The 72089-nt window shown below is 45.6% G+C and overlaps 1 long non-coding RNA gene across 7 annotated transcripts; it reads left to right on the top strand.

The window, feature by feature from the left end:
• The first annotated feature begins 47478 nt into the window (after positions 1-47478).
• On the top strand, positions 47479-64778 carry LOC113952086. 7 transcript variants are annotated; one of them, XR_003529381.1, is made up of 5 exons: positions 47479-47583; positions 48495-55472; positions 57139-57335; positions 57682-57766; positions 63739-64778. It is a non-coding gene; the product is annotated as an uncharacterized LOC113952086 (long non-coding RNA). The 7 variants fall into 7 exon arrangements; XR_003529378.1 differs by having other exon boundaries at positions 47768-55472; XR_003529383.1 differs by having other exon boundaries at positions 47479-48638; positions 53628-55472.
• The last annotated feature ends 7311 nt before the right edge of the window (positions 64779-72089 follow it).

Raw genomic sequence — 72089 nt, 5'->3', positions numbered from 1 at the left:
TAAATAAGAGGAGTAAGTAGTAGGTGCTGGCCCTTACCACACATCACCCTGGGGTTATGCCATCTTCCAAAGCATTTGGAATAAGCCACTGTCAGAGAACCTTCCAACACGCTTCCCCTTAGTGATAGGTGAGTTGGGAGGGTAATTGAGGAGCAGAATAAATTAACTCCAAGTTTCCATGGTGAGATTGCTCCCAGTACCAGCGCTTTGCAGTCTGAAAGGAGCTGATGTACCCTGTCACTGTGCACACTCACGCTACTGAACAAGGCGCTTGCAGTTGTGGTTTCTCCTTATTCCTAGTAATAAATGATGTTCCCAGTATGCCAGCATATTTTGGTGCATGCCAGGAGCTTTCCCACTGCCTTGAGTGGGAGTTTACTCTCGATGTACTGAAAAGGATCTGAAGGCCAAGACTTTCCATGCCTGGAGATGTGGGGCACTTTAATTTTAAGGCATCAAAATCCAGCTCTTTAAAAAGGCACGACCTGGGGGAGGGAAGGCAGTTGTTCAAGTCTTGTTAAAACCTCATCCTGCTGTAGGGTCTCAAGTCTGGCATTCAAAATCATTAGCACTCTTTAAATTTGGCCTAAAAATCCCTATGAAAAGTTACAACACGTGCTGAGTAACTACTTTTCACAGTGTAATAACTTGGCCCTTTCAAAGGGTAGGTTTTAGAAGCACATATTACCAACTAAAGGCTTGCCAAATTTCTTTTTTCCTTTCCAAACTCCAAGTAATGATTCATGGAGACTCATCGATTTTGTTTCTAATAAGGTGCTGCTCTCCTGTTCCTGAGACTGAGGGGAAACAGAACAACATTTTGAAGAAATATGTTTTGTCTAGGAGACGAGGCATCCAAAGCAACACAGAAAAAAGCATTTTGAGATTAAAAAAACCCACATGGTGTTACATTAAAAATTGAATTTTAATGTGAATTTAGCATTTGCAGAAGTTTAAGGCTGATTGCACCAAGGTCTAATGTGCTCTACAAGAAAGTAAGTCAGCTAACACACGTGTACCTTGTGTGTGTGCACATCACACTCATGGGACACCAGTGGTGGGCTGGATGAGAGTCCGTGAATCCCCAACCAGTGAGTACATTTGTGTTTAGTCATTAGTAAAAACTTATTAATTAATAAAATCACTGTGGCTTCTGATGGACCCGAGGACATGCCCACCCTGAATGAGGATGGCAACACTGGCCCATGGGCCAGTTCCCAGCAGCAACCCACCTTCTGGGATGTTTCTCGGAGGAATCAAGTGTTGGAACGTTACATCTGTATGCCTCACATCTATCAGCTCACCCAGGCTGGGCTTTGTGCTCAAAAAGAGAGTCCAGGCACATGGGGGGCCCAAAACTCAGGGTGAGGAAAAGTTCAAGAATTCCTTTAGCTCCTGTGTGAACCAGCCGTGGCTGCGGCAAAGAGAGACTTGTCTCTTCTCTCTCCCAGTGCTTTCTCTGATCACTCTGAAGGCAATTCCTTGAGACAACAGTTAGCTCATCATCTCCTCCTCGTTCCTTGCAAGATTCTGGTGCCAAAACCTGACCCAAACCCGTGCAGCTCACTCCTCTGCTCTCCACAGTCTGCAAAAGGCCAGGTTTACCTCTCTAGCCATCTTTTCTTGTTAATTCTGTGACCAGCCAGGCAGTTTACTTCAGGGTATGATCAGATTCCAAGCCACAGTGTGAAAATGTCAAAGGTCCCTGGAAAATATGTAATTACATTTTGGATTTGGAGGAAACAATTAATGAAATGGAATTTCTTGGCCCTTCGCTCTGTCGGATGATATGTAGTAGCTTGCCTGTGAGCAGAAGTCTGAGTACACTTAAGGCACAGAAGAGTTTTTATCATTTTAAAACTTAATTATATAGGCTGTAATTAAGCCATATACAAAATGTCTGGTTCTTTGAAGTATATTAATTTTGGGGAAGTTCTCAAGCACCCAGTAGCTGCAGAACAATCATGAAAGACAAGGCTTGAATAATGATGACAGTTGCAAGCCACAAATAATAGGAACAACCTTTCCAAAACAAAGGGTTTCACATTTTCCAAAAGTATGAGCATTATTATTTGTGTGTATTTGCAATTTGTACATGCCTTGGAGGGACTAACCTCAACTATAGTGCTCGAAATAATTGTGGGATGACATAAATGGGCACTTCTCTATTGAGGCAATCACTTTTCTTGCAGCATGCCAGTTTTTGTTTACTTTTTAAACAAAAAAAAAAATCTTCTCTGTTGGAGTTTACAATAATCAGGACATGGTATGGGGCATAAATTAATTTTTATATTCTTTTTAAAGGAAGATTGGGCTTCAGTAGATGTTTCATGCATGTTTGTCTGTAATCCTTATGATGGTTGAGGGATTCAGGAGGGGCTGCCTTGGTGCTGTTTTTCTGTACAATACCTAGAAAGGGTGATGTTCCTGTAAGTGAAAGAAATATCTCTAATGAATTTAGCATTGGAAACAAAAATACCTTCTCAGTTGTTTCAGCCTTCACTGTGTGGTCTTTATTTTAATAATGAGTTCCCCCAACCCACTTTCATGTTTAGGTCTATATGCAGTTCGAGATGAAGGATTTTATTTCTTCATTTAAAAGGCTGCTGTGAGCTTTAAACTAAACACAACTGTCCCTGGAAATTTTAACTATTTCATGTTTTCTTGGCTTGTTGCTGTGGTGCATCTGGTGGATCACCACGCCTGGCCCAGAGCCAGGATTTCAGTATCTCAGTTATTTTATCACCTGCTGCCCTCAGGTCCCAGCACCCATGCCAGCACATCTTCCTTTTTCTTGTTCACACCAAAGCTTTGCAGTCCCACAAATCTGCTCACAGAAGAAATGACTTGTGTTTCTCCTGTGCTGCTTTGGGCAAAATCCTCGAGCTTAGCTTAACAAAGATGGTTTGCAGACCCTTGAATGACTCCCCTGTGCGAAGAGGCTTTTCAAGTATGCTCGGGATCCTTCCAAGGATTCGGTTTCCTGTCGCTGATCCTCTCTTTACCTACTTCTCTCCAGAAAAGTTGAGTCAAAATAGGTTGTTTTCATTTGACTTCCTCGGAAACTACAGGAAGAGTTTGATTTAGCTGTGGGCTTTATAAATAGTTCCCACTGTAAAATCAAAAGCAGGGTTTTTAGTCAAATGGAAGTCTCCTTAAAACCGAACCAAGGTTTTGGAGTTGAAGAATCATTCTTCTTCCCTTCTGTCTGTGGGAACCATTGCTGTTCTGCTTGCTCGCAGCAATGGGGAAGTTAATGGACTGGCTTTCTTAGCCACATTTCCTAAAGGCAAGTTATAGCCTGGGAAATTGGCTGTCAAACCAATAAAATCATGTGGTTGCATTTCACCTTTTTGCATTTACCGGGCTCAGAAACACAGATAAACCTGGGGAAACAGAAAACTGTATTTCAGAAACAGCCACTTAAGTCTCTTTATTTTAGTTTCTTCCTTTCCTTTCTACAGGAATTTTCTGAGGCCTGCCGTGTCATAGGAAAGTGAAAATACTACTCAAAACTTTGGCTTTAAACTAGAAGGGTGATATCTTGGGAATGCTTATGATATTTCAGGTCATTGCCTTAATTAGCACGCCTCCAAAGAGGAGGAATATTCCCAAAGCAGGAACTTAAATGGTCTCTTCATCCAAAGGTGCCCATTAGACATAACGTCCATGGATTTCAGAGTCCATATATGTTTATTAATGCGGGCAAGTCTGCAGAACCACACTGGAGGGTTATTGTACACTGAGTCACATCAGGGCAGCTGTGTGCATGTTGATCCGAGTAGGAATGCACTTTGTTTCCAGTTACAGACAATGGGCAATTAATGCCCTGAGATGGAACGAAAAGGAGGGACTATTTGCAAAACCTTTGCTTTTTTCCTCTCCCTGTAACCCATAAATCGCTTTTTTAAAAATTGAGGAACAATTCAAAAATTGCCCAGGAGCTGGAGGAAATTAATAATAATGGGGCTGTGTGCATTGCAACAACCCTCCTGTTTTCATGGCAGCAAGCAGGAATTCTCCAGGCCGGGTCCATGTCCACCAGCGGCGTCCTGCAGGGAGTCGCTTGGGCTGCAGCAGCTAATCCAGTCTTTTAGAGGAGTGTATAAAAATCCAAACCCTTTTAGTTCCCTTCCTAATTGGATTTATGTAATTTTAGTTTCAGGTGGGGGAGGTTTTGAAAGGGGACAAATAGAAGGCAAGCACCCTCTTTTTATTTTTTTTTTATATTTTTAATTGCCTCCAGCATGTTGTTACTTCCAGAGGTAAAACCCAAGCTTAAAGTCTCGCTGTGCCAGGAATGTTGAAATGTGCAGTGGTGCTGTGGCAACCTGGACTGTCTATGGACATAAGGCAGACAAGGCTCTCAGGTACAGGTAATCTTCTTTGTTAGTTCAGCTCATACAGCTGGAACAGTTTTGGGCACACAGACCTGCACAGAAAAGGCTTGTGTGCCTGAAAACGTGATTATTTTTTCCAGCCGTTGTAACTCGTCTAATTAGGGTTTGTGGGGAGAGTCAGCTCCTTACTCTGGCAAACAGAAAGCAGAAGTAAATAATGCATTTTAAAACATCAGGAAGTGTCTAGCTGGGCAATCCATATTCCTGGCCTACAGGATGTCGTCGGTGTTGGAGCATGAGACTTGTAGCTGCCCATTTGACACAGTCCAGAAAAGTCACGTCAGGGCACACAGTCCAGAAAACACCTCCGTGGCCTTGCTTCAGGAGGTGGGAATTTATCAGCAAGGAATATTGGCAAGGAATCCTGGCCCACTGGCTATTTGCTATCATCACTAAATACCTTCCTCTTCATCTGAGTGGATCTGGTCTCACATCTGCCTGCCTCTCACTCACCCCTTTGACAAGGAATAGTGTAATGGCATTCAGCTTAGGAATTGAGCCCATGAAAACTCATCATGGAATGTATGTTGTTTTTTTTTTTAATGAAAGAAGTAGATGATGGCTTTTAACCTGCTTTCTTAATTTTTTATTATGTTCCGCGTCATTTTTATTGAATGGCATAACCTTTGCAAACACCTGATCTGAACTTAGAGTATCAAAAATAGCATCAGTGCTTAGGAAGAAGGAACTATTTCTAATGTTCCTTTTAATTTGCAGCAGATTTATCCAGGGATTTTTGTGAAGGCTTGAAGGACAGGTTACTAACTCCACCAAGGAGAAGGCTTGGAAGTGAGTTTTCCGTGAGATGGCAGCTTGTGTGCAGGACAAAGGGATTCTTGGCTTAGGAACCTGGTATTGCATCCATCCCTGGTGATCTCAGAGCTGAAAGGGAACAAGCAGAGTGTGCAAGTTCACAGCAACTGTCCCAACTGGTTGAGTTTTTTCAAAGTGTGTTGTGGTTGGAAAATGCTGACGTGACAAATCTGAAATATCTTACAAGAAAAGAGTCCGTTTCAGTCAGTTTTTCATCTGAAGAAAAAGCATGGTAGCAAAGCTCAGAATCATCAAACCCCAGATATTTTTGGCATTTTTCAGATAAGAGTTATGGTTTTCCCGTGTAAAACAGGAACCGTCATGGCCACAACCTGGTTTTTTCGGTCTCTTTTTTTCTCCATGTGTAGATCAGCAGGAAAGGAGTGTTCTTGTTCCACTGATAACCTGGTCAACCAACAGCTCTTGGCTGTAAATTAAGTAAGAGGGTTGGAGGGGGAGAGTGTCTTTGGGTTTTGTTTGCTGACTTATTTAATGCCAGATTTAGTTAGGACAGACACTTAGGGGTTGGCTTAAGGGAAAATGGTCTGTTAAAGTATCTCAGGAACATTGGTTCGCTGCAACCAGTTACACAAGTTTAATAGCTAGAAATTGTGTCAGTATTACATTTTTTTATTTACATAATAAAGCCATATGTTAGTGGGAGAACATCATGAGGAGATAATTCGGTGCAGGGAACTGTTACTTTGTTTTGGAATTAGATTAAACCATAAATAAATACTACTTTGTCTTTAAGTTAGAAAATCATTCCCATCCAAACAACCTCCGAAGACATTTTCCACCTGTTAAAGGACATGTAGTATTGGGAGTCTTTCATAACAGTGGAAACTGGCTCAAACTTTCAGCGGGTTTGTAAAAAATAAACCAGCGTTGATTTATGAGTTGAACTACGACAGGGAACATGTAAGCAAATAAAAACAATGAACTGAGAAAAAAGCAAATATACTGTTGATTTGGCACCGCATGAATCATGCAGGCAAATCTGAGAGGAATAGGAGGAATGAGCTTCAGAGTGATGGATTGGGAAAGGGGATCTGATCCCTGGGTAATGAAATGTGAGGGGGTCTTGCCTTATGCTGTTGACCCAGAGGTAGCCTGGAGGAAAGTGATTCCTTCTGACTATACAGTGTTAGTTAAAACAATCCCCTGGGCTCAAATATCAGCTATTAAAATAAATTCAGGAGACAGAGGAAGCAATGTTTATAAGTTGGAAGTTTGAGCTGCTTTTTAAACAATTGTGGATCTGCAGATTCTGAGCTGGAAACGTGATACGGCGGGAAGAGGGCAAGAGGAAATGACAGGAGGGTAAACTGGGGGTGAGGTGGTACAGAGCGTGGAATTGGGAGGAAAAGCTGTCGTTTTGGGAGTGGAGGGAAGAGGAATTCTTGCAGGGCCAAGCAGAGAAACCCCCTACACATATTATTGCTTCACCTCCTCCATTCAAAGTGCCATGGCTGTACACGGAGATGCCACAGGAACCCAGACATCCCAAAGATAACAAGGGTTTACAGTACATCTGGGTGTGTTTGGATTTTCAACCGTAATTATAAGAGTTGGTCACTGTTTTCCAACAGAACGTTTCTCCTCCAGAAATGATTTTGATTGAAACTGAGGTCTTCCGTGGAAAAATGGATGCGACTTAGTCCTGGGGAGAAAAAAAATCAAACTATTTATTTAATCAGTAATAAAAACAAGGATGTTAATCATCATAATAGAACTCTTTCAATTTAATTGCAGCAGCAATACCACGACCAAAAGAAGTTTATAACAACAAAGGAAATCTTTTAGCTGACCACTGACCAATTTTGGGTTTGGAACAAGAGTATTTTTTATAATAGTGACATTTCCCTTAAGTAATCTCTTGAGTTTCTGCATTATCCTAGAGCATTATTGGAAAACTGAAACTCTTAATTTGGGCAGCAGCATGACCCAAGCATTATGGAAGTGGCTTTGCCTCTGCTGTCTAGCATTGCTCTCTCTGATCCTCAAATGAGTTGCTTTTCCTGCTGTTCTTCTGGCCTGGAAGTTGATTAAAACAGAGGATCTCTGTCCTGCTGAGTGAACACTGTTATGCAGAATTGATCTTGTTTTGGTTTCTAACGGCTGTGGGTATTTATAAGCCTGTATTACATAAGTTATAAAAATGTAACTAGGGAATGTTGTTGGTGGGTCTCCAGCAGGTGGATTTGGTTGTTATTCATAATAATACAGCGAAGCTCAGTGTTGTCACAGCTTTCTTTTTCTTCTCTTCTTGGTGCCAGAGGTGTCCTGTGGCTTTTCCAAATGACCTTGCACCATTTAAGTCCTTGCTCGCGTCTGATGATGACACACAAGCAAATCCCCATCTGTTCCCGTGCACATCCCAACCGTATCTTTTCTTGGATTTAATATTTCCACAGAGCTGCTCCCGTGGGGGAGTCTCATGCTGAGACTGTTCCTCTGCAATTTATGAGCAGGATCGGTGCCTGGAATTTCCCGAAGTGCCGGGTGAAAGACAGGCTCAGAGACCCTTGTATACAACGGGGAAAAAACCCGTGCAAGGCAATGAAACCTGAGCTCGGGCTTTCGGAGACAACTTGACAAGTCAATTGCCCTGTTAGGAGCTGACAACAGTGACCCTGATAGTAGAAATGATCCGTTTCCTCTGGTCTAATTTATCACCAGCAGGATCCTGAGTAGCTACTCGGTAGCACAGTTTTTAGATACTGGTACAGCGTCAGTCCCAAACGGGGCATTTCGTGAGGGGAGAGTTTACTTACAGCCCTAAAAAAAACAACAACCAAACCAAAGCCAACCCCCAGAAAAAAGCGCCTCAGGAATGTTCAACGTGTTTATTGTTAAGAACTGAATCTGATATATGTGAAACCTCACGTTTTCAAATTCCTTACCCAATATTGGATGCTGGTCCGTGTTGCTGCTGCTCTCACTTTTTAGGCATTTCAAACAATGTTCCCAAAGAATTTTCATTCTAGAGATAGAAAGAGCGGTATTCTCAGTCATTGAGAATTAAAGGTGAACAAAAAAAAATCCTGACAGCTTATGTTTGGGGAAGAATTTGAATACACAGTCTGCTTTTTTAATTTCAAAAACACTGATGGGAAAGATACTTTCTTTTGGGGGCCCATTCATGAAGCTCAGAAATTTAGTGGCAGTATTTTCACCAGTGTCACCCAAAAGTGTTTTGCAGTGATACTTTGTTCTCAAGATCCCAGGGACAACTATTTGGAGAGAATTTAAAAAAAAAAAGGAGGGGGGTAAGCAAATTTATAAAAATGTACTTGAATCATTTTCCTTTTATAACATTTTTCTTCAAATCAGAAATTTGATAAATCACAGATACCAATGAAAAATTTTAACTCTGAACTTTGCTCTTGCCTGGTGCATCTTCTTCTGCCTTTTATCCTGAGCTCAAGCTTTGGGTACCACTTTGTTCATGTCACTAATCCAGAACATATTTCACGGGTGGCAAACTGAGCCCCAAGGACGTCAGGAGGGCAGAGGTGATTTAGAAGTCTGCTTTATGCTCCTAAATTGGGAGCCTGTGCTCCCCATACAGTCAGGGAGTGCAGCACTCCTGGAAGTGCTGCGAATCCTCCCAGCCTGGCTATAATGGAAGCCTGAGCTCTTAATAGAGCCATTGAAATTAGATGTTTTGAGTTAGGTGGGTGAATGCCCCCCCCCCGGTGCAGTGAGTCCAGATTTATACAGGAAGTCTGTGGCAGAGGCAAGAATTGAACCCAGCTTTTCTGTGACTATCTTTTTATTCCCAAGCTTCCAGTTAAACTGTAATCCATCTTGAACCACTTACTGGAAATAGTTCCCTAAAAATAAATTGAAAGTCTAAGTGATCAGGAAGTTTACCTAAACTTCAGAGGCAGGTTAATATGAGAGTACTTTGGACTGACTCCTTGGACTGGCTCTTCTTGGGGAGGGCAGAGCCTTACGGGTGCTCTCCGCTCCTTTGTGGGATTGCCTTGTTGGTCTGCTCCTGGGGATCAGTCCTTCCTGCCGCAGACATCCTTCCAAATCTTACCCATTTGGTCTCATGAAAAAACAGGCACTGGTGAGGTTTGGGCAAATGATTAAAAACTGAAAATAGAGGGCCTCAGATGGGAGAGGGGCCACTTTGCATAAAGAACCAAAAAGCACCTTATCCAGAACACACTGACAGCTTGGATTGAGTTACCTGGGAGCTGTAGGAAGGACATTCACAGCTCTCATGTAGCAGCTGAAGGGAGAAATCTCCCTACAGCGAGCAGGAAGGTGATGTTTGTGGCCCTCATGACCAGGAGGAAGGTTTACAGCTCGTCCTGGTGTTCCTCTGGTGGGGCTTAGTGGGGGCCAGTGGTGTTATCCATGAGTGGCTTTGGAGTAGGTTTGCTTGGAGAAATTAGCCTGTATCAAAGGTCTAACAAACTGGAGAAGTAATTTGACCTGAATTACTCCTGAGTCCAATATGTATGCTACTAACAGAGATGAGACTGGTAAATAAGGTGACAGGACAAAAGTTAGCTGATGTGATTAAACTGCTGTAATTTTTACAGTTTTTTTTTTTTTTTTTTTTAAACAGAAACCTCAGATTGGCATGGTCTTGGAGCAGGTGCAGGGAGGAGGGTATGAGCAGCAGAACAATCTGCTCTGATGTGGAAGAGGGTGGGGGTGCAAACATGCTGCTTAGGTGACAACATGATAACATACATTTAATTTTGATATTGCACATGTGTATAGATTATTGTATTAAGATGACTGAACAGAGGAATATGTGAAAGAGTTTAAATTCCAGTAGGGACGCTAATTTCATTGTGGTTTCTGTCCGAAATCACACATTTCAGCTGCACAAGGGGGGGAATAGTCACTTGTGCTTCATCCAGAAGCAGAACTGTCCTTTTTAAAATGAAAATCCTTAAGCCAGCTCCATCGAATGGGAGTCAGACATTGCCTAAAACTGGCTGGAAAACAACCAGAGGGGTTTTTTCACCCTAATGTATGTAAAATCTCCCTGGGAATGTTTACATTAGACAAGCGCCTGCCAGCTTTACGAGGACAGCTGAATTCCCTTTGGGGACACTGTACACCAGGGAACCTATAGGCTGAGACAAGCTCTCACCAAAGTAAGATGTAGAGCCTGTTTCTTATGTACAGGGAGCCAAGTGACCTTGTTTTCAGGGATGTTCCATATTGGCATCCAGGGGAAATCTCAGAGCATGAAGGCGGGTGTTTTGCAGTTTAAACAACACGTGACAAACCCTGTCCCGACAAAACACGAGCCCTGCTGAAGGTGGTGTGAAAACTGCCTGAGCTGGAAACCTCTGAACTGGCCAAAAAAATGCAATTCCCTGTGTTTCCTATGTGGGGAGATTTTTATTTCCAACTCTTCTCCAGGAAGCATGTTGGAGAGTCTTGGTTGAGCTCCCCAAAGGCAACAACCTACTTAGAGAGCATTCCCTTCTACCAGCAAGGAATGGCACAGGTCAGGACTGCAGGAAAACTCTATGTGTGAGAGAGAAGGATGGAGATGTGGGGTCTGTGGAAGAACAAAGATAAAAAAGAATGAGGGCAGTGATATTTAACACAGGGAATGGCAGTAAGTCTCCAGAGGCAACATCCTTTTCCTAATCTTAGGCTTCCTTGGAGGATACAGATGTCTGTGTGTCTGTACCTGCAGGTATTTTGCTCATATAAAAATGAAAAAGCACCTCCAGCACTCACCAACCCCTGTGCTGAGGGCAGCCCTCTTGCAGGGTTTAAACCTGCCCGTGATAAATGTGCTGTTATTCTGGCTGCAGACTTTTATTTCTGGGGATATCAATTGGATTCTTATTATGAGAGCAGAAAATTGGAGTTACATCTGGTGACTGACGCATGTGACAGTATCACTGCGAGGAATTCCAGTTTTTCCTGAAGCTTTTCAATTAACTGGGGGCACTTTTTCCTCAGGTGCTGCGCGCCCGGGTTTTCAGCGTGCGCCTGCCTCCAAGCTGTAAATCAATGAGGGGGTTATTGTGCTTTCCTAGGAGCTCTTGTGCCAGTAAAATGAAACAGCAAATAATAAACCCCAAGGAGATTTATACAGCCCGAGTTGATGAAACAATTACTTTCTCATTCCTAGGCTCGCTCAGAAAGGTGGGTTAAAAATAACTGAAAATTTACAAGAGACTAAAACCGAATCTGAAAAGTACAACCTCAGCAACTTATTGGGCTCGGCCTAGCGAGCGCCAGATTTACTGTTTGCAATTTCTTCAACTTGTTCGGTCATTTTTATTGTTTTTATTTTTTTTTCAACTGCCCCCTCCCCAGGCTGATGACAAGCCTTGGCAAAAACATCTGTGCAAATAAAGCAGGGGAAAGAGTGGAGGGACCTGGCCAAGAACTCCCTGGGTCTGCTGTGGCAAAAATGTTGGATAAAAGCATCCCTTGCCAAACAGGCTCGAGCCTCTGGGGTCATATCTCATGTGTCAGGGCATCCCCAAAACGCTTATGATCAGTGTGTGTAGGACCAGGGCAGGGCAGAGAGAGACCTGGGAGTCATGGGAGGACTTGAATGCATTGCTCCAAAGGGGACACACTGTTTTTATCCCAACCTGATAGATCAGTTGACAAGTGCTCTGCTGACAGCACTGGGATTAAGGTGACAGCACTTTCCGTTCAGGACACGTCGGGAGGTCCCACGTTCACCTGGAGCACATTGGGGTAAGAAAGGAACATGTCACTGGCCACTTCCCTCTCTCCCTGCTGTGATGGCAAAGCCCTGGAATACTTCACTGCCCCTGACTTTTGTTCTGCTGGTGCAACAGCCTCTACCCTTGATGCCTCCGTGTCCTGGTTGTCCTCGTCCCCTGCCTGAGCTTCCCGAGTGCCCCAGAATGAGTCTGTCCTCTTTGTGAATCATTCCTGACTCACTGTCACACTGTGCCTGGGGACAAACAAAGGTGATTGTCTCTGGTGACACCCAGGGGCAGTGCAGACCCTTTGGATACCTCCTTACTGTCTGCTTCCTATGGAGACCTTCTGAGGAAATGGTGATGTGCTCCCAAGCCCTGCCTCAGGTAACAGCTTAGGGGTTTGCAGCCTTTAAACAGTGTTTTTTTCTTACTCTTCCTTTTCTCATGGAATACGGGTAGTTGAATAATGTTTTCCAGATTGGTGCAGCAAATCCCACCCCTTCAGCTCTGTGTCCCACCATGTCCCACCTGGTACCTCTGATCCCAGCAGGACCATGATGGCCAACCAGGAGACTGACACCTCCCCACCAAAGGCTACTGGTGGACAAAGCTTTCCATTTCCCTGTAGAGTTCATTCCAAAGGCAGGGTGGAATGAAGAGATTTGCTTGGTTTCTAGCCACAGAGATATTTTTGTCATAAATCAGGAAGAACACAAGAATATAAAAGTGGGCTGTTAGATGGGGATAAGAGACTTTGGTCCTTTCAATGAAAAGTACTTCTTTCCCTCAGAAAACCAAAATCCCTACAAATATGTGTTGGTTTTTGAAAATGCTCTTTTTTTTTTAATGGAGAAGAGCATCAACAAGTTACTTTCAGCTGGCCCCGTGATGTCGCTGGTGTCACACTCCTCTCTCCAAAGAGGTCTGACCCTTCCCATCTGGAGGGCGTTCCCCAGCCATCATCAGGCCTCATCTGTCAGTGCCACAAATCTTCAAATTAAAAACGTTGCCCAGAATAATGATACGCATTTTAATGGGCCAGTTTCCCCTCTGAAGGTTGGCATGTGATTCTTATTTTCTGCATTATATAAAAGCTAAGGGTGGGATTTTCAAAACCACTCGGCGCTGCCCTAATTCTGCTCCCGCTGAAGTCAATGGGACTTCCTTACCCCCAGACTGCAATCGGAGCAGTTAAGCCAGCCCCAAGTGCTTGTGGAAACCACATCCTAACTATGCTCCCAGACCTCACCCAGATTTCTGCTTTCATGGCATGAAATTTGTTTTCATCATATTAGATGTGCTGGAATGCTGATGTCTGAGGGAAGCTCCTAGGGATTGAGCTCAGTATTAACTCTGGCTGGGCTTGGCTTTGTGGGTTCCAGCTCGAGCGTTCCTGTAAGAGCGGCGGCTCATCCACACATCACGTCAGCGGTGTCGGGACAAGTCAGAGCTGGACCAGGCCCTGACTTGTCCCAGGTACTCAGGGTTTGGGGAAGGCACAGGAAGCACCATGTCCTCCAGGCAGGCACCTTCTGCCTGGACCAGCCTCCTCCACCAGCCATCCCAGTGCCTGAGTCCTTACTCCTAAAGGAGGCGAGTCTGCGGGGAGCGATTTGGGGGGTACTGTGCTAAAACAGTGCATGATTCCATTCTTGTGGAAGTCAGCATCCCAAATCAGCTTCCTTGGGTGAAGGATCGTGGTTGTGGGTCCCTGGAGCTCTATCAGTTCGGGGCAGAACCAGCCTTCTGAGAACAATGCTGGGGAACAGCCCGTGCAGGGGCTTCTCAGATAATTGGACTTTCCATGCAATACCATTTGGGTAGAAGAGATCTGCTTGTTCTTTATACAGAGGTGCTACTCTCTGGGAGCTTGGTCCATTTTTTTTCTGTTTTGATACTTTTTGGGGTGTTCTTTCCATTTTTCTCTTTTTCTCTTTTGTTTTGGGTTGTATTGTTTACTCAGTGTATCATTTGCAGTTGCTGTAAAAGTTGTGTTTTTATACTCATATTCTTGATAAAAAGTTGACCTCTATTCTTTTATTAAAAAAAAAAATCCACACAAAAAACCATCAAAACCGTTCCCTAATTTTACCTCTTAGTGTCACTTGTAGCACACTGCTCATCAGGCCTGCTGGCAAAATCCTGTGTTTTGTGCTTGAATTAATTTGGAAGTGACTATGGAGAGGGAAAGGTGGCTGTGCCAGGTGGTTTACTCGTACTCAGCAGCAGATGGGATGTGGTGGATCCCATCCCAGTGACCTCTGCCAGCTCGGGATTTTGTCAGGAACCTGGTGGATTGTAAAATGACCCCACCAATGAAAACTCAGCATAGGGAAGAGCTCTCACCCCAGCCTCCATATCCCAGAGATGAAAACAACTGGAAAGAGCTACAATCTCTTTCCTCATAGCCAAGAAAGTAATTTTGTGTTCCCTGCACAAGCTGGGCTCAACTTGGCCCACGGATGGTTGCTGCTGTTGATCCAAATCTCCCAAAAGGCTGGTGCATTTTCTTGCTAATAAATGTCCCACAAATGTTTTGAATTTCTGCACTCATTAGGGCTTAGGGAGGCTATTTGTCAGGACCAAAGACGTCTTCTACAATAAACCAGCAGCTGTCTGAGAAGGGTGAGGAGACATTTGTTGCCGTGAGCTGAGTCTGCTGTCAGCAACCAGGCCCCTGACCAGCTCCAGTAAATGTTTTATTGATTTAATATTAAATTAACTGCCTGGGCATAAGGAGTGCATTATTTTTAATGGCATTCTGATATTAGGGGCTGCAGTTTGCTAGAATGCACCTGTAAAATTAGTATCCCCCAGTATTCTGCAGGAGCCATAAAATGTAATGCTTGTTGTGAGCAGAGCTCCGGAGCTCAACATGGGTAGAGTTACACGGCGTCCACTTCCAGCCTCATGGCTGCTCCCATTCCTGCTGCCAGAGGAGCAGGGGGTCAGTCAGCTCCAAAGACTCCTTCCAGGTTCACCTCTCCTTTGCTCTGAAATGGGATAAATGCATGCCTGGGTCCCAATCCCTGTCTGACAGGGCACAGTAACTCATGGTAAGAGCAGGGCACCTTCTGTAGAGAGGCAGTGCTGGAGCAAAGGATTTTCCCCAATTTTCTTGGAATTTACCTTTGTTTAGTGAAAGGAAAGGCATTTGAAAACAAGTAGACTTTGGAATTTAAATAAACAAGCACATTCCTTAGCGTAAGAATGAAAATATTTGCAAATTTCAGAATTTGTGTCTCCCTTTTTTTTTTTTCAAACTGGTCTATGAAATTACCAGAGGAAAATTTCAGCCCAAATAAAAAAGTAGTTCATATAAAGACCAAAGTTTTAATAAAGCCTGCCTGTAGTTCACATTATCCTTTACCTCTGGAAACTGGGCCACAAAGAAAGCAAAGGCCCCGGGGAAGAGCACACGCTACTCTCCTCCCTCTGGGGAGGACACACTGGCTCCTCCCGGAGGGGAATACTGGATAGCTGGGAAGGATCCCTCCCTTTAGCTGAAGGCAACACACCATGGATGTGTTGGATTTTGTTACACCAATAACCTGCACCTTTCTGCTCTGCAGTTGCCATCAGGTTTGCTAAAAATTGCAACGACTGCCCTTTTGCTGTAGCGACCTTTTCCTTGTCCTTAAAACCTGTGCCCAGCAAATGCTGTCTTTGGTTTTATTAAGGTTGTAAAAATACCACGTTTGAGCTGTTTATATTTCTTAACTCCCTCAGAAATGGTTAATTACAGAGTCAGATCTTCTTAAATGGCGTTGGGATGGGAATTCCGAGAAATCCCGAGACTTCCAAGAAGTTCCTTTCTCGTTGATTTTAACAGTGAGGAATCACACGGCTGAAACAATAGACACCAAACCATGATCTTAGTACATCTAAGGAATCAGTTGTAAAAATAAAAACCTTAAATTAGAAGCTCAAAATGTCAGGGGATGAGGTAGGATACCAAATTTTGTGTATTTTGCTGTTAAAGTTACTTTAAAAACTGGGAAGCTGAGGGGCTCCACACGTGACTGAGTGACCAAATTAATGTCAAGCAGCAACCCCGGGTTGGACAGTGATCTGAGTGGAATGGGATCAAAATGGGCACCCAGGATCTGCTACAATGCATTTTTCAACTGCTTTCAACAAGGTCCCTCTCCTTGGACATCTTTTTGTAAAGCCACAGTTGCTTTCTTGGACGTCTCACAGAGTGAAATCCATGGTTTTGTACTCGTAAGGCAAATGTTGACAAGGAATGTTTATTTTTTGTTGTGACTTTTGAGATAATATCTGTCTCCTTCAGAAAAATCTGAAAATTTCATTGAGCTTACTTTTCCCATAGAGATTTTCAGCACCAAAATTCGTATATATATTTTCTGGAGAAGAAGAGGGAAGACAGGAGAGAAAATGGAAATGTGATTTAGAAGAGATCAGTCATTGTCTGCAGATATTGTTGGTTCAACAGGCCTGGTTTCTGTAGGACCAAATAATGAATTTCTCAGAAGACAAAGTCCACCCAGCGCCTCTGCCTGGCTCTGAAGCAGGTGGGAGCACAAAAGGCATGGAGAAAACCATGGAGAGTGGATCTAAGGACTTCTGCAGGCGTTAGTAGGTGCTAGATCCAGACAGCCTCCCAGTTTTTATGATCCTGATGATGTTGTTTGCACTCTTCTGCCTGGTTTTCCTCTCTTTGATGCTCATTTGCCACCTCGCATGTGACATTGAGACATGGCAGCTCAGGGCAGGTTGTAGGAGCTCTTTCTGCCAGTGACCTGCCTGTTTTGTGCTGGCTCTTGGCTCAGCTTCAGGACTGAAGATTAGCAAATCACACAAAAAGGTGGGTTGATCACTTTTTAGTTGACAAAACCAGATAATTCATTGCCCAGGCAACTTGGGCTGACAGAGTCCAACAGTACGTTTTTCAAAGGATGTGGTGGATTTACTTATTCCTGTTTCTGTGTTTGATTTACTACCACATGATTTCATTAAATAAGAACTTAACGTGAGGATTTCTGCCAAGCAACTTTAGGCAAGGCCCATATTCCACAAATCCCTAAATTTGAGGGTGGTGGGTGGGGGAATAATCATATTTTTCTAGAAGATGTCCATTCTGCCTGTGGACTAGAATTTAGGGTAGTTTGTTATTACCGTTGTTGCTTTAAAAACCTTGTAAAATGATGTTTATTTTCCTCCCATAAGATAATGAACTTGAATTTTTCAATTCAGTTAAGTTGATTATAACTAATAACTCTTCATTCTCTAATAAATACCAACATTGGAGGGAATAAAAGAACCACCTTCAAACGGGCAGCGTTTCAGGCTTGAACTGGTTTCAAATTCAGACAGGATTTCTTGGAGCTCTCTCCCACCCTCCTCCAATCTGAGGCCACACAGCTCATGTTTGTTGGCATTTTTAAGTAGATAAAAGTATGTAAGAAGGTTCCTCCCTTTAACTACTGGATAGAAAACCCATATCCTGGTAGCTCAACTGTCCAGATCATGTTAAATTTCAGTGGAAGAAAATAAGCAAATGCAAAGAAGAAAATGCCAAAGAAAATGCAATGAGGGAAGAAAAAGTGATGTAAGTTGACCAAGAAGACAGTTCCACGTCTTGGCCCAGGCCCTGTGGTGGTGTAAATCATTGGGGTGTCCGTTCCACTTCACCACAGCTTTCAGCCTGACCTGTTGTCAGCTTCCAGCAAAAGTGATAACAGTCCAAAGCACAGCAGCCCCACAGCAATTTTGTCCATTTCTGTGTGCTGATCTTCACCCTCAGGTGCTGGTTCTGTGCCAGTCCTCAGCATTAGGGTGACTGTCGATGCAAACCGAGGTCACAGGAGCGATGCCGTTGCTGAAGGTTGGGCTGGGGAGGAAGGCACACCTGGGGCGTGTCTTGTCCCCATTTCTGAGCTAAATATCTACTCCTCTGCTGGAGAAGGATTTCTAGAGGACAACTAGCGGGGAGAGGTTTAAGGGGTAGTCAGCAGGCTGTTATTGTTGCTTTGGAATACTCCAGATGGGCCTCTGGAGATGTTCTGGGGAGCTGCTCTTTGGAGCTTGTGCAGCTCACCTGAGTTCAGGCCAGCACATGCAGCCCCTGGCTAGAGTAGGCTGGAAAGGCAACCTGCTGTGGGTCAGCCTTGACGCTTCCTTTTGCCTTATTCTGCTCTTTTTTGGCCATTTTGGGTTTGGCTTCAGTTGACAACGGCACCATTTACCACCCAGCACCTCATGCTGCTGCTCGCCCTTCAAACATCTCAAGTGTTCTGGTCAGTGGCACAAGAAACTGTGTTTACATCTTCTCTGAGAGACATCCAGAGCTAAGTGGGGAAGAATGGAACAGCTCAGTGCTTTTGGCTTATTGTTTGAATATTTAAAGACATTGCATCTGGAAAGTATTCCATTAATTTGTGGCTAGCACCCATATATCAAATTCATGAGCTTCCAAGTAAACAGCTGTCACTGGAGCTGCCACGGAGGGAAATTGGCACTGGTGGCTTGTGGTGAGCAGAGAGGGAACACGCTGGTACAGACTAATCCAAGGAGGAAACATTAACCCAGATGTGTAGAGGACAATGAATGAATTGTTCCTCAGAACTCCTCAGCTTCTCAGCTGTAGTAACACGAGACACAATTAAGGCTTCGCACTATTATATCCACTCACACACACGCACAGAACTGTGCCCACCATCACAGCCAGAAGGATGGGGCTGCATCCCATAGCTGTGCACTGTAAAGCAGCCTCCAAGTCATCCCCACCCATGTGAGAAGTGGCACTTGTGTTTGAGGGAGAGAGGAGGACACTGTCATGTTGGTGGCCAATCTGTCCTCAGGCTGGTTGGGTCATGTAGCTGTCATTTGATGTTTGCCCAGCTGGAAACACCAATGTTCATGGCATTCTCAAGGAAGACGCGGTAGAGCCAGACCCATCCAGGCCTTGGTGCAGCAGGGAGTGCATGGGGTGCTTACCACAAATCTTCAGATACTTTGGGACTGTTGGTGGTGCCTGAGGCCTTGGCTGGAGCTGTGATTTCCCATACAGGCAGCTCAGAGCAATGCCAGAAGTCCCACCTGAATCCAGGTGAAGTGCCAAGGTGAGGGCTCGGCTTTGGTTCCCAACACCCGCGATGTTGGCAGAGCTGTTTGTTGTGCGGCCCAGGGCGGGGGGTGGGGGCCTGGTGTCCTCAACTGCTTGTTTGACCTGTCTGGTTTCCATGTGGTGCTCAAGTAAATGAACCAATTAATTAAGAGGAATTGTGTACGTGGAAGTGGGACAGAGATGATATCACTATTTATGTTTTCTTGGGAGGGGTGTTATGGAAGTGCTGAAAAACCCCGTGGTGAGATCAGGGTCTCTGGGGTGGGTGTGATGGGTCATCTGGGGAGGTTCCAGCTGAAATGGAGGAAGGGCAGTTTCCCATCCTCTTTCCAGAAGGGAGAATCTGAGGCTGAAGGAGATGAGGTGAGTCCCCTGAGGAGGTGGCCGTGTCGATCCCAGGGGATGCATGGATGACACAGGAAGGAAGGGAAGACACTCTCCTCCTGCTGCTCTGGCATGTGCTGTCGGTGCTCTGGCACTCCACTGGGCTCGGGATTTACCTTCTGTTTACTAACCAACCCAGAGTGGGTTTGAACTGGTGACCTAAAGGTGAAAGGCTCTGCATCTTATTAGAATTACTGTGAGCTGCTCGATGAGTCCCCCATGGCAGTTAAGATTTGATTATGGTTCTAGAAAATGTTCAGCTTTTACAATTAGTGTCAAAGCAGTGGTAAGCCCCTCTTTGATTCCTGGGTGTAGGCTCGTGCTTTTCTTAACCTCACACATATGCTGGCATATTTACAGTAAGTGCTCAGGGGTTTGTTTTTTTTAATTATTATTTTTTTTTTATTTTTGAATTAAAAATGAAAGTCCCCCAGGGAAATTATGCAATGGGAAATAGCTACTTCAATAAACTCGACTCACACATTTTATTGATTATGGTAAATTTAATTATTCCATTTAAACTTTGCTTACACACACACACAAAAAAAAAACCCCTTATCCTTTTCTTCCTGTATGTTTTTTCCTGGTTTTGTATCCCTCTCTACAGACCAAAACTGTACTATATATTGTTTTAAACTTTTTAGAGAAGAAATACTCAAAACTAAGCTTCTTCCCCTAATTAGAAATTAAAAATTAGAAAACATACCATAAATCTTATTCAAAACATCTTCAAATAGAACTACTAATTGTTAAACTGCAGTAATTATGGCTTTTAATACAGCTCTTTTGCCTCTACCATATATGACGTGCACCGTTTTTACTAAGGGAGACAATTATTCAAGTGCAAAGGATGTTAAGAAAAACAAAACAACAACAAAGCATGGGCAAAAACAGGAATTTCTCTTATTCAGGACTTCATTAGGTGATACTGTTCATTTTCTTGATACTCAGGTATTGCCCAGAGGTTTTGGGCTTGTTTGGAGACCTTTGCACTGAGGTTTTTAGAGGCTGCTGCCACAAGGCAGTGAAAGAGCTTCTGGTCCCTGGGTCATCCCTGGGTCTGGAACCTTATTTCCGTAGAAACCACTACTAGTAGGTTTTTTTCTTTCTCTTTCAGGGAGCTGCTGCTGCTACTTCTGACCTGCTGAACTACATTCAATCCAGGTAATCGCCTCTTCTCTTCTTAAACTTAAAAATGGTCTCTCCTTCCTGGGGAAATGCATTAAGTAATTACCTTGTGACTCATCCCATGAATTGAGAATGTTCCTGTGGATACAGGTCTGTGGGACTGAGGTCAAAACAACTCACCATGGCTAGAAATTAGGATGTGGGAAGCAGAATTGTCACTAGAGATGAAGAATCAGAAGTAATTCCCTAAGTCTGTGCTCCCTCTTGCATGGGGGGCTATTCAGAGCCAGCCCATCCCTGCACTGAGGTAAATCATGGTTGGGCTTCCTCCTTGAAGCTGCAAAATTCAGTCTGGTAAAGGGCTATTTGGGGTTCTGGGAGCTGAGGCTGACCACTTTTGAAAGGTGAGGAAGGACCCAGGGTTTGTTCAAAGCTTTGTTGCTTCCAGATACATCTTTCATCCAAGTTCTTTCATGAGGCTGTCAGAGCAGGGCTTGTCTGAATCCCACGGCCAAATCCTCATCTGGGAAAATCTGAGAGGACCCCATTTCTTTCAAGGGAGCTGCACGCCTTCAGTCGGTGGGGGAAACCTGGAAGAAACCTAGCACCCTTCTGGATATCCCTTCTTGGAACAGAATGGACTGGGCAATACTCCACTGAGACCTTGACACTGTTTTTCACATCCTTGGGTTTCCTGCATTACAGTGTAAGTGATTCAGCATGATTCAGCACTTTTTGAATTAAAAATGAAGTTATGGCTTCAAAAAAAAAAAACAACCAAAACTCTGGGATACTCTGTGCCCTGGTAGGTTTTGTATTTATTTGCTTTATTCAAGAAGTACAGCTGGAAATAAGTATTTACGTATTTCTAAATGACCTACACTTAAATATAACCACAATCTGATGTAAACTGGCGAGGCTCCCTTGAATTAAATGGATTCACTCCAGCTTGCACCAGATGAGGATTAGGCCCCAAGGTTCATGCAAGCCCAGTTGTGATGACTGCGAAAAAAACTCAGATTAGAGATGGGTTTGGAAGCAATCAAACCAAATCATGAGCCTGGCTGATTTCATTTGTTTCTCTGGCAAGTCCTAGATTTCTGAGAATGCCACCTTGCTGTAATATGTATTACACCAAATCCTTCCCTCAATGAGCCCATCGCCACAACCGTCACTGTCTGTGCCATACCTCCCCAGAACATTCCAGTTTCCCTCCCCAGAACTGTCACCACACTTACTCTGGCTGCCGTGGCAAGGGAACTTCGCCATGTAGCTGATCCCAGACTCAGCTTTTGGCCCGGAGAATTATTCTGCAGATGGGCCAGCCTAGGACACGTGTTCCCGCTGGGATCGGCCTCCGCTCCCCCCTTGCTGCCTCCTTAATGAGAGAGAGCGCTTGGACCAACAAACAGCTCCTCACATGGCAACAAAAGACTCCTTGTCATTACCCAGGCTGGCTCCAAACCGAGTAGAAAGGGAGAGTTTTTTGGCAGGACTGCGGATCACAGAGTCACAATATACAGCTCATCAGTGGTGCTGCCAGTGATGCTCTTTGGTAGGTTATAAAAATCACTTCCTTGCTCCTTGCCTCAGTTCCCAGAGCTGTGGGCCATGGCCTCTGGGAGGATTGGCACACCAGGAGATGTGATGGGTGGTGATATGAACAATACTCCAAATGGAACCCCTGACAAGAAGGAATTTGGAAATCTGACTTAGGAGTGTAAGAATCACCCCAGAAGAAAAATTCCTCATCCACCTTTCCTCCTGAAAAGTGAGCCCGAGTCTGTTGTCTCCATTCCTGCTTTTCACAGTCTTGCATAACAATCTACGTGAAGACTTGAGGGTGGCAAAGCCAAATGCCTCATGTTGTAAATTTTGAAATGGCACAACTGCAGGGCCCTTGGCATTTTTGTTTTTCTGCTGGATGTTTTCCTCTCAAAGCAAAGCGTACTCAGAAAGGATTCTGCTTTGGCAAAACAGCATATTTCAAAGGAAGAGATGTGTATTCCTTATATTTAGCCCGTTAACCACATACATATATGGTTGTTCTGAAGTTTTACCAACCATCTCTATTTACTACTGCTTCAAAGAAAGCAGAATCCAAGTGCCCTGTGGATTCCTTGCTATCCCAACACACACAGACCTCAAGGTTGGAAGGAAGTTGCAGTATTATTTCTTCCCTGCCCTATTATTTTTATCTCCATTACCAGTGGCAATGACAAGTGCTGATCCAGTGAGGTGCTGCACACCTTGAGCTCCCATGGAGTCCCTGACAGGAACAAGAATTTCCATAAAGGGATGGATGTACAGGCACCATGGTCAATCCTGGCTGCCTTCCAGCCCATCTCCAAACACAGGAAGAGGAAGGGGATTGCCACAGAGAGAGGCCCCGGAGGTTAAGGTGCTTCTGCCAGGGTGCTTTGGGAGCAGGCTTGGGTGGAACATTTTTTGCAGTGCTTTAATCCTGGTTAGTGCTGAATATGCCCAGGTGCAGTGTGCTGATCACCTACTTCTTTTCACAGCATCACTCTTGCATTTCTCTGACAATAAATAATTCCTTCCCCTCTCTTTACAAGACTCCCATGATTTCATGGGGGTATAAAAGTCTTGATTTTTCCACACCTATTTAGCCTGTTTGATTCACTGGTTCATTTTGTACACTGGAAGATGCATTCAATTTTGAAGTTTTATGTATTTCCCTTTCTCTGTTTCTTTTTGTTGCTATTAGTTATCTCCAGAAGGAGCAGCCTGGGTGCCTTATCTGCCCAAAGGCACGGGCGTGTGGGTTTTTTGCTTTGCCACCCCCTCCACAAGATTTCCTTACATTTGCCTAGAATTTAATCTGTAACACGCGCTGCGGAGCTGGTTCCAAGGAAAAAAGGTTCAACACATGACATCCTCTCTCTTCAGATCCCGTTTCCTTCTGCACAGCCCCCACGTGCTGGAGTGGCAGGATGGGTCCCCCCGCTGCGCTGGTTTGACATCATAGCTGTGGTGCCACTGAGCAACATATGGCAGACAGCTTTGTCACCCAGGACAGCCCAGCAAGCTGGGATGAGCAAACAGCAGCTTCCAGCAGGAATGCTCCTCCTCTTTCTAAAATGGTCTTTCTTGGAGAGTTGGAAAATAGGAGATTGGGGGTTTTTTTCCTTTCCATGTGATTTGTGATGTTTGCTGTGGCATAGAGGGACACCAGAAGTATGATTTGAAAAGGGTCCTCCAGTGGCATCCTGATGATTTTTTGTTTACTGAAAAGGCCCAAGGAAGCTTCAGAGTCCAGCATCAGTGGCTGATCTGCAGCAAACCCAATGAGGACAACTCCGTGCCCTGAGAGCCCTCACCCAGCCCCCTTGGCCACGGAGCTGTCGCGGCTCATTTTTTGGTTGGCCAGAAGCCCCGTCCGTGTCGCTGCAGAGCCCAGGCTTGCCCTGAGACAGGAGCAACTAGTCATGCCCCATCTATCTTACATGTTCTTCCTGAGCACCTCCCAGACTGTACTACATTTATCCTCTTAGCACCTCTGTAATTATCTCTCCTGTAACAGATGAGAAACAGGAGAACATGGAGGTTTTGCAATTTGAGCGGAGCCGTGCGGGAGCTCTTTGGCAGAAGAGGCGGCCTCCCGAGGGGTGAGTAATGTCCTTTTGACAATCCCATTAGACTCCTGTTTGTATCCTTACATCCCAACCCACAAGCACAAAGTCACTGCTTGAACCTGACCCTTCTGGGGCTGATGGCAGCCATTTCCCATTGTCCTTCCCAGTCCCCAGCACAATTCCCAGACAACAGATCCACAAGGCAGTTCTACTCTGATTCAGTTTGAAGGCTCAAGTCTCATTTATGCCAGCAATGTAAACATCATTTTAGCTTGGCAAATATACAGAAAATTCTCAACAGCTGCAGTGTCCTGCAGAATCATTTTGCCCCAAAGCACGAATGCACTTACAGCTATATTTGAATCAGTGTGACTGGAAAAGTGAATCAGGTGGCACTTGGCTTTGAATATATGTGTATGGTCAGCTCTGCTAACCAGATAAATGGTTGAGAAGTTTACCAGGAACCTGACTATGGCTTTAAACCCAGAATGAGCAGCAGCAGTTGAGTGGAGGCAGACAGACAGGGTAAACTCAGGGAGGCACATGCTGAGCTGAGCAGAGGACTCTGTAAAACAGAGCAGAGCAGTGGAAGCAGATCAGCCAGACTTTGTCTGGCTGCTGAACATCCTTCCTGGGGAGTGAGTCAGCAGCAGGTTAATTAGGCATAGCTAGGCAGGGAGCAGCACTTCTGACAGGAGAGGCTTTAATTGATAGGATCATTTTCAGCACAATAATATTAATTAGTAATTGCGATACGGAACATGAAGGCAGGTGGAGCACTTTCTGTCAAGGTATTTTTATAAGGAATTAGGCTGTATAAACACCCATTGTAAATACATTGTCCTTGTCAGGTGTAATAACTGCCTTGGCACATAGAGTCTCTGCTCACAATGGAGAGATGAAGACACAACTGCACACTACGGTGCTTCTCCCAGCTGCTAATTGTGTCACCAGAGAGATCTAAACAATTATATTAGGAAAACACTTGGGCTCTGTTAATAGTAATTTCCAAAATGAGGACAATAAGTAGATTGAGAAAATGCTGTGAGCGTGGAGACAGCCTTGGAAAAAGCTAGAGGAAAAAACTGTATTTCTGATGCGAACATGGAAATTTGAAATGGGAGTAAGGTGCCTAAACATCTTGGAGGAACTTAGTCCCTGAGCTTTCTGGATCCAAATCCCACCCTAGCCTACAAATAATTTCATATTTCACAGCCTTCACACTTTCCTCAGATGTATGTTCTTGTAGAAGGAGGGCCGAATCCCAAAGACATTACTTAAGGGAAATTTCGATTCATGTCGCTGAACATTCACAACTGATAATCCCAGTAATAATTCCCACGAAAAACTGTGTTATATTACATGTTGTAATTTATGATGTATAGCAAGTATAATATGTTGTATAACTCTGTATTACAGGTCTACATTACATACCTGTAGTGTTATGTTCTGGTAATTAAACCAATTAAAGTGCAGTTATGAGCTCATTAAACCCAAGAAATACGAGATGTCAATCAGTTCGGGTTTTATCAAGATAAAATGTTATCAAAGTCAAGTGAGTCACTCCTTCAAACCAAGTGTTCATTTATGTCTCCATTTATGACACACGGACAGCATGATCCAGAAAATGCCTGTATGGACAGATGTGACCTGCACTCCCAGACCCTATTGTTGAGCAAACTGCTACTGGACATTTTTACCCCTTTGGTTCCCCGTGATTCATCTGAGTGGGATATTCTGTTGCAGTTGTAGCATTTTAAATATTTAATACTAACATTTAATTATTTAATACTAATTATTTAATAATAATAATGTATAGGATTATTTTAAATATTTAATACCATCACACGGTTCTTTACAGGTCTGATATAAGCAACATGCAGCCCCCAGTCAGGTATGTAGGTTTTGTCCCTCAGAGAATGGCAGAACGACTTAGACACTCCAAATTGTCCTGCTGTGGTCAGATGCCTTTTCCCAGGTGCTGCAGTTCCTAAACTGGTCCTTGCAGAGTCAGCAGGTCCAGCTCTCCCTCTCGGCTCAGAGGTGATCCTGACTTAGCTCTTTTGAAGTCACCTGGGACTGGTGCCTGCCTGCCTGGAGCAGAATATTACACTCTGGAATAAATATACGTGGGGCAGAAATCTTCTTCCCACTCAAGTTTTCCCATGGCCTTTATGGTGGGATCAAGATTTTGGGCCATCCCAGCCAGTTGCCGGGAGCGTGTTTACTGGGGCTGAGCAATGGCTTTGTGCCATGGAAGAGGGATTTGGAACAGCCATGCTGGTGATCAGCAGAGGCTGCAGAAGGGAGAGTTCAAATCCTGCAGAAAGGCAGCAGAGAAATGGCAGTGACACAGGGTTAATGGAGCTGGGTCCTGGCTCTCACGCTGTCTGCGCTGCTCGGATACATCTCAGGCTGTTGAGGGCAAGGACTGCCTTCATGTTACATTTGTACAGCATCTGAACAGTCATCAGGCCTTGATCCTGACTGTCATCCCTAAGGGGGTTCTGACATCAGCAATAGTAACACTGATGATGATGCTAATGAAAGTCTGATGGTAGTTATTTTTTCATATGGTCCAGAAAAGCCCCACACCTCAGGTTCAGCTCCTCCAGAGCGGAGAAGCTGTTTATGTTTGTATTGTTTTTCTGGTGGGAGGAGAGTGTTTGTGCCCAGAGATCAAGTCCGCAGGGAGAAAAGAGAATTATGGAATGATTCTTCTACTGTGCCTAACGAGATTATGATCAGAAAAAGGAGGAGGGAGAGAGGAAAATGTGGATGATGTTGTTATTACCAAAATGAAAGAATTTGGATATAATCATAGCTGTTAGGGAAATGTGTTTTTAAAGACCTTGAGAGAGGTCATAATGAGAGTTTACTTTGTAGATCTAATCACAGTTTACAAGACCATATGCCAGTTCCCAGTGGTGTCCATAGTGAACAGCAGGACACCAGTAGTTTTCCAGATGTGGCTTCCCCCCTAGAAGGAGAACAAAACCAGTGAGAAGAACTGGAGTGACCCAGTACTGGGGGAGCCTCTGAACTCCTTTTGACTGGGACGCCCTCACGAGTAGGTTGGTTGTTTCCTGGTAACATTGGCCTAAATTCTTCTACAGAGCAACTGAGCCCACAAGAGTAAAGGACAAACTCGGAGAGGGATCAGAGGTTCTAATTTTATGGAAATATCCTCATAAAACAGAGCTGAAGCACAGCGTCTGTCCCAGGCACCTGCTGAGTGTTTGGCGTCACCATCAGTAGTGCGGGAGAGGGAAGGATGTTTGGTGCCAGCAGGGCATTACTACCTTGTGAAACGTGCTAGTACAGGGAAGGTCACAATCTCAACTTCTGCCCTAAGCAAACACTTGCAAACACTCACTTATGTAGCCCCCTTTGGTCAGATCCTTCCATCACCCACTCCCAGGTGGCATTGCCCCAGTGCCACTGCAGCACAAGCACTTTCCAGGTCACAGCAATGGGAGAGCTCACAAGGGACTGTGACATCACTGGATCTTCTCCTGTTTTTGTTTGGATAGAGTCATGTTTGTGGATGCCTTGCTTTTGGAGGAGTGGACCTGGAAAAGATACCTCAATGGAGGAGAAAAAATGATGTTCCACAGGACAGGAATGCGTAATCATTCCTCTTTGGAGGTTGTTCTTGCAGCCTGGCACCCTTGCTCCAGGTTGCTCTTCACCTCTGCCTTGCGTGCATTGTCCCCTGTTCTGTGACTGACATGAGCTCAGGGGAAGCAGTTGTCACGGTCTGTTGATGAGACAGCGGTTTCTGATGTCACCCCTAACTCATTCATAGCTTTCTCTGGAAGATTAGGGAACAGCCCAAGATCCACAGGAAGATTAGGGAACAGTCTGAGATCCCCCAAGTGCCTGCACAGTACCTTCAGCTACATATGTTCTTGCTGAGATCTGGGCGTTGCTTGCACCCTCAGTCACAGTGAACACACTGTCATTTCCAAAGAAAAACGAGGGATTTCGATAGTCACCATTCTGTGGGAGGAAGGAGGGGAGTTTCCTAAGGAGCTGGAGATGGAAGGAGTGAATTGCAGTCAGCAGCTGTTCATCCCAGGGCAGTGGCACATCAGAAGGTGCTTGGCCAAGTGAGCACTGTGTGCCCTCGCTGCTGGCACGGCAGGAGCTGCTGAGCCGAACGGGAGAGCGGCTCCAGCCAGGGCTGTGCCAAGGAACAGTGTGCTGTTCTCCACGTTGCTAAGGATTGGTCCAAAGACTTGGAGAAGAAAGGGAAAAAGCTCTCGTGGGAGATGGTCTGTTTTAATGAGCCCAAACCTCTTCCACAAATTAAGTGAAATATTTTAAAAGGAAACAATATTACTTTGGTTTTATTTGTTTCAGCTACTTAGTTACAGCTCCACGTGGACACAATTAATGGAGGAAATAGAGTATTTTATAAGCCCAGGACTATGAGATAGATATTTTGTGACCATGTGAAATTCTTTGCCCTAATCACCACACATTCCTTGGGAGAAGGTTGTATATTGCTGAAGATTATTAACCTTGGTTCCAAAAATGTGTCTAGTCATTGAATGGCAAAGGTCAAAAAATTGTCATGGCATTACTCAGTGACAAATTTTGGCCTCCACTTTTCATTAAAGTCCCTGCTGTCCCTCTCTGGCTCAGGTCTGTCCTAATTCTGTTTGAAGTATTCCCCAGCAAGAAGGAGAAAAATGACCTTTCCACTGGAGCTAGTTTTATTTCCCAGATCCCTTTCAGACTCCCTCTGGGACTTGATGTAAACCACTTGGACCTTCAGCACCTCTTTTCTCTGTGTTTCTTATTAACAGAAAGAATATGATTTCCCCTTTATATTTTCATGGCAGTGATTCATCTTGTTTTGGTGGTATTTAACACCAGCCTCTCTGCTCTTTGCTGGTCAGAGAATAAAAGCGGATTGAGGTAAAACGTGGGGATGAATGTTGTTTAGATGAAGAGTTTCATTTTTGCTTTACTCTGCTTTCTTGACAATAGGCAACAACCAAGAAGTCACCCTTAGGAAAAAAAAGAATATTGTTTTTTGATTATTCTGGGGCTGTCTCAAACATCAGAGATGGGACCCCTAAAATACCAGGACTGGGCTTTCTAGTAGGAGTGAGTCTGGCAGCAAGGTGTGATTTCTGGATGGGCACAGCTGCTCAGTTCCTCACATGATACAGGTCTGTGTACTCCATTAATCAGCCAGATTACACTTCTCCCAGGCAGACCTGAATATTCTCCTTTTTAGCCAGCAGAGCAGTGCTGCTGAGCAGATCTCAGGGCAACAGGCCCTGCACGGAGGTAAACAACGCCTCGTTGGTTCAGTAATCTGTGCAGATGTCCCAGCAGCGAAGCCCAGCAGTGGAGTAAATAAACAAACAGCTCCACTGCCCCTTCCCCTCTGCCACAACAGTAAATTTGGTTTACTGTACACATCACTCTGGGCCGTGCGGGGATGGTGTGAATCCATTAGTAGGGCAAGGGTGAGTGACTTCTGACTTCAGCGACCCTTAAAGTTAATCCAGCATTGTAGGGGCAGCATTAAATGTGATGAGCTCAGAAAGTGTGATAAAACCAGATTTAAGTGCACAGCTGGGCAGCAACCTATAAAGGCAGAATTTAAAACTGCAATAAAAACTTAGTAATCTAATTACGACGGTAGAGTTAAAGGTGAGGTATTTGCAGCATGATTCACATGCACCACGGCTAACCTCTGACATCTTGAATATATTATGTGGTTTCTTCACTACAGGAGTAATTTTTGAGCTACTCTCTCACACTACATGGCTCCCTATGTTTTATTCTCGTGCACTGTCTTTGGAGGTTGCAGGACAGGTCAAAACTGCACATCAAAAAGCACGTTGCAGAGCAGCTGCTTTCCTTCTTGCTTGAGGTGTCTCAGGGCTGCTCCTCTCCCTGCTCTGGACACTCAGCACCCGGGTACAAGGCAGGGGTTGGGGCAGGTGCACAACACTTCCAAAAAATTGCAGCTTCTAAGAGAGTCCAGGGAGAAACCACAGCAGGAGTAGTCATGTCTCAAGCTGGTTTTAGCCTAACTAGTGTTAATATTAGCAGGAGGGAGGATGCAAAGCAGGTTATAGCTTGGATGCAGGATACAATCCCAGCCAGCTCCTGCTGAAGCCCATGTCATCCTGTGTTCATTGCAGTTGGCACCTAATTAACACCACCTCTGATAGCAGTGATCTCTCTGATTTCAGTGCTGGCTTGTCCAAGCACTAAAATGATGGGAAAAACCAGCCTATGAACTCTGACTCTCCTGGACTGCTTGGCTTTCCTGGCTAGTGGGGTTGGGAGTGCTCTCACCAGGATGGACACTGTCAAGTGTGACAACAACCTTAGATACAAGACTGACATCTCCCAGAAGGGCCACAGAGGGGTTATACACTAAGCAGAGCTCTTTTTCCTGGGTCCCATTAGGTGCTGGACAACATCCCAAAATCCCTGCATGTATGGGGGGGGGGGTAGTGGTGGGATCTAAACAAGTTTGCTCAGCTTGGTAACAGCTGGGCAGTTCTCTAGGCAAAGCAGCTGAAGAGATCTCCCTTCAGCCAGCCAGCCTATGTCAAGACAGAAATTTCAATTAGAAATCTACCCCATGTGGTAGTTCTGATTTTTATCTGCATTTCAGCAATTCAAAAAATGGAGCAGAAACATCAGAAGAAAATCCTTCTATATGAAGTCTGTAAACCTCTATTTGTTATTTTTTTGAACTGAAATAACTCGGTGGCATTTCTGAAATCAAATTGCGTTTCATTTCCTTCCGTTTGAATTTAGCCAGAAAGCTTCCTTTTAAGTGTGATTGACACAAGGTATATACCTATGGCATAATGCTCATGGGAGGGACTGAGGACAGCCTTGTTTGCGGAACCAGCATCCCAAAATAAACTACATCCTCCCTCAAAGCAGTGTGTACCCAGCTGATCGATCTCCACAAGTGTTGTTCTTAAACTGATGAAACATTTACATGCTTGTGAAGTCAAACTGAAACAGATCTGTTGCTTAGGTTTTCCCAGGGGGTAATCCAGTAATATTTTTCCTCAAGGAAATTAATAATTTTTAAGATGCTGTGTTATAGAATATGTCTCTCTTTTATGAAGCTTGGAGGGCAACAGCAGAACCATCAAGGACACCCTGTGATGTTCTTTCATGGCAAGAGGAGGGTGTGAGAGCCATGGGCTAAAATGGGTGATTGATATCAGCAGTGGGTGGGAAGGAGGTGGGGGTGTTCTTGGAATGGGATTGCTCTGAGTTTCCAAGGGGAGTTTGCCTTTGTGACCACGGGCCTCTCTCAGTACTGATATTTAGAGAGACAGAGATCTGCTTTTTATTTTAGAGAGAAAAAATGTCATGTGCATGTATTGAGGTGCCGTAGACACTTCTGCTATTGCTGAGGTAACTTCATCTCAGATTGTCCTTCTCTTCATACAACAGCTGCACCAGGAGAGAACCCTGCACAGGAGACAAGAACTTCTGAAATGCCATCAGGGACTACCAGAAAGCACCACAACAAACACCCCAAAACACAGGAAGGAGCTGCAGAAAGCCAGTGTGAGGATCAAAAGAACAACATCCCAGGTACAAACAGGGTGAGATCCCACAGAGCTCAGGCCAGCAGCCACCCACTGCGTGCTCCAGTGGGTTTAGAATCCCATCCTGTAGGGCAGCTCCCACATGCTCCAGCTGCCTGTACTGCAGGGAGAAGAGGGGAGCATTTAACACCCTGAGTCTGCAAGGCACAGACAGGAGGTGGTAAATACCTTGATAAGGAAACTGGAGTGAAAATACCAGCTTTAGGCAATCCAGATTTTATCAGGGAAGTATGCAGGAATGAGTAAGTACCTGACATGCAGATGTGCCTCTGTGCAGTGCCAGCAGCCTGCCAGTCCCCATATCTGGCCTCAGGCAACAGTCCCATTTCCAAACTCATGTGATTTCAGGGGTACATGGGCAAGGTATTTTTGTATGGGATTCTCACTTTTGCAGTGGCAGTGCCCACAATGAATCTGCAGCTCTGTGCTTGGAAGAATCTGTAGATTTAGCACCAGGGGCTTGTTTTTCCGCTGTAAGAAGCTGCTTGGCTTCTCAGCAAAGGCTGTTGCTCTGCTTAGTGATGACATGCATGTCACAGCATGGGAATCCATGTGTGCCAGTTGGAAAAAAGATCCTGGAATCCAAGGGCTTGGCAGAGTCATAAAGAAATGAATGTCATGTATTGCTCAGTGATTGGATGGCATCTCATGGACCATTGCTATGTCTGTCACTGGGGGACCTAGAGAGGGCTTGTGCCTGGTCCTGTCTTAGTCTTTGCAAGGTGAACCACAGATTTGGTGAGAGTGGAAGTGCTGTGAACTGGGACAGTGTCTGCATTCACACTTGAGAAGATACGGGGATGGTGGGGGAAGAACCTCAGGGAAGTGGTAACAGCACCAAGCCTGTCAGAGTTCAAGGAGTGTCTGGACAATGCTTGTAGTCATATGGTTCAGTTTTAAGTAGTCCTGTAAGGAGCTGGAGAGTTGGACTCAATGAACTTTCTGGGTCCCACCCAACTTAAGATATTCTATGGTCTTACACAGACAGTTTGAAGAATGAATTTCTTACTCTAGCTCTGGACTCCAGTATAAGATGAAGGAACTGCCTGTTGGCTATTCTCCCTTGTACTCTGGATCTCCAGGGAAGTCATTGCCTGAACTGTCATTAGCCAAGGTGGGAAATGCCTGTTCAGAGAGCTCTTGGACCTTGCTGTCTGGATTTGGCATTGATTCTTCACCAGGTTTACAACAGAAGAGAAGGCACAACCTGCCCTCTGCTTGGTGAGGAGGGGAGAGTAGGAAGAGCTTGGCAGCTCCAAGGGATGTGCTGGAAACCTGAACAAAGAGAGAGGAGAGTCCTTGGTGAGATGATAAGGGGTTGGGGCAGCACTCATTGCTATGCCCTGCCAAGGGATTGGCTGCCATGGGGCACAGATGATCTCTCTGGGGGTGGTGCTTAGTGTGGTTAATGACAACCATAAGTAGGAAAAATATGGATGCTATTGGAGAGAGAGGCCCAGGAATGGATAAAGAATAAATTGGCTGTGCTATGTACGGAGAGGGCCAAACAGATGTTGGGCCTGATCCAGAGCCCATTGAGTTAATGGAAAGGCTCCCTTTGGTTTCATTGGATGCTGTCTCAGACCCATTACAGCTTCACAGGAAGCAGTGGAGACCAAGAGTAATAACTTGTGGTGACTGGAGTGCTGTGTGTTGCATAGGTGTGGGCTGTGAGGTTTTTATGGTGAAAACAGATGGGCCTTACAGATCCGTCCGTTTGCCCTGGGTAACCCCCCTGCCCTGCTTCCCCCACCTGACAGTAAGCAGCCTCGTGTGGTTCTGGCCTTTTGGCCAACAGTTTGGCATGATTCTGCACAAAAGTGCCCTTCTGCCTTCTGATTCGCCCTCCTACTCAAGGAGATTCTAGTGTGATCTCGTGGTGGCCCAGGATTTAGAAACCAGTGGTTTGAGCCATTCACACAGAAGGAAGAAAGGTCTGCTGAGAACTGTTGACCAGGGAGGAATTTTGTTGTGGACCAGCAAGAAAATTAATGTAAAGCAGGTGTTTCTGCAATCGTGAGGCATTTGTAAAGCCAGCGGTGTCCAACAAGTCTCCCACTCACATTCCCATCCCCGTGACATGGCAGGGTCTGACGCGCAGGACCGCAAACAGAAAACATCTCTCTGTACCAGTTGGCGTCTGACCTGCGCTAGGGCCTCTCTCCCCTTCTGCTCCCTGTGCTGCTCTGTTTATTTAGGTGTGTGTCTTTGTTTCTGTTTTTACACTTAGCACAAGTAGAGAGGAAATGGGATTTCATACGGCTTGGGAGGCTGGAGCTCGCCATGCTTTGGAGCACGGGCCTTTACTCATCCTCACACCACAGGTACAGGTGTTCACAGACCAGGTCCTCATGGTACAAACTGCCCCAGGCTCCAGGAGCTTCCTCCTTTTAGCCGGCCCATTTGAGGAGGCCCGTGATACCCAGAGATGCAGGCACAGGCCATGTTCAGGCCAGGCTTCTCTCATGTTTAGGACTGAGAGCTGGAAGCTGAGCATCATCCATTTTCTCCAGGTGATGGCATCGGGAGGAATGGATCAACCATTGCATGCCAAGATGCATCAACAACAGATGCTGTTTCGCTCAGGGTCATGGATTTTTTGGCAATGTAATTTGAGGAGTAGTTTAATTTAGTTGTATTTAGGCCAGCTTGGGGAGGGACAAGGTAGTAAGTTATAAGGGTAAGGTCAGGGCTTTTCTCAGACTCTCTTTCCCTTTGCAGATATTCCCCTATCCACACGTGTACACGCAACAGCAAGGCCAGTCGTGGCTTGGGCTGAGCTGGATTTTAGGTACTTAATGGGTTTAATTCAGGACCCTACAACACCTAATCTCCAAAATATAATCTCTTGCCCTTATTAATAGCAGTGCACTTCTAGCCCTGTGTGAAAAGAGCCAATACTGGGAGAAGCTGCTGAACTTTCCAAGTGAGGTGAGGGTCAGTTTATGGTGGATGAACTGCCTGGCAGGCAGGTTGGGTGGCAGCTTGGCAATCCCGCCGGAACACAGCTGGAGGAGAACGGCCGAGCCCTGACTTCCAGGCCTCTTTTTAACCATGCTGGCTTGTTTACATTTGGGTGGTAGATGGGTGGAGCCGTTATTCCAATTTTTGGCTCGTATCCGTCCGCTTGGATGTCAATGCAAACTGCTGCAATTATATCGTAATCCCGTCCCGCTATTGGAAATGATTAGTCCACTCATTTTCCATAAATATTGGCTGGCTGGCTTCACCTGGCAGCAGCTGGGAATTGTCATGAAAGAGAGATGAAAGCCCAGAGAATATTGGGATTCATAACTCCATCGGAGTTACGGTGTTTTCCAGGTGGCAAAATCTAACAAGACTATTGGATTTGGACATAACCGGGGCGCTGGAGGAGAAGTGCTGGCTTTCAGACTGGAGTTCGGGCAGCAGTAGAGACAGCACAGGTATTTCAAAGCAAGGGCAATCTTGCTGTGCTATTTTACTCAGAAAGTGAATTTCTTATTAAAATAAGTCCCAAACTAGTGGGGAAACTTTTGTATTTCAGGGGAAGGTTCAAAAATATCCAGGCTTTGTAATTAAGTAGCACTTCCCATTCCTACATCTCCACTATGGCAGCCCTTTCTCTTCCATACCCACCAGTTCCAGTGTGCAGAACCACACTTAAAATGTAGCCATGTATTAACTTCAAGGCTAGTTATTCTACAGATGAGCTCCAATTCCAAATAACACCGATGCCAACCAGGTTTTTTTCCCCCAGCACTTGGGCATCCAACACACTTTCCGCTTTTGGAGCTCATCATTCCATTAACTCCAGAAATTGCAATATAAACCTTGGCTACTATGCACACTTCAACTTGAAAACACAGCAGTGATCTGGGATTTTAATTCGAGCAAATTTGAGAGTGGATTAGAAATAGGATCCAGATGAATCTCTAATAGTAAAAAGAAAAATTAGCAGAACATTGGAACAGAAATGAACTCTGTCTCTCTTTGAGCTTTTTTCCTCCCTTCTGCTTTACAAGAGGAATTACATAGACCTAAAGCACCATAATTAAATTGTCATTTGTTCCTTGCCTTGGTAGAAGCTCTGCCCAGCTGAAGACATCTCAGTTTCCATCCTGAGCATTTACCTACAGCACAGGGCTGGGGGAGGGGGGCGGTTTATTACTTGTTTTAAGAAATTAGAAATCAGAGGCATACACAGTGTGTCTGGTAGAGTCTTCAGCGAGGGAGCTGCCAGGCTCTGCAGGTTATACATCATTAGCACACGGAGTGTCCAGGAGAGAGCCCAGAGCTTGTGCAGGTGTGTTGGCAAAGCTCACACCACTTCCCTCCCTCCTCCCTCTCCGTGGCACTTCCAGCAAGCTGATACTTGAAACTCCAGATCACGGAGAGCTCCTCTCAAGGCTGTCAGCTCCCAGCTCACCCAGCAGACGTGACTATGGGATGGCGCGTGGAACCTGGAAGGGACTCTCTGGAAAAACAAAACCATTGAGTCAAAAGCTTAGTGTGTTTTTCCATGATTGTATGAAAAAAACTTTGTGTGTGTTTTTTTAAGCACTTTCAGATATTAGAAGTTTAGTGAACACAGAGACAGCTGTTTTGAGGGTTCTTTTCCCCCCTCTTTTTCCCCTGCCCTTGAACTTTCGGAATGACTGTAGGGAATATATTCCAGGCTGTTTTCAATGACCCATTCACATGGTGGTTTTATTTCAGCTTTTCCCAAAAGGGAGTGAGCTTCATTTGACCTCTGCTCTGGCATTAGCTGCCAGTATTTGTGCATCCTACTCAGCTAATCAATAAAGTGGATGGCATCTGAAAATAATTATACACACAGCTCTTCCCCAGCTTCCAGAATGAAGACAGAAGCTGGGAAAGGAGCCTTTGCATATTCAGCACTTGTTAAAGGAATGAAATATAGAGCTGTGTGTTATTCGTGTTGAATCCCAAATCCTGGGCACTCAGCAGCAGTTCCTTTTGGCATTGTGTAGCACTCTGGCCACATGCACCTGATCACAAAACTCATCAGCTTTCCCACCTTTCCTGACTTTGCTGGAAAAGTTGTCCTTTCTGCTCATGTGGCATGCCAGAGAACAAGAACTGCCTCTGGGAAGAGGGATCAGGCTGGTTCAGTGCCCTCTCTTCTTTAGGGTATGCCAGCACAGTTGCCTTCTTACAGCCAGATGTCCTGGTCCCGAGCTAATGTGTGGTGACAAGTGAGCGGCCAGTGCAAGGCATGGTGTCTCTGTAGCATGGGATGAGTTTTTCCAGCCAAAATCATGTTAAAATGGCAAGGCTCTGTCTCTATAAGGCTCATGGCAAAGTCCCCTTTGGATGTCCATCAGGCTGTCACTGCCTACTGGAGAACCTGATTCAGGTTCTCCATCACCTGACAAAGTCCTACCAGCCAGGAAAGTGTGTGAGTCATCTTGTATTAGGAGGAGACATTTAATGTCTATTTTAGGAGGTTTGCAGCCTCAGCCTCCCTTCAAGCAATGGCCACAATGAGCTGTTGGCATGAACCTGAACATTCCCACTGCAGCACCAGGTGCCAGCGTGGGGCCTCTGAACTGAGCAGGTGGTAGGAAAAGGAGAGGCACAGAGTTTGCCAGGACAAGCTGTAACTGCAGAGTAAGGCTTGGTCCTGTTCCCCCTGCAACTCTGGAAAGCTTTGTGCAGCACTGTCACAGTAGGGACTGGATCGGAGGGATGGTCTTCCCTCAGAGCCCGTTCATGGTCTCCATTGAAGACAGGAAGAGAGATGAGATGGAGCAGTTGTATGACCCAGTGTGGCCATTCCCACGTGTTTCATTTATATCTTTGTCACTTGAACTGCAGAACCAGGAGGAATTCCATGGCTGTACAGCCTGGAAAATCCTGTGATGCCTGCAAAGAGCTGGACACTTGAGGACATCCAGAGCTGCCTCCCCACAAAGAGCTAAGGACACTAAACAATCTGCTGCTCCCAGTGGGTGTCCCAGGGCTATTTCACATATCTGGACAGCAAAAGTTACAGGGGAGCAATTATTTTGGGCCACTATTATGGGGTCTCTGCTATCTCCTGATCTAAGGCAGCAAGCAGGAGTGTTTGCTGATGACCTGCTCCATTGTCCATCCCCAGCTTTTCTCTGTGGTGGTACATTGTTTGCAGTGCTCTTTAAATCCTCCTGCCAGCCCCAACAATGCCTCCCACAACCCTGGCGTGTCAGGAGCTTCCAGGCCTCGGAAAAACCGATCCCACTCAGCCCAGCTCTGTTTGTGCCAAAGTGTTTGCTTAGCGATTACCTCCTGCACGGACACACACAGCCACAAATCTCTAGGTTGTCTCACAGCCCTTTCATTCAATTAAGTCTGTTGACTTAGTCTCATTTTGAGCAGTAACTGGATTTAGATAAGGCAGTGGAAACCCAAACATCAATTGTGTGATTCCTGGCCCAGCTGGTATGTTGATCGGGCGATAACTGAGGCAGAGCAGTGATTAGGACAAAGTCATTTGGTGCAAAGACTTCTGTGGACTAAAAATGCTCTGTGTTAGGTGCAAGCCCTGACCAGAGGAAGCAAAGGGAGCTGCCTGACTCTGCACACTCCCTCTTGGCCTCACTTATGTGTCCTGCTTTGAACAGCAGCTGGTGATGGAGAGGTCCTGGTCTGTTTGGAGGAGGAGTCACAGTGGGCCTGGAGCTGGGAGATCCCACCAGGTGCTGGAGCCCAACTGCTAGAACCATAACTGCTGCTCTGAAGCCAGCAAAGCTCTTCAGGGTTGTAATCATCTGGGATTTAGCCAGTCAGGAGCAGACTAAAGTTATTCTGGGATAGTTTCTCCCCACAAGCTCTAGGGCATAAATTTACAGTCGGTTCCTCAGGGCCTTGATTTGCCCAACATCCCTGGGAAGAAGAGATGCAGGTGACACACCCTCAGCATTCACTCCTTAGAATACAGGTAGCCCAGCTGGAAAAACCCTCTCTAGTACAATAAACATTGTCTCCCTGTGTAAGCAAGACAAAAGAAAGCTCTCCTATTTGCAAGCAAACATTTTTGTGATGCGCTCCTGTGTCTGCTACTGCTTTCACTTTGTAGTCAGAAAACGTGTCAGGGAGACATAGGTTGTTAGACATTTGTCAGAAATGCATTTCAGTGCATGACTTGTTGGTCATCTTGTTTTCCAGGTAATTGTTAAGCTATTAGGGAGCATTCCTGACATCCTGCAAATCTTCAGCAATGAGCATGGAAGAAGAGGAAAAGACAGTGAGAAGACATTACTTCCTACATAAGGAACATCATTGGAAGATAGCAAATGTGTCACTGACTTTTCCTTTTTTCTCATACTAGGTGGGATTTCTTCCTCCAGCTGTCATTTGTTTTCTTCTGTGACATGAAATGTATGACACAGAGAGGTTGCTGAAGCCGGTTGCCATGTGAGAACTGCTGGTGGACAGTGAAAGAGGTCAAATATGTTGTGGGTGGTTTGCCATGATGGGCCATGTGCAGCCCCAGCACGTCTGTTCCTCTGAACAGCATGGCTTCACCTCTAGAGGAAAAGGGAAAGTGTTACCTCAAAGGACTTTTCTTCCCAGCTCCTCCTACCTGGTTATTTCCCTTTTGGGCCATGCAGCACTTGTTATGGAGGTGCCACTGGCAGCAGTGTAAATGTGGTGTTTATCAAGTGCCCACGGGGTGGTGATGGGGATTCACCATCGTGTTTCACATCGTGCTTCACATCATCACTCAGCCAGCCCAAGCAGTAATACACTGCCCTGTGCACTTACAGCCCTGCTCCTCAAGGGACCTTTCTCTCTGGAGCACACCAGTGGGAACAGTGTCTTTGAGCTCACTGACATTCAGCATTCCATCAGTGGCTTGGACAGGGGGGTGTTTGTGGCTTCCTTGCCCCAGGACATTGCAGGAGTGGTGGAAGGGCCCCACACACTGCAGACTCTCAGCTGAACCCGGGGCAGCAGAGCTGTGCCCAGCACTGCCCCGGCACAGTGTGCAGCTCCTGGGACAGGAGCAGTAGCTGTGCTGTCTGTACACACACAAACACTTAACTGTTGGCACCTTAACATGTATTAAACGCTTCTGGTGGCGATGAAAGGTGGCAACCTCCCAGAGGTTTGCATACCTGTGAGCTAATCGGCCTTTTGTGTGAGCCTAGGTGGGGACTCTTCTAACAATACGAGGTTCATTAGCTCATCATCTTGGCTGTGGGGCCATACTGATGTGCCCATCCTACTTTCAGAGCCGTGAATAATCCAGCTTTGCTGCTGTCCTCTTACAAAGAAGGAGAGTGTAGTTTCAGGTACTGAAGCCTGTTTCTTCAGGCACAGGTGGTGAGTAGGGATTCACCAGTCTGTTATTCACTGGTATCACTCTTGGCTTCAGGTCTCCTTCGGGCAGCCCTTGGTATCAGACATGATACCTATCAGAAATAATTGCTATTTTTCAGCCATCGATTGTAATAACACCCTTGAAGATTAGGAAGGTGTGATTCACTGTCAGAGTGAGAGGACCATCAACAGAAGGCTGTGCTGCTCATGGTTCATTTAAATATCTGTTAACAGTCTGGATGGTGCAGCAGACTGGGCTCTTACAGTAGGTTAAACCAACAAAATAGTCTGGGAAACCCAAAATTTGGGAGGAGAATTGATTTTAAATGTTCTGAATGCACTTTAGAAATAACCTTAGGTGAAAAAAGGGAAGTGCTTAATTAAAATACACATAAGGAACCAGGTCAGGATCCTGGCAATGTGGCAGGGGAGCTTGTAGAGGACAAACACCAATCTAAGTCTAGCGTGTGATGCTGTGGCCAGAAAGATACTTGTTATTAGAAGAGGTAACAAGAGCACTCTTTGCAAGGACGTCATTGTGCTGGAGAGGCCCAGGCCTCAGATCTGCACTCCACACTTCAAATAGAGATGTGAACTCTGGAGGAAGTCTGGAGGAGAGCAACAGCACTGATAAGGGATTTCAAAAAGCGTGACCTGTAAGGAATTTTTTTGTTAAATTGTATTGTTTAGTCTAGAAAAGACAGAGGAGAGCTATGAGACACTTGACACGTGAAGACAGTAGCTGAAAAGGGTGTGGTAAGAGAGTACAGCGATCACTGGGTCTGTTTGCATGGGGAAGGACAAGACCTCCTTGGGTTTATTTTCAGCAAAACAAAGGAGGTGAGAGTTTAGGAAAGTTCTTTCCATAAAGGGAGGGAGATGCTGGAAGTGATGACGCAGAGAGGCTTTGGATCTCCATCCCTGGGTGTTTCTGAGAGTTTAAACTAATGCGCCACATGAGTGGCATAGGCACGGGCACAGAAAGGTGCAGAAGGGTCTCTCCATGTCTGCCTGTGCTTGTTTAAATCATTCCTGTGGGGTTTATTGCTTTGTTGGCATGTGGGACTCCAGTTTGGTGCCTAAAACGGAAAACACGCTGTTAGGTGGGTATGTTTGCACAGAAAATGTTGATAAGACAGGAAAAATGATATCGCTGTCAGAAACAACCGCCAGAAGTCTTAGAAGTTCTGCTTCAAAAAAGCGTATTTAAGGGAAGCAGGTCCTTTGGCAAAACGATCTTTCGTTAAACAAAAGATTTAGATGGAAAGTTTTGCAATGAGCTCTGCAGATCAGGAGCCCAGCACAACCCCAGGGTGTCTGAAGTGTAATTACTGATCCTGCAAACGGTTCTCTTCCCCATTTGGGATTCGACAGAGATAACACAAGACCTCTCTGTGCAGTGGGAAGGTGGGTAGAGAGACTGTCAGGGAAGCCAGAGAGGAGCTTCACCTGCAGAAAAGGCCGTGCAGGAATAAGGATCCAGAAAGACTAGGCGCAGTAACTCGCCAAACGAGGAGGGAAATGGTATCTGTCCCAGAGTTGGGGAAGGGCTGCGGTTCAGGGATGAGAGTCAGAAACCCAGCGCTCAGAAACTGCTGGTTCTCACAAAGCCTGCACTTATGTGTGTTCAGTCCAGGAAACTGGTTAGTGGGATGTGAAACTACCATATGTTTTTGCAGATGCTCCAAGTGTGTGTGCTCCCCTTATGTATATATGCTTTAGGCCCAGTTTGGAAAATGGGTCTAAGTCTTCCAGAGCTCCAGGAGGAAAACTCTTGAGAATTTACAGACCTGATATGCTGCGATTGATGTTTCTGGATGGCAATTCCACTTTCCCCTGTTGAGGCTCGGAAAAACAGAGGAGAGTGCAAGAGGAGATCCACACCGAAGATCAAGGCAGACACATCTGCCTGGCTGTCAGATTCCATGCCAGCAAATTGGAAGAAAATTAAAAAATCCAAAGTCAGATCTGGTCCTTGCTCTGGGAATGCAAAGAGGTCTGAAAGGCTCCTACATAGATATTTATACCTGGCATAAAACCACCACAGAAACCCCTGTGTTTCTCTGGTTTTGCCATCCCTTTAAGAGGAATATGTCAAGGGAATATGAAGGAATGAGATTTTCTTGTTAAAAAAGTCATGGATTGGTGTCACTTCATCTAAGACCAGGGTGCAGTGTGCAACCTCTGCCCACTACAGCTCAACAGCTGCCCTTCCAAACACTTCAAGTTGCAGGCTTACGTCTTAAAGGAAGAGTCCTGCAAGTGTGGGAGACAGGAGACCATAAACTCTCCAAAGAGTGGATTTTTGCCTCCAAAGTTCCAGGTAGATTTGTACCCTGAGACACCATCATTCTGCCAGGCATGGAGGGTGATCAACCTTCATCATCGAGTTGCTCTTAGCTTTAATTTCCAGCACAAATAGCCCCAAACCCCTCTGGAGTGGGGGCAATATGACACTGCCAGATGATTACACATTGCCTCTTAATACAAAGCCTGTTGTGTTCATACTCCATTACTCAGTTCCAAATTACAAGCCTTATCTCAGAGGAAGCTTGGGATGGCTCTGTAGTTTCAGAAACCTCATGGTAAAAGGGCCATTTTTTAAATACAGTGTTTTCCAGAAAGACCATCTTAAACATATAGTGCTGTTCAAATCCTCTGCTTCCTTTAATGCTATTTTCAGGTTGTTGGTTGTTTTTTTTTTTCAAATTAGGTTTAGCAACATGCAGGAGATGTTAGATTAAAGGGACAAGGCTGGGGTTTTCCGTGTCTGTACAGAAATAGCTATTCCCTGGGTGGGCCAGGTGAAGTTGAGCAAAGTTATTGTTGCATGACTTCCCCCAGCTTTCTGGGTGGAGGAGACAGAGATGTGACTGGCTGCTTGCAGAAAAGTCTGGCCAAAAGCATTGGGCCACATCCTTTGTGGAGGTAAATCAACATCGTCTGAGCGGTGTTTCTGGAACCATGACTATTTTCATCAGGATCAGGCCTCTTCCATATGGTGAGGAAGTGGTAAAGATCACAAAGGGAGGGAAAGCTATCCATGCATGGCAATAATTGCAAAGATCTATGGGGTTTTCCTATGTAGGTGGTGTCATTTTCTCTAAAGAATTAAAGCGTGGCTTTCTCGGCACGCTTCCCCTTTAAGGAGACACGCTGAGCAGCGATAAGACAACAAGCCCAGATGCCCAAAGGAAGAGCAGCGTTGTTGTGAAGACAGCCCCAAAAGGCAAAATGTCTGGATTTTATTTGCAGCTCTGCCACAAACTTCCTGGATGATCGTGGCCAAGTCAAGCAGGTCCGTTTTCCAGCAGCGTCTGTGCCCTCGTGCATATGCATGAACGGTGCGTTCGCTTGGGGCTCTGCGCTGAGGTCCAACAAATGCAGAGCTGTGAAGAACCAGCCACCCACACACTGCCCTGCTTTCCCCAGGCGAAGCGGGGTGAGCTGGGGAAGCCACTGGATCCCCGCCAGCAGGGATTCAGATCCACAAACAGGGGCTGTGCTGCTCCGGATCAAAGCCTGCCTTGCCCGGTCGCCCGTTGGAAGTGGGCGCCCGGGGAGGAAAACAAAGTCAGGGTGAGCAGAGCTGGACTTCCAGAGCTGGGAGTGGTTCGTGCGAACTTAGCAACCCTCAAAGGATTTCTAAACCTGGGAGCATGAGTAGTCCAGGACAAGGTCTCAGGGCACCTGGGGATTTTTGGCTTCCTTGGAGCAGGACTCATCTCTCCAGCTCTACGTCAGACTGGCTGGGTCACACGGGGCTTTTGTGGCTGCTACAAAGGACGACCTTCCCATGGCTGTGTCAGCTCCCACGAGGAAGTGATGCTGCCTGCCAGGGAATTGAGGCTAAATGCACTGGTGTTTCCTCATGCCTTGGAAGGGAAGAGAAGTCTGGAGAGAATGATTGTTGTGACGTATAGGAGCTTTGCCAGTACAGTGCCCTGTAATAACAGCTAGTCTGCCTTCAGGTCATTAACTTACCCATTTTTTAGTACTCTTGCTCATGACAAATAGGTCTTGAGTTTAGAGATGCGCTCCTTCTCTTTCCTTTTTCCTGACTTACTAAGTATATTTTGGATTTTTTTTATTTTTTTTTTTCTATGGTGGTGTATCGAAATATCCCTGTTAAAGCATCATCTTCCAAATCTCTCCTCCGGGGATCCATAAGTCTGTAACCAGATAACCAACACATTTTTTCTGCTGTGCCTCCATGGCTCAATGAGAACTAAAGCATGAGGAAAATACTCTCAGGGGCACTACAGATGATGAAACTGGATTTAGAACAAAAAAGGTGTCTCTGCTCTCAGAGACAGCCTCACATCTGCTTTGTCTGTGCTCCATGACCAAGCTACACCCTGAAAGCCACAGGGTTGAGTTAGAGGGGTGGTGGGTTGAGCTTTCAGCCCAGCTTGTGGTGGGGTTCCTACGCCTGGGCTCAGGATGGTGTGAACATGGCTACACACCTTCCACCTGGAGATGGCTTTTGTCCAGTTGGCTGAGAAGGGGGCTGGAGTGACAGGCAGCTGTTTGTCGGCCAGTGTAGACATGCCCAAATTCTCCTGGTGCACTACTGGAGGGTACTCAGATATTACAGAGATGAGGGCAGTCTGGGAACCTGTTTAGACCAGAATATGGGTTTCAGTGGCAGTTTTCTGGCTGATTAATTGGGTGACTTTGTGCAGGTCTCAACTTGCCGTTGCCCTATCCAATAAATGGGAATAGCAGCATTTGTCTTCCTTTGTAAAACACTTTGAGGTCTACGGATAATCCTCCTCCTTTTTCCCACCCATCATTATGGGACCAAGTGGAATCTTACGACACATTGAGTTTCTGTGGTCTGGCGTTTGCCAAGCATTTGAGAATGACTCTTTGGCTTGAGTTTGCAACGTCTGTGACTGCCACGTGATTTGTCATGGCAGCTCCTCGTTGAAATCAGGTCACCATTCCACTGGGAATGCAGGAGATGAGGAGAGAAGCTGCAGTGAGGAGTGTACAGACCCTGGGGCAGCCTGCGAGCAGTCACCGCACACATCATAATCCATCAATAACCTACCACACTCTGCAGTTCAGAGGTCTGCAGATATTTAGGAGTGGAAAACTCTGTAAAGAAGAGAAGATTCCTCTGGACCACCATGCTCTTTCTGGTGCCCTGGAAAGCAGTAGGCAGTGCTAGGGAAAGACATGATCGGAGGTGTTCCCACAACACAATGCACACCAGTTTGAATTCAAGGACCTTGTGCTGCTGTGGACAACTGATAGTTTAGGACACAGTCTCTTCTTTCCCTGGATTGTCCTGAGAATCATAGAATCATGGAATGGTTTGGGCTGGAAGGGACCTTAAAAGTCATCTAGTTCCAACCCGCCTGCCATGGGCAGGGATGCCACCCACTAGGTCAGGTTGCTCAGGGCCCCATCCAACCTGGCATTGGCCAGGATGTTTTCTCCTCCTAAGTCCATTCTGAGATTCATCCCCAGCAGGTACCAAAGGGATGTTACTGAGGTTGTGCTTTCTTACAATGACCTGAAAGAAAACCTAAATCACTGCAAGTCAACCTTTAGAAGTGACTTGGGAACTGAATAAGGGAGTGAATAGTTAAGAAATCAGGTCACTGATGCACAGAGATCTTCCCAAAGAACATTGTAAGGCTATAGGAGCCTTGAAGAGCCAGGAAATTAGCAGAGATCGGTATCAGGCAGCAGTGAGCTTACAGAAGAGAGGTTTGAAGAGAGACTTGATCACAATCTCCCAAGTACTCACAAGAGGAAGAGAAATGTGGAAATGAGGCAGATGTATCCAGAAATCTTATGGCTGAAACTTGAGGGTGAACATTTTTTCCTTTCTGTGATAGTGGGGATGAAACAGGAGCCATGTCTGACTGCAGAGCAGTGCTCCAAGGCTCCTCTCATAACTCCTGAACTCCCCGGCTGGCTGGGGGCAGGTGTTTAGAAAAATAAGCTGTAGTTCCAAGAGGAATGAGCTGGAGGGTGTCTGGTGGCCTTTGCTGTGTAAGGGAGCAGATTAGGTGATCCTCCTGAGTCCTTCAGATCAGGAACCACTATTTTGGATTTCTTCAGCCACAGTAACAAAAAAGACAGCTCCATCTTCTCTTCTTGTCAAGCACTGAGTAGGATCAGTGAGGGTAAAGCATTGGAGAGGGAATAAAACACCATTTGAGACTCAACTCCAAACAGCATGAGCTGTTTGGGCCAGCTCGAGCTACCTCTTTTCTTGTCCTTGGCCTCCACCATTTCATTACAGGATGACAACATCAGAATTACCTGCTAGCATTTCTCCCTTTAAATCAGGAAAAAAAACCCAACCGAGCAATAGACAAGGAGCCCATCAGTGATGCAAATAAAAGGCTGCAATTTCCCAGAGCAGCACTTGGGGTCTGCTCCTTAGACCGGGGTGTGAGGGACTCAGCACCTGGCTGGGCTGGACCCAGTGGCTGTGTATTTCATGGGGCCCATCAGATACGGTCTGTCCGTACACAAGCCGTGTTTTACTTATAAAGTAAATTGCATTACATGGGCTATAATGTACATTTTCAAAGGAGACCCACCTTAAAAACATTTTGTTTAATAAAATAACTTAATTAGAAGAGAGCTTCTGGCTGATGTGGTTGAGGCTGTGATAATTTTTCCTTCTCAAATCATTTTCTCTGTTTATTATACTTAATTATAGTGTAATTATGTATTCATCCTCTAGGCAAATTATGCAATCAGAAAATGTGAGTGGTTCATTTGCCACTGCTGTTGGGACCAGTGTTTACATCCCTGCTATAAAATACGAGCATAATTTCTATTATTTATAGTATTACGTACATACATATATATAAAAGCTGTTTCACACAGAATGAAGAATTGGTGTAAATATTTTATTGGCACTCAGTTTTGCATCATCCACTCCATTCATTTGTGGCCTACTAATAATGAAACCATCCAAAGCTCAGATAGGTGAAATCTTTACACCCTACCAGGAATTTTCTCAAACACAAAACATACATGGCTGAGGAACATGGAAGCTCCACAGCTGAGCTTTAATTTTGGAAGGAGGATTATTATTACTTTTAAGAGGGGTTTTTTTGCATTTTACTTCCTGATATTCTGCACAGAATTTCTTAGCACAACAAGAGAGAAAGGAACCCCCCAATATCCAGTTATGGGGTGTGGATTTGTGTTCATGTCATGAGTTCAGACTAACCTATTTTTATCCATGTGCTTCATGTACTTTTTAGCCATGGCAGCCCTGACTTCTAAAGACTGGGCTGTTTTTTCTTCCTCTTGTTTTTCCTGATGGGAGTAGACAGATTGTGTTTGAACATACTGAAACATGAAGCCAAATCTTGAAAACCCTTCTGAGACGGATGTTTTCTCCTTCTTTGGCCAGCTCTGGGTGTGAATACAAACTGAATTCCCACTTGGCAGTTCCAGCTTCTCTGTGTGTGCTTCCTCTGCAGAGATGAAGCCACTTGCAGCAGCACAGCCGGTGGGGCAGACGACGCCTGTCCTGGTGGAGCCTGTCCTGGTGGAGTTCGGCCACCCGTGTGCCTTACAGCTGCTGAGGAGGTGAGCCATCCATACACAATGACAAGCTTACCTCAGTGTCCCCTGGCCAGCCCCACAGCTGCTGGAAACCTGGGTAACTGTTGATCTAACCCACTTTTCCCTTGCTGGGGAGCTGACCCTGCCCTTCACTGTCCCTCAGCTGCCTGGTGCTCCCCACGAGTGCCTTGCAAACATGCCTTGGCAGGAAATGAGAGGCCCCAGTGTGGTCCAGCTCCCAACCTGCTCCCTGCAGGCAGGACAGTATTTGTATGAAGAGCCCACACTTCTCATCCACATGGACAAAACTGAATTTTGCCACACCACAGCTGAAGGGACTCACCTGGGGAGCAGTAGAGGGGTTGGTGGAGAGCTGGGGTGGCACAGTGGCATAGGGAGAGCCAGGAATGTGGGATCTAGGGAGGGAGGCAGTGGAAGAGCCAGCAGTGGGGTCTCCCAGATGGAGTTAGCCACCCAGGGAAGGAGAAAGAAGATGATTGCTGATCATCCTTGCCACTCCTGCAGCTGCCCCATGCAAACAGTGGCCTCAAACAGCCTTTCCCTCTCCCCACCCTCAAAACGCAACCACTGCCCCATCCCTCCCTCTCCCTGAGAGGAGAGCTGTCAGTTGTGGTCTCTGAGGGAAAGACACTGCCCCAGCCAGCCTGGGATAAAGCTACAGAGTGGAGAATCAAAGCCCAGATCCCAGCAGATACTTTGTGGTAACCTAAGATCCAATGGAAATCTGGGGAGATTTTTCAAAGGAGACAGAGAATACTCCCAGGTAGGTGCTGTTGCTCCATCCTGACCTGCTGACCCACGGGGGAGGCTGCTGCTGTGTTCACACACACACAGGTGGGCCAAACCAGCCGAAACAGGGTGGAAATAGCCAAGCCACTGGTTCCCAGCACTGGCTGCAAAGTCCTCACACACAGCAGGTAGGACGGGACGTGCCAAGAGCCCCAAGCCTGCGAGCACGGAGCAGCTCCATGGAGAGCTGAAGGACCACAAGACCAGGAGCTGACTCAGAGCACGGCAAGGAGGCATCTCCCCAGAGTGGGATGAGATGGGAGCAGTAGGTACGTAAGATGTTTTTGTTTTTTCCTGATGTTATCCCCATTTTCCCAGGTCCCAGCTTCAGACAGCCGTCTGCCACCCGCTTTGGCCAGACACTGAGACGCTGCGAGTTGGCTGGTGTTGCTGTCATGAGCAAAGGTGCAGTGCCATGGATTGTCTGGGCTGTGCCAGCCTGTTCCCGCAGTGATTTTGCATGGTGGGAAGTAGGTTGGGACTGGGTAAAGGGTGCTCCAGCTCTGGCCCACTGCCAGAGGAGGATTTGTCCATTATAGTCTCACTTGCTCTTGGGGTGTGGCCTAAAAGGGAGCGTTGGAGCCAATATTTATTGGGGTTTTTCCACACTTTGTTATGAAACCCTTGGTTTTTCCATGCCTTGAATCTGAGAGTAGATACCTTAGTAAAGAGTATTACAAGTGCCTGGCTCCAGGGGGATGCCTCCCACCTGTTGGTCTGTAAATGCTGTAGAAAGAATGGTGTATGTAACTTTATTTGAGCAATGGTGCAGTTTACCTGAGGTCAGGCAGCAGTCTGAAGGAAGGGCTTGGAGCAGGAGTCAGACTGCCAAGTCCCTGAGCAGTGTGCCAGGCTGGAGCAGGGCTCCTCCATCCCTTCTGTCCTTTCCTGGTTTTGTTCTTCCTTGCATTCCTAGAGAAAAATGAAAGAGAGGAAAATTAAATACAAATTATAAGCTGCAGCATCTTTGCTAGGGGAATCTGCAACCAAGTGCAAGTGGATGAGTTGGATTCAGTATTGGCCACTGATTCTTAAAGAACTACTTCTGCCAGAGGGAGCTGGTTCAGAAACCAGCCTAGGAGCTGATACCCACAGCTCTGAGTGAGAACAAGGGCCACCCTTCCTAATCCCAGACTTAATCAATTGAATTTCAGTTATCAAGAAGCCCTAAGGGAAGCTTGGCCTATTTTTATGCCCTGGAGCCCCCCTGGAAGCGCCAGCCCCAGCAATGTGGTGCAGCACTGCTCCAGCACAGCTGAGCCTCACACGGTGCCGGGGCAGCATTGCCCCCATATCTGAACTGTCGGGAGCTAAAGGCAGCAGAAGGAGCTTTCCTTTCACACCTTCAGTTTCCATGTCGACATGCCAGAATGACATGAGGCAGCAGATGGATGCAGACCAGGAAGAATATTTGGACATATTAGGCAATGGGGATCGGGTCCCTTTAGCTCACACATCTCCAGCTGAGAGATCACGAGGCAGCGACCGCAGCGGCAAAGGACCAAACCGAGAGCTTCTCCTAAGTGAGAAGTAAAATGGGCTTTACCCAGGTTTATTGAACATTTTTTTAAGCCACCACCTCCTGTCCCAGTCTGCAAAACCTAAACCCTGCCCTTATAAATTGCTAACAGAATTACCTAATTCCAATTGGGTTCACAACCTTTCTGCTCCCTCCCCGAGCTGATACCCTTTCCTTCTGGGGAGAGGTTGAACAACAGGCATTCAGATAAAATCCTATGTCACCAAACACACTTTTTAGTCAGCTGTGCTTCCCAAATGCTCTGGTGTCTCCAGTCCCCTCTACTGTGTCTATGGAACTGTTACTTTGCATAATAGAAGGCATCAGTGCTCCAACCATCTGGAAGGCACACCATATATAATTTAGGTGCTTCACTTGCTCTCCCATCAGTAACAGGAATGTGGCTTCCTTCTCATTTGCCTTGATGTCTAGCCCTGTGCTAGAGAGGTCAGGTTAGAAGCAGCCATGGGGGAGTGACCTGTACCCTGAACTGGGTTTCAGAGTTTTGAAGGAAGTCTCTGCTTCACAACCAGGTCATTTCCCAATTCAGTGTGAGCAAAGGGATAAAGAATTCAGTAAATCCCAGTTGAGAGAGAACACTGGGTGTCATCATATATGCAAATGCCCCATTCACCTCCCAAGGAAACCTGGATCCCCTTCAGCAAAACCTGGAGACAGGGATCACATCAGCTGGGCATTGTGCTCTGGAGAATCACTGCCAAAGGTGCAGTGTCTGCACCCAGCTAAGGAGCCCCACACATGCATCCAATGGGATGATCCTGGGGGAGGTGGCTGAGCCCACTCACATCCAGCATGGAGAGAGCTGCTGGGGGAGGGCACAGGAGCTCCATCATCCCTGAGTGACCCCTCATCTTGAGGACCAAGCCACCTTTCCATCCCCATCGATGCTTCTCTTAGAAACCAGGGAAACTACCAATTTGCTGCTCTTCCTTTATGTCCAGAGGAGTGTCTTGTGTCCATCCAGACCTGTACTCCTGTTTATCTGCTCTTGGTGGGCATAGACAGATGGTTAAGGCCTGGATGCTGAAGTTTATGACTTAAATCAATGGGATTATTCATGAGTGGAGAGATAACCATGTGCTTTTATGCTTGGCTGGAGTGGCGTCTCAAGCTCCCAGGTGGGAATCAAAGCTCTGAGTCACCAGGTCCCTCCTCTCCTTCCTGTGTGACCAGTCTCCCTGTGTCTGCTTCCTTGCCTGCCGCATAAGGAGGATGACAATCGCTTTTATCTGATGGTTACTTTCAAATGGCCCTAAAGGCCTCTTCTGGTCTGATGAAAATTCAGTAGAAGCTGGACTAGCATGGAAAGACAGGAGGACATTTAACTAATGAAAGCACTGGAACTTGGGAAGGCAATTACATCCTTTCTTCTGCCCCACATTCCCACACAGGCTACTTGGCCGTGGCTGCACAATCTTCCAGGCCAGAGAGGAGTGGGAGGCCATGAAAAGGCTGAGTGAGACAAGGGGGAAGGTGGTGGTTGGGGTGAACAACACAGCAGGTTCCCAGCAGTAGTCACACCTTAAAAGAACCTCCTTTCAGTTAAAAACTGTGACCTCCATTCTGCAAGTCTCTGCTTCACATATGGACCTTGTAAAATGAAAACTAGAGAGAAAGAAAGATACATGGGCCAACTGCATATATTTTATGCCCCAATATACACTAAGTCCCCAGAGAAGTGGGGCTTCCCATATTTGGCATGTACCCCTCTGAATAAAAGATGATCTTAAATAGAGACTCCATCAATTCTTCTGCTGGTGAACGGTGCCTTTGCCTGGTCAAATTGTCCTTTAGCCACCATTCCAGGGAGGAGAAGTTGCTCTTTCAGCCCTGCTTCAATGCACCCCTGTTTTTGGGGGAAGCTGGCCTTGGCATGCCTGTAAGATGGGCTATTCTGCACCTCCCTGTTGGTTAGCAAGTCAAATAGAGTAGTGTGAGAAACCCTGTGCAGCTACAGCTGCTGTGTCCATGAGAATGTGCAGGCTGAAACCCTGCAGAGGAGCTGTGGGCGTCCTCCCAGCTGCCCCGTGCTTTTGCAGGCATTTGTAAATACAACTGCTCTCACTTTCCATTGATAGACATCAAAAAGCAATTAAGAATCAAGCTCTTCAAATTGATAGGTCTCCTGAATTTGAAACATTTTTCATTCTTTGGCCGGTATCACTGCCTAGATTAGATTATTTTTTTAAAGGGAAGATTAAAATAAACAGTATTTATGGTTTAATTATTTGAATGACTAAGAAGCTCCAGCTTTATTTTAACTTCACAGAGGACCGGGAGATGTTTTTAATGATATGTTTTACTCACACAGGATCTTTCATCCAAGGATCTCAAACTGCTTTTCAAATAATTAATTAATCCTTGTACCTCTCCATGAGACAGTTATTATCTCTGATATTCCTGATGGGTAAACAAAGGCACAAAGACGTCAAGGCACAAAGTGCTTTCCAAATATTAATTAACTAATTCTCACTCCATGAGACTGTTACTATCTCTGCCATTACCAAGGGTAAATTGAGGCACAAATATGCAAGTAACTCCCCTGAGGCCATGCAGGTGAGTCAGGAGCAGAGCTGAGAATAGTGTATGACCAGTCCCTTGGCTAATTGTTTCCAGCAAGTCCTCCACCATATTCCTGACAATGGGCAGCTCATTCCCCTAAGTGAAGCACAGATGAAACCCTTTGTCATCATCCACTGGGGATCATGTTTGCCCACGTCAGTCTGCAGCTTCTTTTGAACTTGCCCTGCCTGGAGGAAGCCAGTGGAGCTGTGATGAGAAAGAGTTGCTTTGAAGGCTCTGGGGAGCTTTGAGCTGCTCTGGTGCTGGGGGCTGTCCAGCAGCACACAGTTTCTTAGAGTTCATCCCTGTACCCATATTTTTAATGGTCCATGCAAGAGAATGTAGGGAGAGGTGGGGACCCTGCAGGCCAGGGCCCCTCAGCAGCCAAGCCCACCTTGCCCCTTGCACAGGGGCAGCTCAGGCCCAGCGTGGATTTATTTTCTGTCCTCCCCAGGAGGAAGAGGGAAAGGCAGGAAGCTGAAGGCTCTCTCTGCCCTCAGGAAGGGTCCAGCTAGAGGGATTCTCTGCACAGGCACCTGAACCCTCACCAGGAGCACATGCCTGCTGAGCTATTTCAAACATGGGCTTGGCCTCATCAGATGCAGTCTCATTTCCACATGAAAGGGCTGGAGGAATACGAAGCCAGCTCATCTGTATTGATAAGAATTTGGCATTACTTTCCCCCAGTTATCTCAGTTTTCTGTGTACATTAATCACAATACAAAAAACAGGAGTGAGGAGGGAGGGATGGATCTTCTCAACTGTCTTTCTGGGAGTGGGTTTTTTATGGGGTTGGATTTTTTTTCCTAAACATCCTTTTTGCAGTTTCACTCTGCTGGAGTCTGATTACTCCCTCCCCTCTGCAATTTGGATGCCTCACTCTGCTTGCTGCAGCTCTGATGCAAGTGCTCCGCTGCTGTGTTTGCCAAACCTGAGCTCGTCTAGACACAGTCTAACTGTAGCACTAATGTTAGGGTTCAACAGACTGATCTCAGCTTTGTCATAGCTCTGCCCACGGTCAGCACTTTGATCTTTATCCTTGAAAACCACAGCCATTGACAAAGGTAAAATGAATTTCTGACTTTGAAAGACTTTGATGGCATTCCCTTGTTTTGGTTTGTGTTTTGTTTTTTTCTCCTCTCCTTTGCTCTTCCAGCTGAACTTCATCGCACAGCTTCTGATTACAGCTGCAGCTCCAGGACCAGAGAGAGGTCATGCTGTCTTGCTTTCTGCTGTTTTAGAATCCAAAGGGGGAACCCTGGGACACTTCTGGGGCAGACTGTGAGTGTAATGCAAACTGTCATGGGAATCGGAGGTAGAGAGAGGGCCCTCAGGATTTGGTCTTGTACCTTCTTAAATAAAAAACACCAAACCAAACCAAAATCATCATGAATGGGGCCAAGTGCCAATAGCAGGAGAGAATGAGAACTATTTGGTGTTAGATTTCTAGCTGGAAATCTGCAGCCTGCCAAGTCCTACTGTTTGCCTTCGTGTAGTACGAGAGGTTGAGCTGAGACAAGGGCCTTCCAGTAGACATTGCACCGACAGGTTGTGAGGGATTGCCCTGCCTGGAGGAGTTCACCTTTTAAAGAAACATGAGGAGCAAATCGAGTGCTACCACTCCATCTTCCAGATGGGAAGTGAAGGCAAGGAGCACCTCGTCCAGGTCACACAGGGCACCTGAATTCATTTTAGGGCTCCAGGTTGCCTTCATCTGTAAAAGTCTTCCAAGGACTGGGAGTGAAATCCAGGTTCTCTGAAGGCAATGGGATTTTTGCCCCAGATTGCCAGGGGGGGAAGGCTTTTTCCCTAAGCACCTGCCTGGAGGTGTCCAGAGGCCTTTAGCGATGGCAGTGACTCTGGAAGCACCAACAGCAGTGGCCAATCCCGAATGTCCCAGAGTAGCTTTTGGGGTGTCCAGCTCCTGGCTACGAGAGGCCACTGGTCAAAATGGGCCTTGTTAAACAGCCAAGCAAAAAACAAATCTGCTCTCAAGGTGGCTCAAAGCTGGAGCTGGCTGAACATTTTCCTGTTGTATATAAATATCACATATGCACACATGCATAGTTGGCGAGGAAAACTTTATATATAGGTAGTGTGTCTGTTTTAGATAGAAAGATGGATACATTTCATGTGTATTAACTCACATAGCTATATATTCCTAACATCCAAAACATTGTCTTTTCCTGGTTTTTCCAAACACTTCACCAGCTGATTCACAGATGCCAAATGTTGACACAATATGTTAAATAGAAATGTTGACAGTTTCCCATGGAGAGTTTTCTGCAGTCCTGGAGAAACTCTACTCAACATTTCTTTTGAGATTTGAAGGAATTTGATTAACATTTTGCTGTTGCCCATTCCTGACTACTCTGAGTTGAGCTGGGACCGGAGGAGCACTTGATGAGTAAGGCTCTTCTGTTATTTACAGCCTCGTTGAAACAATGAAGTAGCAGGAATCTCCTTGGAGAGCAATGGATCACAGCACTTGTCAAGATGATTTCCAAATCAAAGATGAATTCCAAGGAGCAGCAAGGGTATAATTTTAGAGCCCATCAAGCCAATGGCAAAAATCCCAATTTTTGCACAATATTCTTAATGGAGTCTCTGAAATTTTGAAGCTTCATATATTATATATTACATACTATATTATATATTATATTGTGGCTAAGAGGTCCTGTCCAAATTCAGCATCTGTGTGCCTTACAGAGGAATGACCCTAAAAAGGAGTGATGAAAAAGGTCAGTCTAGTTTAAAAACAAATACTGTGTTTATAACGAGACCGAAGGGACAGTGAAGAATTCAGTACTCGATACTGACACCTGCCACTTGCAAAATATCTCCACCACTAGGAACAAATATTTTGTGAGAGTTTGGAAAATTTTGGTCACTCATTTTTTTCCTCCTTTGTTTCCATTTCAGTCACTGTGCAATAACAGCACTGACGTTGCTAAATGTCACGAAGTGAAGCTGATGAAGTTGCTTCATGTGCTTGTTCCAGGTGAGATGGCAACAGGAGGAGTTATAATTCTTACCCAAACAAAACAAGACAAAAGAAGTATTTGCTAATGTTTTTGGATATAGTTGTTAGGTCCCAAGCACAGAGATTAGTCAGAGTACCCATAAATATCACTGTCACTGAACTCTGATTTCCAAGGTCTTCACTCCCAAACAGCAAAGGAAAACCCAGCCGAGCTCTGGCCACTGGGCTATGGACTCCTACTGGGATTTGCCCAGTTCTTGGTCCCCATCAGTGCAATTGGGAGAGCAAGGAGGGGAAGCCAGAGGCATATCCCATACAGTGGATGTCCAGGTAGGAAAATGCCCCCCTTGTAAATCATATGGCACAAGTGACCCCTCGAGCTTCATTCCTGATGTCACAGCTTCCAGTCACATCATTTGGGAGGGATCAGCCTGTCAAGCTAGACACAGTCTTGGTCCCAGTAAATATGGCAGTTCTGGCACTGTCATGTAAAAAAAAACCAGTTTCCCAGAGAAGAGCTCAGACAACAAACCAGTCCAAGGCATTTATCACTTCACACTGTGCTAATGCAAACAAAAACATCACACACTTCAATAAATCCATTGCTGAGTCTCACCAGAACAGACATTCCCACGTGACCAGTTTCAAGCTGGAAGGGTTTGGGTTGAGTTTTGCTATTAATATTCTTTTGTAATGGAGAAGGCATTTTTCAACTGAATGAAAATTTTTGCCTCCAAAAATGTCCACTTTCACTGAGAGATGTAGAGGTTTCAATAAGAAAAAACTAAGACCAGTAATTCAGTGATTACCTGAGTGAGAGATTTCTTCTCCCCACCACCTCAAAAAAATCAAAAAGTAAAATATTAACTGAAGGAACCAAATCCATCCATGCCATCAACATTTTTCATGGGGGAGAGTCCCTGGCTACTTCCATCATTCACTTTGCAATTATGGTGTATTTAGAGCCAACCTATTTAACCCCAAAATTAGCTCAGCTGAGCTGGAAATGCCACCCTCGTTTCTCTTAGACATGTATGAGAGGACTGGGTGCAGTCAGATACAAGCTGGGCCAACCAGGAGAAAGTCCACTGAGTTTGCAGAGGCGAACAGAGCTCAGCATTTTGGGTTGGACAAAAAGCCTGGCTGAATGGCACCATTGAAGTCTCAAAGGAGAGCCCAAGTGCCAGCCAGCACAAGGAGATAAGGAGCACCCTGGGAGAAGGGTACAAAGGTAGCACTGATGAGCAGGGCTTGGCTTTGCTCCCACAGAGGTCACAGCTGGGTCCTCTATTAAATTTTTTCTCAACACAACAGTATTGAGAATTATACCAAGCTACTGGCTTGTAATGCCTCCCTCCCACAGACCTTTCAGAAAATATAAGTCTTTGACAGTCCTGGCATAAGCAAAGACAGTCAAAGGCTCTGTTATCTTCTTTTATAAACTGGAGAATTTGACTGTGAGGAGAGAAAGGTCCCTGTCCTGAAAAGCATCACGAGTATCACTCTTGTGAGTAAAGTGGTGGTACCTTTGCCTGAGCAGATCTCTGAAGGTGCATCCTGGGCTTAGAAACAAGAGCCTTCATCTTGAAATACAAATGAACAGTAAAAATGTGTCCATTCTGAATTTTTAAAAGTTATCTATTGTACTTAAGGGATAAACTCTTTGTTTCTATTCCATTACCAGTGTCCCTTTGGAGCTGGAGTTCCTGTGTGCACAGGCATCATCCAGGTTCATCAGACAGCCAAATCTTCAGCATGGCAAAGTTGTTCCCAATCATTTCTCTGTTTATTTTCAATTTCCCATCCTATCAGCTCAAACTAAGGTGGGAGGAGGTAAAGCAACTAGAAGGGGCAGTTTTTAAGGCTGCAACTGAGTAGAAGGTAAGAAAATATAATAAATTTTATTTCATGCCTTCTTGCCAATTGTTAGAAATGTGCAGTCCATATGAATTCATATAACAAGGAGGGAATGTTGGGAAAACCAATAAAGATTTTGTGGTCTTAACTATAATGAATGTAGTTTGATATAGAGTCTGTTTTTCACTGCATGGCAAAATGAATCATAAAATACTGGACCTTGAAACTCCTGCATTTTTTAACAATAGCCTGGGGACAGTTTACAGTGTAATGAATTGTAATTAACCCACCTTCAAAATCTTTTATGAGTATTTTGCCAATTAGCTTCGCATGCTTGCTAATGACTCATGGCCAGCGCATGTCTTTGCAGAGCCGGGTTTTACAGAGCAGGGTTTTACAGCGCACGCCGGCCTGTTCAGTCAGCGCAGGGACCCAGGACGGGGAGGCAGGCACAGGTAAGACCCAGCCAGCCCCAGTAACCTACATATTTCAACACTCCCAGAGCCTTTGCTGCTCCCTCAGACCCAAAATAACTGCAATAATGTATAGCGACGTCAAAAGGCTTTGGTTTCCCAAGGATTGCGAGGAATGCAAAGGGCTCAAGTCCTGACATCTGTTGTTACTTAGTACTAACATATATAATGCTGCTAATTGCTGAGCCATCTTTGTTTTCCTTACTTAGCACTAGGGTTAGAATTATTTTATTTTTGTGGTTCATGGCTTCCTGCCACTTGCAACACAAAGTCCACTCTAAAGAAAATAAAACAACTACCAGGCTGACTACTAACAGTGTGTGGAGGGCTGGGGTGGTTTCTTCCCCCTCTCCTGTTTTAAGCTGTGTTTTTGTTGGGTTTTGTTTTAATTAAGGTAAGAAGAGACAGCAGAGGTGGGACCTGAGTAGTGTCACACCAAAACGCCACACGGGCCAGTATCCCATCTCCCAGTATCCCATCTCCCAGTATCCCATCTCCCAGTATAACCAGGAGGCAATGCAGGAGGAGGAAACTCCTGGAGGAGGCTCAGCATTCCCTCCCCTGCTGTACCCTCCTCGCTCCAGGCAATCCGCGGTTTATGGACTTCCCAAAGCAGAGGCTGCCTCCAGACCAGTGTGTTTTAACAGCCACCCATGGATCTATCCTCCTCAAATGTTTTTGATCCCTTTCTCAAGCCATTTATAACTTTTGGCCTCCGCAACATCCTGTGGCAATGAGTTCCACAATTTAATTATGCTTTGTATGAAAAAGTACTTCCTTCTGTTGGTTTAAACCTCCTTGTGTGACAGCACCACCAGGTCCCCTCTAATTCTTAGTACAAGCAGTGAACAGCCAGTTCCTATTTGATTTTTTCTATGTCAGTCATGATCTGAGAGGCCTTTACTGAACCTCCTGCTTTTGTCAGCCCTTTCCACCTTGAAGGCTCCTCATCTGCTTGTTTTTCCATCTTTGTTGAAGCTGTTGCCCATCTCTCCTCATCCTGAATGCTTTCCTTCCTGTGCTTTCCAGTTCAGCTCAGCTCTTCTGGAGTTTGATGGCCAGGAAACACACTACCATGGAGCTGCAGTTTCACTGAGCAGTGCTGTAATGATGTTTTCTGATTTGTTCCTGTCTCTTTGCCAACTCATTCCTAACATGATAGTCGCCTCTTCTGATGAACTTTAAATGATATTTGCAGAGGCCTCCCAGTTCTCTTTGCTAAGTGTTATTTTTAGGGCTTGTCTGTGTTGAGGTACAGCGAGGGTGAGTTCTCTGCACGTGCTCTGCCTCTGTTGACACTGCACTGCATCAGCCATTTTACTGCAGCGCTTTGTGGCCACATTTGCATCGTCTGCAAAATTTCTCATCTCACTATTCATCCTTTTTACTGGAATGTTTATTAATACAAACACTATCAAATGAGTATTTCAGCAACTCAGTTCTAAGTAACATGCAAAACCTTCTCTCTCACAAAGATGTGTGGCAGACCCACCCCAAGGCCTTGAGGGGACCCATGGTAGTGAACCTTCAGAGCTTTATACCCACCATCCAAAAAGACAGCTTTTAACTCTTTGTAACTTCAGGCACAACTTTCTTCTCTCACCTCTTATCACGAAGCCTCATTGCAGACAGTTTTTAGGCATTTGTGTTTATTGGCACGACTCTACAGACTCCTCTGAGCACATTATCAGTATTGAGTGGGTAAGCTGGAGAAATCAGTGATAAGAGGGCCCATCTGGTGTGTCAAGTATTTCATTCCACAGCCAGGGATATGTCATTTGTCGGCTTATTATTTTTAATAACTATCAGTCTGTCCCCGCTGGTCATGGTTTCTCCGTAATCCATGCAGACCATGAAACAGGGACCTCAGGTTGGTAGGAAAGACTTGGCTATAACAGTGCCTTTGGTTGCCAGGTACAGAATCACTTCTGTTTACAGGTGAGCTGCACACCTTCTGTACTGAATTCCTGTAGTTCATCAGCAAAACCCCACAGAATCTGTCCTTAATGCCCTATTGCAAGAGACCTCAGCATCTTGAATTGGCTTGGTGTGGCTGGGCAATACCTGCTGCTGCTCCCAGCTGCCCTCCTCTTGGGGAATTCACAGTTACACCAAGACCTCAGTTCCTCTGGAATGGTCTGTTTGCACTTGCCAGCTGAAGAGATTTTCTCTTTGCCACACCACGGTACAGGTCCCGGAGGATGAGCCCTCACGGCAGTGTGAGATCCCAAGGGGCAGTTAGCATTGGCAAGCCATTTCCTTGTTTCACAAAACACCACCATTTCTCTGCTGTCCTGGATCGTTCTCACTCCCCCGTCAGTCAGGTGTCCCTGTGGAATGGCAGGAAGGGCCAAGCCTGTGATAAACTTAACCTGGCACTCCACTTGTGCCTCATCCTGGAAAGCCCTGTGTTTGGGAAGCATCCCTGAGCACTGTGACTCAGGTCTCCCCTGGCTCTGTTGTGGTGCAGGACCTGCCACATGAAGTTATCATGAGTTTCTGAGCGTTACCCCTCTGGGTGTTGTTCCATGCACCACTTTGCACCTGGAAAACCTGTTTGCTGGACGTGTAGATAATCCACTGCAGAAAACTGTGTCACAAACATGAGAGCCCGGTGCTTGTAGAGATCTTAATTGGAAGGGGAGCCAAGCTTTGCTGGTGGAATTATACACTTCCTGAGCAGCATGTTTGGACCACAACTTTTTCCAAAGAAAAACTGCAACATCTACAGATTTCCCAACCACACTGATCCTGCTGCACTGACCTCAATTGCAATCGCAAATCTTCAACCTGTTTTTTTCTCTTCTTAATTCAGTGGGAGCTTTGCCTGTGCTGTACAGGACTGGACCATCTGTGTACATCCAGGTCATGGAAAAATATTATTTCTGTACCAGAAGAGATCAGTGTGTCCCCAGTGCAGAGTGCATTTACAGTCCTACGCTTCTACACGTCGTGTGGACTTTCCCTCACTGGGGCTCTAGTGCTGAATCAGTTCAGTCAGTGGGAATGGGGGCATTAAATTTACTCAGAGCAGGATTATATGTGTTATTTTAGCCAATCTAACGTGTCACAAAAATGTGTTGAATTTTTTTTTTTTTTTTTAGAGAAAAATAAAACATATGTTGAGATAATCAGTGGGAATCATTGGAGAGTTGCAAGCATGGAAATATATACATATTTGAAGTTTCAACACAGTTTGCTTGGGTGGTTTTTTTTTTTCCCCATGCTACACTGTGTGTGGACAAATAATTTAGATGATGATCACTCGGGTGCTTGTAATCTGAAATCCTGTCAGCCCTGTTGCAAACAGAAGTGCAGGAGAGAACATTTCCTTGCAGTCCCACCCAGCTGGGGTGTTTCACTGCAAGGAGCACCATAACTTGTAACCCAGCAGAGCATGGCAGGGTGGGGGTTGTGCATTGAAATTATTGCTCTTCTGCCAAAGAGCTAAGGCAGCACTAGTTCTTCTTTACTTTTTTTCCTTCTCATTGACACCAAAGTATAAAAGCCAGCAGTGTTCCTGCAGTGCAGTAGGAACTGCACGTGTGACACCAGCACACTGCCATGCTTGGAGCTGTTATTTCTATGCACAGAAAGGAAGGTCTAACGTGTCTGGATGGGACATGATGGAGGTGCAAAGGAATTCCAAACTGGCCAGCTGTATTTTCCCAGCAGATCCATTCTGCTGCTGTGCCTGCCTTTCATGAGCTGGACAGTGATCTGAGGGCTGAAGCCAGTCCAGGTGTACTGAAGGTGGGCTAATGCTTACATCCTGTCACAGAACCATTTAGGTTGGAAAAGACCTCTGAGATCAGCAGGTCCAACCTTTGACTCATCACCCCCTCGTCAACTAGAGCATGGCATTAAGTGTCACATCCAGTCATTTCTTGAACACCTCCGGGGCGGGGACTCCACCGCCTCCCTGGGCAGTCCATTCTGGTGTTTAACAGCACTTTCCATGAAATTCCTCCTGATGTCCAGCCTGAACCTATCAAAACTCTCAGGGCAGATGCAATCCCATCACTGATTAGCATCTCTCTTTTTTATCTTTAGCACTTAGCTTCTAAAACTTTGTGGAAATTCGAAAGGCTGGAAGTGGCCGCTGCACCCTGGAGTAAAATGCTGTCCATTTTACAAGGGGCCAATTCATGCATTTGTCTGTAAATTCCACAGTGGCTCTTTGTTTAAATGCTTGCTCCTTATTTAGGATTATTCACTAAAGTCTTTTATTCTTGACATAACCCACAGTTTTAAAAAAACTCTTTCTCCATGTCGACAAGCTGTGTATGAAGCAGCTCCTTAAGCCGGGGCAGCTCAGCAGCTTCCCTTGGATCCATAACACTGAACTAAGGACAGATATTTTGGGGAGGTCTTTGTGGTTACCTTCATTATCTTGGTCTAAGCATTCATTTATTAGGCAGAGACATGATTTTTATATTTCTTATTAACGTTACCCAATGTTGCAGTAATTTTCAGAAGCCATGGGGTCTCTTCTCCAGAAGAGCCAGGACTTCACCACTTGACACCAGCTGAAGAACCAGCTCTCAGTGTTCAATACATTAGGGGGGAAAGAAAAAAGTAGCAAAATAAGGCACCATACTCTTAAGTTATAGAACTACCAACCAACCAGGGACTTGTGCCAACTTGGAAACGAGATATGAACTAGAGTGTTTCTATTTTTGCGTTAAAATGGAAACAGGTGGGAAGGACGCGTGGAATTTATCAAGCCAAAGAAATACTTTTTTTCATGTTAAAATTTGAATGGAATGGAAATTACAATCTTCCAGTGTTACTGCAGAGCTGCAATATTGGGTTTCTCCTTACTCAGCCTTTAGCAGTAAGGAACCAGCTGCAGTGGAGATGGAGGTTTGGAATTTGCTTCCTAACCCCATCTAACTCTCTCCCGGGTCTGCCCTATTTTGAGTTATTGCACCACCTGGCACAGAGGATGTTACTCCGGAGAGAAGAGTCAAGTTTTGCAATAATTTTTTTTATAGATTGCTAACTGAAGAATAAGAACAAAAATGAGCTGCTGGATAGCAGAAACCAGTGGTTTTCCCTATTCCTACCTAATTTATTGCAGTGAACCTCCGCTCCCACACTGAGTAAGGCACTTTGGCTCAGCTCTGGTATTTACTGTGTGTCAGCACTGAGCCAGTGGAGTGGTGGAGAGACCAGAGCCACACCAAAGCTCTGCATTTTGAACCAAATTGCTCCCACTCCCTTCCTACCTCCACCTTGGAACAAAACCCAAGAGCAGTGCTGGAGTGTGTTCCTAGATGACTTACTAAAGAAAAAACCACATCCAGAAATATTTTTTAAAATTATGACATAGTATAAATGGGACAAACTTTACCAAAGCACTTGGTTATCCATTGCCTGGAGGGTGGGACCAGCTGCATCACTGGTTGGACAAAACGTAATAAGATGGGTGGACAGACAACCTAAAAGGCCTTCACTTATCTAACTGTTTCCAGTAAATAGCCCTGACTCTGTTGTTACTTTAGAGAGGAAAATATTGATCCATGTCCAAAAAATGTTGCCATCAGCCCTGCCATAGACTTCTTTGTCCACTGGAATCCAGTGGATTTGTCCACCTGCATCCATTCAGCTCAGCAAACAGCTTCTGATCGTGACCATGGGCCGTACTAGTCAAATGTCCTGTGTGGCCCATTCCATGGGACTGTGGAATGTCTACTGTGTTCCATGCCACAGGCATCAGGACAAGAGGCTACTGGCAGTAAGCTCCTGGTCTAAATGAGCTTAAACATGCATTCAAATATTTCTCCTCTTATTAAACTGCTAGAAGCCACTTTTTTGCATTTTTAATTTGAACTAAGAACACTGTTCTGTTATGTTAAGGTTTGCAGGGTTTGGGGGGATATATTTATATTGTTTTTATATTATTTTTTAGTTTTATTTTTTTCATGCTTCTTTATGTTTCTTGCTTTCAGACAGAAACCCAAAGAGCAAAGTATTTTGCAAAAGTTGTGTGGTTGGAAGGTCTTTGAACTCCTTAACACCAGGAGGAGATAAAAAGCTCACAGGACAGGTTGTTCTCTGGAGGCTCTCGGCCCAATCTGCAGGAGCTGAGGCAGGTCGAGTGCATTCGGGGGGTGGACTGAGGGAGGAAACATTCAGGTACTTTTCAACTATGCAACCAAACCATTTGTCACTTGTCTAGACACATGTTTCAGAAGGGAATAAAATAAAAGAAAGAAAAATACCGCGTCTGGAAATTCTTCCCTGGTGACTGTTGTGCAGCCGAAGAACTGGGTAATTCCCTTCAACTGAATAAACATCGGAGGGAGTCTGAGAGCAATTTGGCTCCAGAGCAAATATTGTTACCAAATTCTTTGCACCTGCAGTGGTCAGGGAAATGATAATGCACCCTTTCCATGTCTTCCTACCCCGCTTCCACTTTGGGAAGGAGCCCTGTAGCATCTCAGCTCTGCTACAGCACAAACATTTGTGTGGGCAGAGCTTCAGGTGAGACCCCGCTGGTACAGCCACGGCCTCGTCCCACCAAACCCACTCTGCTCCCCAAAGAAAGGGAGGGTGTCAGACTCACAGGGAGGAGCTGCCTGTCACTGGTGGCCTCCTTGGACAGGGATTCCAGGACAAAGCAAATGGAAAGAAGCCATGAGATGTGGATAATGGTCTCTGCTGTTCCCAGCTCAGGCACGGGAACACAGCAGTAGCTGACGCCCCTGTGAGCCCATCAACACCAGGGCTGCTCAGCTAACAGAGCCTCAAGACAGATAAAAAAATAAGGGGGAAATTGTAATATTTGTAATATTTTAAAATGTTTCTACTGTAAAAGTATTTTTCACTGGAAGTATCTTGAGCAGAAATGTAATTGCCTTATGAAGAGTTCTGGCATCACACTTGGAATGTAATTCTGTCCTGAATCACAAGTTGCTGGGCTTATGCTACTACCTGAAGATATTTGACTGTATTTCCCTTAATTTTTAGTAAACTTGGTAAATTTAGTGAAATTGCTGTGCTTCTTTCTTGCATAGAGAACTTCTCAAGTTATTTACATTAACCAATCACAGAAAAAAATGGGCAAGCTCTGTGTTCCACTGGAGTGGTTCATCCTCACTACATCAAACTGTTGGCATCATAATTTGCCACCCTGCCTCACACTAGCCATAGAATGCAGTCATTTAGTCCTGCACAAAGCCCAATAATTTGCATTTTAAATTTATAATAAACAAATAATGTATTTATTTATTTATTATATAAAGCACACATAGTTCAACAGCCTGTTACTGAGTTGGCCTTGCACACTCACAGCCCCAAACTCCTGCACAGTAACAAGGAGCGTGCCATAGCCTCAGGAAGTTTTGGAGTGTCAGGAACTCAGCAGGCAGGTTTAAGAACAAGTACTTAGGGCTTTCTCTGGGAAATAAATGCTGTGTAAAGAGGAGAAAGTTTCACCACAATGTGAAGACGGTGATCAGATGATTAGGAAAGAGAACAAAAAAGAGACAGGTGATCAGATGATTAGGAAAGAGAACAAAAAAGAGACAACGCTGAGTTACAACAAAGGAATTCAAAGGAATTACACCAATTTCTGTTAGCTAAGTAGCTGTAAAGACTACCAAATATTCCTTATGATTCCTAAGCATATTAACTGATAGTTATTCATATCTGTCCAGGAAAATGAACCCCCTACAATAGCACAATTTAATCACTGCAAATTCAGATTGGCAGAAAAAGTGCTCTGGGTTTTGTATCACTTGACTGAGCTTAGCAAATGAAAACACAGGAGATTTGGTTGATCCTCCACAAAGCTTTTGGGATGTGACAAGATCCGAAAGGAACAGGACAGTCTTGTGATTAGGTTTGGATTGCACTGAGCTGGGCTTGTGAGCTCTGCTTCTTCCGAGCCCAGCTGTGCCCTGCTGTGGTGGGCGAGGAGACCTCAGGATGAACATGATTTGTCTTTTCCAGTTTTGTCCATTTGGACGAGGAGCAGGATCTGCCCTGGCAATGCATGAATGTAGTTCCTGCAGCACACAAGTAATTCAGGAACAAACCCGAACAAAACCTGACATTTTCTGCTCAAATAAGGGTGACACGGAAGGCTCCCCCAAACCCCAGCGCATCAGAAAATGTTCTCTCACCACACTACCAGCCCCAGTCAGCCCCAGTAACCACATTCACCCTGGTAAACCCAACCATTAGCTCCTGCTGAAGACATATTCCCACGGAGGCACAGGGAATGGCTGGAGCATCCCATGCCAGCACTGCACCGATGACCTGAAGGAGCAGCCCCATTAGCAGAGCCTCTGTTAGATTCAACCCAGACTTCCTCACAGTATCACGTCATAAAACCATCGTGCATCTGGCCCAAATTTAAGGCACAGTTGGCAGCATTTGATACAAGAAAGAAACCAAGGACTGAATTAGTATCCCACGAGGTTGGTTTGTTTTTCAAGCCCCAGATGAAGTGTGGAGCCATGTGGAGAAGTCCTCGGTCTGCCTCCGAGCCCTTCCCAAAAGAAAGAAACGCTCTCTAGGTTTTATGCTCTTTGAAAACACCACTTCATTACCTGCCCTTTTTTTGTTGCCAGGAGAGGTTAACAAAATTACCGAGGGATGAAACATTCTTGAAACATTCTTTCTGGATCATCAGACAGGATTAGCGTATGAATTACACTGGGTGGTGCAGCTCACCTAAAGGAGAGGGGCAGCGGGGCTGCACCTTGTCCTCCTCTCCCAGGAGTCACTGCAGTCCTTGGGGTGTGCACACACAGGCACACATGGCCTGGTGGGTTTGGAGGGGAGGCAAAGGGATAAACCTGAGTGCTGATGTTGCTCTTTGCTGTGCCTCAGCGCATCCACCGAGCCTTGGTTTTGGCACGTGCTTGGCCGGTGCTGCTCCAGTCACTCCATGAGTGTGGCACACACGGCTGGAAATCCTTCCCAATACCTGCCCACATGGACTTGCTCGGCTGCAGCAGAGCCAGGTAAGCCAGCAGGGCAGAGCTACACACTGTGGGAAAGCTCAGCTCCCTCTGAGCCTTTATCTCTTTACTGGGTGTGCTGCTTTGTGCACACAGACATGACAACCAAGTGGTTACAACCCCCAGCAGGGAATGGCTTGGTCTGTCTTACACAGAAAAGTGCTGCTCCAGCTCCACACCAAACACTCTTCCTACAGAATTTTTTTTAACCCGTGGATAAACTGCACAGGTACACAAGACCCTCCACATTTTATTTTGCTCAGCGCCTTTGCTCCTCCAGCAGCCTGAGTTGCATCCCTGACTGGTACCAGTGTTCTCAGGGTATTTGTTCCCTCTTTTTGTCTTTACTTTTGATCTCTCACCACCACTGGGTTGCAAAACTAAAGCTCTGATGTCCCTTGCGTGTCACAATTATTTAGGTGGCCCTGGCAGCCCAAAGCATTTATGGTCATTGTAATTTAAATTTCTCTGCTGTAGTCTTCCGAATCTCCTGAAAATAGAAATTAAAACTACTGGGAAACACAAATGTTTTATAGATTATATGCATGTCTTTTAGAGGTAGTAGTCAGCTAAGCAGAAGGTGAGGGGAAAAAGCAAGACATCAAAATGTAGGTGAGGACAAATGCTGGACAACACCCCACACTGTCAAGTCCCAGGCATCCCACAAGAGAAAGAAGGGGAGCAAAAAGGAATTTAATTTTTTTTTTAAGGAGAAATAGCAGTCTTTTCAAACACCCCATATTATTGGCGGGAGGGCAAGATTTTTTGGAAATACTATTGCTTCATTCCATCTGTTTCTAAGGTAACCCTTATCAGCTGCTAATTTTACAGATGCTTCATTACTTGTGCCCACTGGCTTGTGGTTCTCCTTCAATTCCAGCCTCACCTCCTGCTTGCTGCTCCCCAGTGCAGGTCTCACCTACTCTGGGCACAAAAGACTAAGCCCTACAGTCTGCTCATTCCCAAAAAACCCAAACGAATCCCCGTCCCTTTCCTCCAGAGCATCCAGACTCCCGTGTTTCCATCCATGGGTGTCACCAGCAGCAGGACCTGTTTGCACTCCATATGTTCCTTTCTCTCCATTTAATAATCCATAGGCATGAGAGCCCTGTTTTTAGGTCCCAAGCATTCAGGCACTGTAGATTTGATAGGAGTTAACCCCAGCAGCAAGGGAAGGTGAGTTTATGGTTCCTGCATTCAGGGCAGTGTCAGGACCCCGGCCGTGGCTCTGGGGAAGTGTGCAGGGTATCAGAGCAGGCAGAGGCACAGCCCAGCACCAGCCCACGCCTCTGCCATGCCCAGCTCTCTGCCTGCAGTTGAAAGCAGCATCAAATGCCAGCGCTGGCCTTTCAGGTGAGAAGACAGCAGCCACAACCATTTAAGACTGAGGTTAATGCTTCACTGAACTCATGGCCTTAGGCTGCATTTTTTTCAAAAGCAGCAGCATTACTTTAAAAGCTTCACTTTCAGAAGTAACTTAAGCACTTAAATAGTAAGTCTTACTTGCTCCAAGTGAGGTTTACACCCTTAACTGCCTTGAGTTACCCTTGAAATAGGCTCCAGCCTCCTGCCGGTTTGCTGCTTGTCTGGCTGAGCTACAACATCTTCAGGACAGGGACTGCTGCCTCTCACTCCATGAGGTTGGGGTTTTAAGTCCATGCCTAAATCACTGGCATTTTTGGGTACCAACTTGTTCAAAATAATAACTGGTCTTTTTATTGTGGGGCTGACCCTGCATTCCTCGTGGAGTCAAAGCTCCCTTTACTTTTGGAAGGTGCAAAGAAAAGCAGCCCACCATCTTGTTGCCAAATCGTTTTCCATGGGAGATTTGATTTGAAACACAAAATACCAGGATTTATGAGAGGAACTGGCCACAATGTGATCATAAGAACATACCAACATTGTAGTTCCCCACCCTTTGATCTTGGCACTTTAATGATTAATTAGTGCTAAAGTACTGGAAAAATACCACACTTGAGGCAGTTTAAAGCTTCTCTTTGTATAGATACAAACTATGACTCACATGAAAGGATAACCCAGTACTGCAAGAGGGTGAGATTAACACACAAGCCTCTGGTCACACGCAGATGTTTGCCCAACTGGACAAATTGGGGAATCTCCTCAGCTTTAGGGACTGTTTCCATTAAGCTGCCTATGTTTTCCAGCCCTGCCAGAAAGGCTAAGTGTCAACTTGGAGGGAAATCCATCCCTTAGAAAGAGACACGTGTTTAAGGCAGTGTGAGCTTTAAAGAAGTATCACATCCTATGGCAATTTGCAGAAAGCAAATCCTTGCCTCGGGCGGTTGAAGAGAAGCCACTTCCCCCTTCCCCTGTCACAGCTGTGGGTTTAAATAAATGCTTCCAAATATCCTTTAAGGTGTAAGTCCCAGTACCACCAGTGCTCAGGACAAAGCATGACATGGGAGGGAGAGCTTTTCCTCGCTTAATCCTGAAGTTTACATGTGCAGCACCAAAAATCTGGTGCTGACCTTGCACACTCACAGCCCCGGCTCTCACCCTCCTCCTTTGGTGGCCCATCCCTGTGCATGGAACCACTCAGGGATGCAGAAGAGGACAAGAGCACTCGATCTAACCAGATATGGTTGATGTGCCTCCTCAGCCAAAAAATGACTGCAGTGTGGAGAGCCCAGAGCCAAAGCTGACTGTAACCTGTATTTTCCTAATGAGCTATGGGCCAAGTCCCACCAGCACTGGGCTGGGGCAGGGCAGTGCCTCCAGGCTGGACTCCCACCTCTCCCTGCTGGTGGGATCAGTCCCAGCCTCCCAGAGAGGGACCTGTGTGCAGAGGCTGAACATGGCCTAATAAACCAGGAGACCCTGCCAAAATATATTGAGTAATGCACAGCCCCCTCCTTAACCTGATTCCAGCTGAGTGCTGCAAACACCTTTTGATTTATGTCAGATTTGTGACTGCACATGGAGACTCCTGCTTGCAACCTGCACATAGAGTTGACTTTGCTCAGGGACAAATTTCAGGAGAGGTTTGCTTGTTTTTTTTTTCTATCTGGGAAATTTAACATGAAATATTTAACTGGAGTCACCATAGCAATAAAGACTGTTTGCTGAGGATGCCATAATACCAGTAATAGCTTGGATCCTTCACACCTCCATCACCCCTGAGTGCAGCCTGGGACCTCAGAACCAGCACCATCCAGTTGGCCAGTGAACTTAGGCTTCGTTTCCCCATGCATTTGATGTTTCCATCCATAGCATGGGTGTGGGATAACCCTTAATTGATTTGCTTTGAGATCATCACATCAAAGGTGCCCTTGAAGTACGGATCATTAGTGTTTTATTGGCTGTAAGTAGATTTTAATATTAACTGGCAGAGTTGCTGCAAGTGCTCTTGGTAGAACCTGAAAGGCAGAAGCATGGGCTGGACTGTGTGTTTGTTATAAGAATTGAAGCTGAGCTCAAGTCCAGAGAAAGGGCAGCTGAAGCTCTGAGGTGGAGCCCGGCCCCTGAGGGGCAAGGCCACAGGGATTGTTATACATCCACGTCCCATGAAACAGGAGAATTGTTTTCTGAGTTTGACATACAAAACCACCTGGCTTCAGATGAATTCCACTCGATCCCCAAATTGAATGAGAATCGGAGGTCAGAATACAGAATTCCTGGCCTGTGTAATGACGGATCTCTGCTCCTGGTGCCTTGATCCTACCCTGGTTGAAGTGGAAGGGAAAGGTGGATAATAAATGGCATTAGGTAGAAAATCAGAACTCCAGCCAGGAGGATTTCTGAGCATGCAACATTAGTTGTGCTGTTAATTTGGAGAGAGCAAGGAGCCCCTCTCTCCTCAAAACACGGAATTTGCCTGGGAGAGTTAGAAACCCAATGGCAAGTCACTGATCTCAGCCAAGCAGGCTCATTGTCTGAACCCTGAATCCCCACATAACCAAGAGTGTACACTCTAGGACTGGTACACACAGAAATATGGGATAAGTAAGGGTGAATCCATCTGCTTGTGTCTATTTGTCTGTCTCTATCCCTTCTTTTCCTCTCCTCCCTCAATTCCATCTTGGACTAAAGACCTTATCCCTTCAAACAACCTGTTAGAAACTAAACTACTTTTAGGTAAAATTCCAGCTTGAATTATGAAAATTTCAGCATTTTCAAAAGACAAGAGAAAGAAAGATTCTTTAAAAATCTAGGAATAAATGTTTGAAATCCCTATTATTATGTACACAACAGCCGTTGCTGGAGCACAACTTTATCCCGTGGCTTTGTTATCTCCCTCATCACAGACAAGGAGCTCTGTCACTCACCAAGGAAGCTACTCAAGAAACAACCACCTCCATGCCCAATATCAAACACCAGGAGATGCCTGTGCAGAGCAGAGGAAGCTTTTCCCATTGGAGGAGGAGAGCAAGGATGAGGGACACCCACAGAGGCACAGGGGTGTGCAGGGTGTGCTCACCTTGTCCTGACAGCTCACGGCTGCTGGGAATTGTCAGGAGAGGCCACCACCTGGATCCACTTTCATCTCTTCAAGGAGCTGAAGATGGATCCCTTCAGGGGATGCCTCCTGGCCAGGAGTTGGCCTTTAGGGCAGGGCTGTGGATGGAGCCCTGCGTCAGTCATTGCTTGTTGTGTGCTCTTCCAAACCATCCATTCCCATCTCCCTGTGGCAGCTCCTTCATCGAGTGTGATCTGAGCTTTGGGTCTGGAGTGAAACCGAAAGTCTTGGCAAATTCCTCATTCCTCTGGATTTTAAAGAAGACATCTCTGCAGGTCTGGGAGTCCACACTGAAAACTGGCCACTGCTTAATAGACATGAGCACTTTGCCCTAAAAATAGTTAGCGGCGCATAAAGGACTGGAGTAACCAGAGACAACACTTCTGAATTCAGCTCAGCACTGTTTACCCCTTAGGATATCCAGTAATGTTTCCTTCCAGGAGTAACTACCAGGAGATATCCACACATCTGCCTGGCTTGCAAGGATGTCAGGAGAAAAGCTCTCAACAAAGAGCTGTGTCTTACATCACACCCCAGATGCAGGAGGCCTCGGGGCTTTGGCATACCTTTGTGAGGAGCAAATTCCTGAGTCAAGGGCTCTCTCTTCTCAGGAACACCCTATCCTCCAGCACCAACACTCTTAATCCACAGCCCCATCAGGCAGAACTTCCCACCACCCACAATTCCTGCGTGAATTCTGTTTGTACCCAGATACACCACTGGCAACCAATTAATTACTTCGGCTTAGCCCAGAAGCAAAAGTAATGGAATGAGAGTCAAAGAGCCATTTCTCAGAGCTGAGTTCCCAATATCTCTCTCTCAAAAGAAAAAAGGAAAAAGAAAAAGACTAAGA

Source organism: Corapipo altera, unplaced genomic scaffold (assembly GCF_003945725.1).
Source record: "Corapipo altera isolate COAL_440 unplaced genomic scaffold, ASM394572v1 70, whole genome shotgun sequence".
Classification (NCBI taxonomy): domain Eukaryota; kingdom Metazoa; phylum Chordata; class Aves; order Passeriformes; family Pipridae; genus Corapipo; species Corapipo altera.
This window is presented reverse-complemented; position numbering and strand designations above follow the sequence as displayed.